The 52,312-nt window shown below is 39.8% G+C and overlaps 2 protein-coding genes across 4 annotated transcripts; one reads left to right on the top strand and one right to left on the bottom strand.

The window, feature by feature from the left end:
* Positions 1 to 18,655: 18,655 nt before the first annotated feature.
* On the bottom strand, positions 18,656 to 31,786 carry Olr1 (oxidized low density lipoprotein receptor 1). Its single transcript, XM_004626060.3, has 6 exons — positions 31,711 to 31,786; positions 28,598 to 28,699; positions 25,986 to 26,231; positions 21,232 to 21,371; positions 20,802 to 20,917; positions 18,656 to 19,725 (listed from the first exon to the last, which is right to left on the bottom strand). Exons 1-6 carry the CDS (start codon positions 31,784 to 31,786, stop codon positions 19,590 to 19,592), a joined length of 816 nt encoding a protein of 271 aa, XP_004626117.2. The 3' UTR covers positions 18,656 to 19,589.
* A 6,623-nt stretch (positions 31,787 to 38,409) lies between these two features.
* On the top strand, positions 38,410 to 48,121 carry Tmem52b (transmembrane protein 52B). Of its 3 annotated transcripts, none has more exons than XM_023709562.1 (6): positions 38,410 to 38,516; positions 38,853 to 39,000; positions 41,698 to 41,741; positions 44,319 to 44,357; positions 44,980 to 45,143; positions 46,658 to 48,121. In XM_023709562.1, the coding sequence occupies exons 1-6, from the start codon at positions 38,503 to 38,505 to the stop codon at positions 46,897 to 46,899; spliced, it is 651 nt and encodes a 216-aa protein (XP_023565330.1). In that variant the 5' UTR covers positions 38,410 to 38,502; the 3' UTR covers positions 46,900 to 48,121. The 3 variants fall into 3 exon arrangements, with proteins under 3 accessions (XP_023565330.1, XP_023565331.1, XP_023565332.1); XM_023709563.1 differs by having other exon boundaries at positions 38,438 to 38,600; XM_023709564.1 differs by lacking the exons at positions 38,410 to 38,516; positions 41,698 to 41,741 and adding an exon at positions 41,454 to 41,655 and having other exon boundaries at positions 38,919 to 39,000.
* Positions 48,122 to 52,312: the final 4,191 nt, after the last annotated feature.

Below are 52,312 nucleotides of genomic sequence, written 5' to 3'. Positions count from 1 at the left end.
CCCAAGAGCTGGGATTATAGGCACATGCCACCATGTCCAGTCTCAAGTTCTTTGAGTTTTGACTGGTGGAACCTATTGCCTATTGGTAAGGTGTTTTTTTTTTTTTTTTTTTTCTCATTTTCTTTTCTCATCCAAATCCTTCTCACACATCTGTTAGACATTTACTGTGTATTAGGTACAGAGAAAGTGATGTAATTTTTTGTCTAATTTGGACAAACAGTAAAGCTGTGGTTGTTGTGCTTGTAACACAGCTGACAGAATGTAAATAGTGTGAATACTACAGCTTTCCTTGTGAGGTATCAACTTCTGTTCATTTGTACAAGCATCTGTTACAGTCTTTCAAACTTTGTAGTGTGTCTATTTTCTGCTGTAGCAGATATTCTTGGCAGGTATTAATAGAAAAATAATAAATGTCATTATTTTAATTGCCAACAATTCATAGCATGGAGTAGTTTTCCTCTAAGACTATATTTTGTCTGTAGTGGGTAAGGAATTTCTTTTTTAGTACTATCAATAAATCATTAAAAGTTCACACCCATGAAAAGTGAAATCAAATGGTCAAATTTCAGCTTGCAAACAAGACAGGCTATCCTCTACTTATCGGAAAGAAGTCAAGTCATATTGTTTGTCTGATTCTACTAATTCATTACTGATTTTGTCTTTGGTAAAAGAAGGAAAATATAGCTGGACATACGGTACAGAGTTGTTCTTGAAATAAGGTGTCACTAGGTCAATGAAAATATGGTGAAGGGAAACAAATTCGTCACCATCAGAGGCTGACTCAGTTTGTACAGTGTAACTTAAAAATTGAGAACTAAATGAGATGCAAGCTATTAACAGATTGCTATTTCGGCACTGTGAAAATCATTCTTGTAACACGTTGCTTGTGTGTTTCCCCTACTCGATAGCAAGCTACGTTTCTGCATCTGTATTCCTAGTTTGCAGTCCAATGTCACCCGTAGGGCAGGTGTTGGGGAAATGTTCATTGCAGGAATACCACTGGGAGAAGATGAGGAAGGAGCAATCCTGATCGTACTGTAATTGATTCTTGTAAGCCACTTGATATAACTTCTTAGTCGTATTTTGTTGAGAGACATAAATTCACTAGTGTAGCTAAGTCATTGATTTGGCTGCACTTCAAACAATGAAGCTGCGAGAGTTTGTCCTTTTATTTGACTTAATAAATAGTTGTAACAAAATATAAAAATGATGTGCTCTGGGCAGTATTGTCCTTATTAACTGTATTCTGTATCATTCTGATTTACCTCTTTTCATGCATAGAAAAGCGATGGCCAGGTTACTCAGTTTTATCTAGAGATGAGTTCTCCCGGGGTGGAACTTCCCACCATGAATGCTGATTTTGCCCTTAATAAATAGATCCAGAAAACTGGGAAGGCTGCTCTTTCTTCATTTATGCATTTAAACTACTTCCACCTTAGCTATTAGACCCTGTTGGTAGTGCATGTTGTATTTATTTATTTATTTATTTATTTGCTGTACCAGAGATTGAACTCAGGACCTTGTGCTTGCCAGAGAAGCGCTTATTCTAGTGAGCTACACTGGCCCAAAAGAAGACATTAAAGGCAGTATAAATTTAAAAGAACAAGACGAAGAGCATTCAACTGCCATTGTTATATTACACATTGTTGTCCTCAATGTATCTGCTCAGATTATAAGTATTAGCATTTAGTTGGTCAAAGTAAAAATTTTGGACTTTAACTGCTACTTTCAAAAAACTGATAGAAATTATTATTACAGTCTTCTCAGCTAACGTGATTGTTTTATGTGTTCTAGTTCTATATATTTTCTTTCCTGCTCATTTGCCTGTTACTCTGTCTCAATATTTGCTTACATTATCTGTAGCTGTTTAACTTAAAACTTGAGTGTATATCAAATTTATTCATTTATTTATTTACTGCCTTGTATAGTTCTGGCTGAGTTAAGGCTTTCCATAAAAACTGGTTATTCAAGCCAGACATGATTGGCACATTCCTGTAATCCCAGCACTCAGGAGACTGAGGCAGAAGGAACGCTGGGAATATGAGGCCAGCCTGCGCTACACAAGGAGTTCAAGGCCAGCCTGAATGATGTAGTGAGACCCTGTCTAAAAAAAATCGGTTATACAAATTTGAATGTGTGACAACAAGCACTTGAAACATTATAGGATAAAAACTTCTAGACGCAAATTTACATAAAACTTGAAAATAAAAACTTTAGTGGGGTGTGGTGGCCCATGCCTATAATCCCAGACTCTAAAGGTTGAAATAGGAAAATGACCAGGAGCTTGAGGCCAGGTTAGGTCTCATAGTGAATTCAGTAACATAATGGTTATATATGATTTACATGTTTCTGTGTGTTAATTTTCAAGTATATGTTATCCTATAAATGTTCTATTTAAATTTGTTGAATGAATAATTAACCCAAATGCTTTTTGCTCGCATACTTAATAGTGAATTAATTTAAATTGAACAAAGATCCATTTAAATTTAAATTGGTTGATGAGAGAAGAGTAAAGATGTCTTCAAAGTTGATGGCATATTTTTTTCTAAATTTTAGCCAATCAGGATAATTGATTTTAAGGTACCAGGGAGATAGCTCAGCAGCATAATCTCCTGCCTAGAAAGTACAAGGTCCTGAGTTTGATCCCTAGTACCAAAGAGCAAAACAATACAAAACAAAACAAAATGATAATTGGTTTTAAAACCAAAGAGTAAGAGAACAAAAATAATTAATACATTGTATATCATGATCTTCAAAGTAATGACTGAGAGTACAAGACATAGATTACAAATGATTTTTTCTTACCAAGGAGAAACACTAGCACAAAACTTTCTTTTCATTAAACTAAGACAAAATAGAGTAAATAATAAAATAGTACATATTTTTAAAAATTCCTGAAATAATAGAAAAAGTCATTTGGGGGAATTGTTTGAAATTCTCCATACTTGACGAGGGAGATAACTCGGTGGTCTAAGCGCCTGCCTGGCAAGCCCAAGGACCTGGGTTTAATCCCTAGCACCACATGCAGAGCTGGCCCCACACAGAGCCAGCCTCCAAGACCAGGTGTGGTGGCACACGCCTCTAAGTCCATTGCTGGGGAGTCTGACACAGGAGGATCACTGAGAGTCTGAGCTGCCTAATGAGACCCTGTGTCAAATAAAAAAAAAAATAAACAAATAATTTTTAAAAATGAATTCTCCACATTTCCTATTTCTCTATTGTCTATGTTGATTATTACTTGAAGAGAGAGAGAGAGAGAGAGAGAGAGAGAGAGAGAGAGAGAGAGAGAGAGAAACCATGCAGTATGTAAGCTGTGTGTCTCATTTATTTCACTTAATATTGTGCTGTCAAGTTGTACTCACTTACCTATAAAAGTGTTATCTGTCTTCTGTATGACAGAGCACTACTTTCTTGTTTTGGTTTCTTCTTTGAACAAAAGAATCCTCCCAGCGTTATATGCTGTAACTACTCTGAAGATAGTGATAGACTGCCTATTCTTATTCCCATTATTTTGTTATGAAAATTTGTTTTATTTTTTTTTCATGAAATAGAAAAAATCAGTCTTGCAGATATAATGATACAATGTCGATTATTTTCTGTGTATAGTAACTAAAGAGTTTTTCCTGGATGAAAGAAATATATATGTAGAGAGAATATTATTAAATTGTAAGATAAAATAGACATAAAATATAAAACATAGGGCTCTAAATACTGTGTCAGACCCTCACGGTAGTTTCCAGCTGCACCTATAAACATTTTTCATTACTGATCTCATTGATGTGTCCCAAAAATGTATCCTTCAGTCTCTCAGTTCATTCCCTTACATTATTTGAGGATACTTTCAAGTGCTTTTCAGATAAATATTTAGCTTCCTCCATAGGTGTGCCTATAAAATAAAAATGGCAATGTAAGTATTCTAGTTACTAATCATTCTTGTTTTTGGAATATGAAGTTTTGATATCTGTTTAAGGCTTTATATTATCTAGCGCAATCACAAAATGTCTTCGAGTTGAAAGAACAGAGGTCTATAGTAAAAGTTTTAGTAGCCTAAAAGCCAAGAGAATAGAAAGTTAAATTTAGTGTAGTTATTCATCATTGTTATAAGTAAAATAGGAGAACATGAGGAGTCTTTATACTCTTAAATTCCAGCTGTTAGTTTTGAATAAATGCCTCTAAACACATGCAGTTTAATATAAAAGAAAAGGTTGATGCCAAATATTGCACCTTTAAGCATTTTTAGAGCTACATCCATCAGTGTTCTACTTTCAGTGTCGAGCTCCTGCTTGCTAAACAAGATCATAAGACAAAGCTGAAACATCAGTGATTTGGCTAAGTGCAGGGAATTGGTCATTTCTGTCTGTCAGACTACCAAAAAACGATGGTTCTGAAAACAGCAGACGCTTATGTTCCTCTGTCTCCTGCAGGTCTCTCAGGGTGTGACTTTGATCCCTGGCTAGGCAAGCTCAATGTTGCTCTTCAGCCTTGAGTGGCACAAGGGGATGGACTGAAGGGCCCTCTGCACCCCCTTATGAGTCAGGGATCAAAGTGTTAAGGGTGGCAATGAGGTAGGATGGAAGAGATAAAAGGGAGAGAGGAGACAAGTAAGATGTGATTTAAAACTGAAGTTTCAAAAAACCTGCAATTTCAGGACCCAGCCAAAGTCATTCAACAGAGTTCGCATCAGCATTCCTTTGGCTAAATTTCATATCCTTCCCCTCCAGACCAGACCAGCACACTCCAAATTCCTCAACGTATCACAAGCCCCTGCATTGGCTTAATTAAAGAAATAAACACCAGAAACCTGATTGTAAGATAAACGAACAGATTGAGAGAACCCAAAGAACGTCAAATTTACCTTTTAAAACACAGGGTCCACAGCTATAAAATGGACTAGCACCCTCCTCAAGGGGTGGGCCACCTTCTCCCAAAGTTTCCAGCCTGCCAAGAAGCATAAATTTTCCCCACTTCAGGAACCAAAGCACTTTTTCTTTCCCTTGAGGGCCTGCACTCTGTATCTTTGAATGTGTATCAAAATTTCTGCCTAACAAACTCTGAGCATCTTATTGACTTAGAAATGTTTTTGTCACAGGCGACTCAGCAGAGTGTGGCCCACTCGATGTTAGGGTAGGACAGATTCCTTTTCTCAGCTTTGGGAACCTCCTCAGACCCAGTTAAGGACAAGAAGCCCCAACAGTAAGTCTTCCCCTACATGATCACATAATTCCCATGACTTTGGTTGTGCATTTAATCATGATTTTGTAAAAACAATGGGCTAATTTGTTGAAGAATTTTTAACATAAACATAAATTTTAATCTTCTGTTTATTTCTCCTTCCCCCCTACCTTTTCTTCTAGGATAAAGCAAGCAACAATTACACAGATCATTTGCAAACTGCACAAACAACACCTTCAGGAAAAAAAAAAAAAACCTTGGCAATTCTATTTAGTGAGTGGAATAGTTCATGTATTCCAAGAAAAAATACTCCTTGCAAGTCTGAGGTCCCGAGTTCAATTCCCAGTCCTGCTCCAAAGGAAAAAAGAAAATATTCCTCATTAAATGTTAATGTAGTCTGGGCGAGGTTGTTCATGCCTATAATCCCAGCACTTGGAAGGCTGAGGCAGGAGGATCACTGTGAACTCAAGGCCTGCTTGAACTATAGAATGAGACCCAAAATGATGACCCAAAATGATGTCTCAAAATCAAACAAATAAATGTTAATGGAAATTAACCTAACCAAAGCAATAAAGTCAGATAAAATCAATTATGTAATTCACATTCTTTGGGAAATTTGATGAAAAATTACACCAAAGAGTGAAGAATCTTGCCTTTGTTATTCAATGATTGTCCCTAAGAATGTAAGATAGTTTATCAATAAATCCATGTTTGTCTGTATGTAGATTAATATACTTATACATGTAGATAGATAGATATTAAGGCATATGTACTTTAAAAAAGCAATTGTTATTTTTCATGCTGTTATTTCTCTGATTAGAAACTAACTATTTATCTGTATTTGACATAAAAGCACACAATAGGGCTGGTGAGATGGCTCAGTGGTCTAAAGCACCCACTTAGAACAAGCTAAACTAAACAAAGCACAGGGACTGCGGTTCAATCCCCCAGCACCACATGCCAGCCAGCCCCGCCCCCTGGTGGGCTGGGCTGGCCACACATACACACAAAATAAATAAATGAACAAATAAAATTTTTTTTAAAAACACACAATATCTTAAAAGTAATAACATGTGCTATATAGAAAAATATCTTCAAACATTATATGGCCAATTCTATTATCTGTCTCCACTGACACACTTCAGAAGATAGTGTGTCCTCATACATATGCATTCTTAGTCAATGTCTATTACAGTGTCCCAGTATTTTCCTGTGGAATGGAGGAAATAGAACAAAAAACAAACAACTACATTTCTTATGAAAGTCATCAAGCTAGACGGAGCACGGCGCTGCATGCCTATAACCCCAGCTGCTCTGCAGGCTGAGGCAGGATGACTGCAAGCTCCGGGGCAGCCTGGGTAACAGTGAGATCATGCCCCAAGACAAAAAGCAGACGAGGCCAGAGGGGCAGCTCGGTGGTAGAACTTCTCTGTGTTCAATGAAGAAGTCCACACATAGATGGTTAGATAAAAAGATAAGAGTAATGCTGAACTGAACTATGGGTGGTTCAAATTTCTAGTCCCATGTTATACAACATGTCACTAAACTGTCATCATAGGCAGAAAAAAAGAATGTTAAGAAAGGGATACAGCTTGCCTGTAATCCCAGCACTGGGGAGGCTGAGACAGGAGGATCGCTATGAGTCTGAACTGCATAGCTAGACCCTGTATCCAAAAATAAATAAATAATAAATTGGTGAATTATAATGTATTTCATTTCGGTGTACCATGTGATGTTTTAATATATCTATACAGTGCAGAGCAGGTTCTGTCCAAGTGTCTGTTTGCATCAGGTGGCCTCGCATTGTCCCTCTTTTTTCTTTCTCTGCGGCCTTTGCTCCTGGTACGTATTAGCCGTCCCTGCTTCAGTCTGCTGTGATACCTCCTTCCTTGCCCCCTTAAAATCAGCGCTGCATTTAACAGAGACACACAGCTGAATGTGATGCAGAAGGGCACACGCAATGGTTCTCTTACGCGTCCTAGCACTAGATCAACGGAGGTCGCTGATGTTCATTTGCATCTGGAAATTTCATATGTACTTTCATTTAGAAAGCAACAACTGAGCTTAAAAAATTTTTAGACACTATTCACTTAGCAAGTTCCATTCTGTATATCCGGCTCCACTCATTTTTTAAAGAAAGGCAGCCACTCGAGGTGATGAATTGAATTATAGCGGAAGTCGTTGGTACAGCTTCTAAATTCAGGGCACGCCATCTACCTAATAAATGCATCACGTGGCATTAATGTCACTCCTGTCATAGAGTGACTAAGAGACGGAAGAAATCTCAAAGTGGACTCTGTGCGACTGTCCCACCAGTAAAATGGTGAGTGGTCTGAATTCTCTACTGGGCTGTTTGCACGATGAATAAAAGAAGTCCAGGAAATTTGGTACATGAAGATAGTCTCTCGGTGGCGCCTGAGCTGAGCTAAACTGGCGTGAATGAATCAAAATGAATTAGCAGTCAGCAGGTATCAACGAGGTGGTGGCGCCACCTGCTGCTGGATTGCTGCAATTTCAGGACAAGTAAAAGGAAGTTTCTATTTATTCACTCGGGAATGAATCTACAGAATTTAACTAGACAGGGCTTTAGGCTTTTCTTCCTAAGAATTATTGTTTTTAGAAGTTAGTTTTTGTATTGAGTTGTGACTGAACTCCTTCAGTGATTACAATACTATTCAGCCATAGGGAAGAATGGAATTTTGTCATTTGTAAGAAGGCCAGTGGATCTGCAGTCCATGGTGCTCAGCGAAGAAGCCAGATTCAGAAAGAAGGTAGAAGGGAGACTATGGTTAGACAAGAGGATGGAAAGAAAAGAAAAAAAAAAGAAAAGAGAAAAGAAAGAAAGAATGAATAAAAGATCTAGCAAGATGACTCATCCAACTAGGTGCCTGCTTTGGCAATCTCAGGGATCACGGTTCGATCCTGGGTCCCGCCGGCCCCGCCTCCAGGACCCCCTGAACCAGTGACTGAGTCTGGGCATGGTGTCACACGTCAGTAATCCCAGCACTGGGGAGGCTGAAAACAGAAGGATCACTATGAGCCCGAGTTGCATAGTGAGACCCTATACCAAATACATAAATATATATATGAATGAGAATATGAATAGGAGGGAGGGAAAGGGGTGTAAGGTAATGGGGTGAATGTGAACAAACTGCATCATGCACAGTGAAGCCCTCAAAATGTGAAACTATGAGGATTATAGGGGATGTAAAGGATCAAAGTTCCTTATGTCCATGTATGAATGAATCTGCCAGAATAAAACACATTAATCTGTATAAGAAATAAAAAGGTGAAAAATAATTTCTTTGTAAAATTATTTCAGTTCTAATTTCTGCTACCAAATTACAAGTCCCCAGAAGGAAAGGAAATCACCTCATTTGGTATGAATTCCTAGTACCTAGGGTCATTTTCATACTGTATTAAGTGAATAACATTTTAGATACACTGTAACTAGTTTTAGTTTAATTGCTTATTTTCTTCCCACATACAAGAAAGACCATGACAGTAGTCTCTGTGTATAGTTGTTACCATATAAGCTGTTATCCCCAAAGAAAAGCTATTTTTAAGAATAAATTCTTACTAGAACAAAGGAGATTAGCGAACCTTGGAGGAAGTAAAATGTCTGACACTATTAGTTTAAAGTCTAAGTTATACAGCGTATCATCAGAGCTTTGCTGTGTATATATTAGGATTCTACAGCTTTTCCAAAATATAACCCATATGCTTACGAGGATGGATAAGGGGGTTAGAAAAAGTTGCTCATTTCGCTCTTAATATTTGGGGTTGGTTGTAAAGAAGTAGGTAAGTGCTGTGTAAGCTCTCTTAGAATAAAGCTTACTGAAGGTGGATGATTTACATTTATGAATATCCTGAGGTAGATTTCTGATGTCAGTATTATGAGATGCTTTATTGAACTTAAATTATTCATACTACTATTGATTTGTTTATTCCTAAAGAGCCCGAATCATACATTATCTGTCATGGACTATGACAACTAGGGAAGGATAGGGCATGTGACATTGGCTGTAATGTGACACCAATCATTAAATGGAAACATGTAACCAAGGGCTAACTTAACCCTTGTCAAACCAAGCATCATGGTGTGTGCCTGTAATCCAGTACTTGGGAGGCTGAGGCAGGAGGATTGTTGCAAGTTCGAGATCAGCCTGGGCTGCAAAGTAAGATCAAGGATAACCTGAGCTGTATAGCAAGAGCCTGTCTCAAAAAAAAAAAAAAAAAAAAAAAAAAAAAACCCTTGTCAAACAGCTCCACATTGGCATCTAAGCACAATGGGTTTTGCCAATGCCTAGTCGTCTCAATTGTTTTTTAAAGGGTTGCTCTGGTAGAGGTAAGGGTCTGTTGCCTGGTCCACAGGCTTTCTTGGCCCTCAGGTCAGTGCCTTGATCCTCATGGGGTGAGGGAGACAGAGAGACCTGGGCCACAGAGAAGTTAGGAGTGAGTGGAGCTGCAAAGGAAGCACCTGGAGAAATGAAGGTGTAACAATTATACTTTTTTTTTTTTTTTTTGTGGAACCAGAGATTGAACTCAGACCCTTGAGCTTGCCAGACAAGTGCTTATTCTACTCAGCTATCTCCCTGACCTCAACAATCATACATTTTAATTTGCTTGTTTTACTTGATATATTTTTTAAAAAATTAACAACAGATTCAAGAAAGTGTTTGTATTCTGCTCATGCTGTCAATTAGAATGGTGGAAGTTTGCTGGCTGAAGTATCATAAGGCAATCTAATCCTTGAAATCATATTCACAGATACAGCATCTATTGTTTATTTATTTTCTTTTTATGTATTTGGCTGTTGTAGGGTCTCACTACGAAGCTTGGACTCGTGGTGATCCTCCTCCTGCTCTCCGCCTCCCCAGCGCTGGGGCTGCAGGTGTGCGCCACTACACCTGGACTCTGGCCCGCTCAGCCTGCCCTGCAGGTGGGGCTGGTGTGGCCTGCGGTGCCAGGGACTGAAGTATGGCCCCTGCACATGCCTAAGCTTGCCTCAGCAGGTGCATTAGCCTGCTGAGCTATCTCACTGGCCCTATACCATCTATTCTTATACTCCCCTGAATACATTTTAAACCTCTGATAAATCTCAGCAAAATAAGGAATAAATGTGGTATAGTATTTGTTAATGGTTTGAGAACTGTGAAGTTAGAGCATGTGCCATAGTGCACCAGTATAACACACACAAAAAAAATAACCCTAAGAAGGTTCATATATGCAAATAAGCCTAGTAAATCCATGAATTATTTGTTTAATATACTGTAAAAGCTTATGAATCTATGAAGATAAACCATACTTGCAGGGATACAAAGACAAAAAAAAATTGAACAAAGTATAAATTAGTAAGACATCCTGAATTCTTACCAGCTTCTAAACATGACACAAAGTTCTGCATAATCATTATCCCATTAAATCCTCAAATCTCGACAAGGCAGTTACTACTCATCTTTGCTTTGCAAAAACAAAAGCATCAAAAGGGTAAGCAACTTGCCTTAGATAACGAAGTGAGTGGCTCACTGGTATCTGACTCAGACAAATGCCAGCATCTTAGTGCTAATCGATCATGTCCTCGTTATGGAAATGGGCGTCTATAAACAATAACTTACATCAACAGACTTTTACTGAACAATGCGAGAGAATAAATATTTTAAATATTGGAAGCCACTTCCAATCTTTGCTCTCCGCAAATATAATTTTAAGGACCCTTTAAAAACGGGAATACCAGTCTTAGCATTATACATAGACAAGCTACAGGGCAAAAGCTGTACTCAAAGATCTGATTTATATAATATCAAGAAAGACAGCACTTAAGTATTTGGGATCAAAAGCAGGAAGCGGACTAAAGAGAAGAGGTAGCCCCAGGGGGAATGAAATTAGCCTTTAGAAGCAGTGCGCCAGCCTGTGCAAAGACTGCAGAGGGAAGCAGGAAAGGCGAGCAGCACGGGTGACACACAGTGCTGTCAGCACAGGCGGGGAGCACAGCTCTGTCATCAACTCTGGAACACAAGCTACACCAGAAACACAGCCAAGAAATTCCTCGCACTGAGTGAAGAGCCTAAATACCTAACTACAAATACTCACACGGACTTTTGCTTAGAGCCAGAATGGAATAATAGGGACGGAATTTATCTTCTAGCCCAAAATAAACTACTGACAAGTGGTGCAAAGCACCAGTGTCCAAAACAGTGGCTAGCAAGCAATATAAAGGATGATGGTGCTTGAAAAATGGAAAACAAACAAAGGGAGCTCCATGCTCACCCGGTTTTAGAATTTGGAAGCGCGGGCCACACACAGGGAAAGGGCAAAGTCACTGCAGTGAGGAAATGCAATGGAGAGTCTGGGAAAACCAAGGTGGTGAGAGGTCACAGGAGAGCCTCAGCGAAGAGCTCCTGGGAGGAAGCCCTCGAAGATCTGCTGCAGTGACCAGCAGAGAGAAGATCGGGGCACCAGAGGGAATCCGCCACCGGGCCGTGGGCAGGACTATCCAAGAGGGTGAAGCAATATCCTGAGCAGAGAAAAATGCCTTTTCTCCACAGAGAAGGGAAGAAAAAGAAGAGGGCGGGAAAGGGAAGAGAGGAAAGAAGGAGGCAAACCAAGCAGGAAAGACAGGCACAGAGTCCGTGGGATAACTTCTAACAATTTACAGCATCGGTATGGGAGCCCCTTATTAGTTTGTAGGTGATGGGGCCGGCCAGATAGCTCAGTGGACTACAGTGTCCGCTTAAGCAGAGCGCAGTGCCCACTTAGAGTGCAGTGCTGGGCTTCGACCCCCTGCATGCCGTGCCGGCCCCACCCCCAAGGCTCGCTGAGACGGCATTGAGACTGGGCATGCGCACCTGTAATCCCAGCGCTTCAGAGGCTGAAAACAGGAGGATCACTACGAGTCCGATCTGTGTAGTGAGACCCTGTAGCCCTGTATTAAATACAAATATATATATATATATATTTCATAGGTGAGAGGGAGAAGTATTTGAATGAATGTGTAAGTGTCCTTAACCTAATGAAAATATAGAAAAATAAATAAAATTAGGTTTAAAAACAATGTACCTTTAGAAACAAAATAAACTATAAATAGGCATATTACAATAATGGATGCATAAAACAAACCATCTAGAAGAGATAGTGTGTGTAGAGAATCAAGGATAAAAAGACAAAAATATTCTTGAAATAATATCCATTAAAGGATCATAGACCACCTTTAAAGCACAGAAAGGAAAAAATCTGTCACTTCGTCTCTCCATACCCAAAGAAGACTTTTCACAAAAGATGAAATACTACTTTCAGACATACATAAACAGAAAGAAGTTACCTGCAAACAGACCTGCACTACAGGAAATGTTGAAGAAATTCATTTAGGAAAACTGGAAATGTCACATGATTAAAAAGTGGATCTAGAAACCAGGAAATAGCTATACAGATAAACAGATAAAGTTTTCATTATTTAAATATCTCTAAAAATGGATCATTTTTTGGCCCGGGGAGATGGCTTAGTGGAATAAGCGCTTCCCTGGCAAGCGCAAGGGCCTGAGTTCAATCCCCGGTTCCGAAAAAAAAAAAAAAAAAAAAAAAAGGATCATTTCTTAAACTGACAAAAGGAAATCCAGGAAAAATCTGTAGTTTACATCCTACCTAGGGTGCAGCATCGACAGATACCTTCCTATATAAGAAAGTCCAATGTAACGTAAGAGTTATTTTGAAGAATGAAAGGAACTTTTCAAGATTTCAGGACATAAGCTTACTATAAGAATCTACTGAATCTCAATATACTGATAATAAATATCTGGGACCAGCCAAATAGGCCAGCAGATTAAACCACCTACAAGTAGGCACAGGGGCCACAGTTCGCTCTCCCAGCCTGACATGCTGGATTTGCCCCCAGGGCACCCTGAGACAGCAATTGAGACTGGGCGTGGTGGTGCATGCCTGTAATCCCAATTCTTGGGAGGCTGAAAGCAGGCGGATCACTAGGAGTCCCATCTAGTAGTGAGACCCTGAGTACCCTGTAGACCCTTCCCCAGTCTTACTCTTCTCTCGTTGCTGGGACAAATACCTGACACCCAAATTGAAGGAAGGAAAGGTTTATTTAGCTCACAATTACTGTATGTTTGTTTCAGTCCATACTCAGCTGGCTCCAAGGCAAAGTGGCACAGGGTAGAGAACAAACAACCTTTCCTGGCTGTGGCACAGTGTAAGAGAGCAAGGGAGGGCTAACAGCAGCTCAGGCAGCTAGCTTCTCTTCCCTCCTTACATTGTAATGCAAATTACCTGCCCCAGGGCAGGCGCAGCATCCTCCCACAATCATCAATCACCAGCTCCTGAAGCTGCCCCAAGACTGCATGAGGTTTTGGGGTGACACCTAGACACAAACCATTAACGCCCCCCCAAAATAATAAATATCTGCAAATCAAAATTATAAATGAGCTCTTCTTAGCTATTGCTGAGTCATAGGGATGTCCAGAGATAATTAGTTCAAGACCTACTGCCAGCAAGCCCTGCCGCGGGAAGCTGAAGCACTAAGAGCCGGCAGGCTGACTGTGCTAGCTGACAGACTCACGTGTCAGTCTGAGTGTCAGGAGCCAAGGAGAAATACACACCCCAGGCAGGGTGGGGGAGCCCTCTCTCTAGCTAGTCAGTGCTGTACTCAGAAAACAGGGCTGGTATCCACAATGCATCCAGCAAGGCGTGTTCTGCACCCAACTGTGAGGTACAACTGAACAGTGCCCACTGACTGCACACCTTAGGGTCGGGGTACCATCTCTCTGTGCATGGCCCCTGGGCCACAAGAAGTAGGCTATGCTGTCTTCTGAGAAGAAAGAGATTTAAAATGAAAAGCAACAAAAACAAATTTATAAAAAATAGGAAAAAGGGGAAAGAACACAAAATGGAGGAGCAGTTCCAACAGGGCAAGCTTCTCCTCCACATTGCTTACATGTAATCTCAGCACTCTGGGAGGCTGAGGCAGGAAGAGCAGGTGTTCCAGCTCATTCTAGGCAATTTAGGAACTTAGTGATTTAGCAAGACCCTGTCTCAAAAGAAAAAAGAAAAAATGTATCATCAGATGGACAGGAGGGGAGGAACAGTGGGTAGAAAAAGGAATTAAGCTGCTTCAAGTACTTATACCAAACCCACAGAAGGAATATAAACATTGACTTTCCCTAAAATATTCTCTCTTCCTCCTTGTAACCAACCCTACTTTTCTGTCTTTATATTTTCTCTCTTCCAAAATAAATGGTATAGCGTATGTAAAAATATATAAATAATAAAAAGGGCTGTATTCTGGTTTGTGTCTAGTTGTCCCCCCCAAAGCCTCATGCAGTCATGGGGTGGACTTTGTGATTAATTCATGATCCAGTGCTGGGATTATGGGTATATGTGCTGCTGGGATTATGGGTGTGAATGCTGCTGGGATTATGGGTATGAGTGCTGCTGGGATTATAGGTGTGAGTGCTACACCTGGCCCAGGGCAGAGAGCTGAAACGCAACATAAGAGAGACACACTTGCTCTCTGTAGCCATCGCTGCCTCCGTTCCTGCCCTTTAGCTCTTACTGTTTTGCTGTCTTCCGCTGCCATGAACTGCTGCCCTCTGCCATGTGCCACTCTGTCATGGACCATCTGAGCATGGACTGAAACCTCCATAACTGGGAGCTAAATAAACCTTTTCTTCCTTCATTTTGGGTGTCGGGTATTTGTCCCAGCAATGAGAGAAGAGTAACTGAGACAGGCTGAGTTCAAGGCCCCAAACAAATAAGCAGACTGGCTGAGGAGACAGCTGTGTGCATAAAGACAAGGAACTAGAGGTAGAGGTGGAGAAAATTGTCACCCCAGAAAGGCAAATAAACCCCCTTCAGTCTCAAGTCCTAATAAAAAATGATTTATTGTTCTAAAAAATATTACAAATGACAGTGACATTAATAATAACTTCAAAACCATGAACTATAATGATAATCCAATAAAATTTGTAAATTGCCTGTAATAATACAAAACATTGCTTGAAACAATGAAAAATTGCCTAAGTAAAAAGAAAAAAAAGGTATTTTGGGTGTCAAAGAAATGAATATTTTTAAGATTTTATTTCTCCTGAAATGTGTTTATAGAATCAAGGCAATTATAATCAATTTTCCAGAAAAGTTATTAGAAAAATTGATAGGCCAATTAAAAATTAATGTGGAAATACAAGGACATAAATCAAACCAAACAACTTTGTAAAAGAAAAATAAAGTTGAAGGACTTCTCTTCACATGATTTCAAGATTTATTATAAAACTGTGGGTAGTGTTCAAAATGATGTGCTGGTTACAGGGTGAGAAAAGTGTTCGAGCTTGGTGTGGTGCCATGCACGACTGTAATCCCAGCACTGGGGAGGCTGAGGCAGGAGGATCACTGTGAGTTTGAGACCAGCCTCAGCTACAAAGTGAGCTCAAGGCCAGCCTGACCTGTATAGTGAGACCCTGTCTCAAAAAGACAAAAAAATAATAATAATAATCTGTGAAACAGAAAGTAGTCTTAAAATGCAGCGTGCCTACCCAGACAACTGCTCGGTGGCCAAGGTGGTAATGCCAGGCAGTCAGGAAAGAGCCTTCTTTCAAAACCGAAGTTACTGAAATAACTGGTTATCCACATGCAAAACAAACAAAAAGAACTTCCGGTACATAACTCACACATGAATTCTAACTAAGTCATTGGCTTCAGTATAATTTGAAACTGTAAAATGTGGAAAGAATAGCAAAACATTTTGTGACCTTGAGTTAGGCAAGGAATTCTGCAAGAAGTCCTTTTTTGAAAATTTATTTAGCTTATTACCCATTCATCTCTTTAGTGCTCCTTCATTTGCAATTTAAATCTGGAGACAACACCTTCTACTCAGATATCTACAATAAGTTCTTCACAACAGAAATTGTACTTCATCGAAACCAAAGATCTTTTCTTTTTGTGGCCAGCTCAGCCCACTGGGGTGGGGTGGGGGGCTGGCATGGCATGTGATGCCAGGGATAGAACCGTGGTCCCTGCATACTTGCTGAAGCTTGCCTAAGCAGGCACTTTCTACTGATGAGCTTTGTAGCCGGCCCAGATTTTTGCTTTTCTAAGTAAATTGTTCAAAGTATAAAATGACAAATGGTAGACTTTTAAAAATTTCTCATCATATATCAGATAAAAGGGCTTTAGCCCAAACATACAGAGCTTTCCGAACTAAAAAGTAAGAAAACAAAATGGTTTAAACCAGTATAGTTTCCAAACACAGGTACAATTACAATAGAACCTTGGTTCACAAATACTTTTCTCTGTGAACAGTTTGGTTCACACACTGAAGCATTTGATGAGAGTTTTTGTTCATTTGTAAACTCTGCACTGGGTGATAAACATGACCATGGCGGTCTTTGCCCGCATAAATACAAACATGGTCGTCTTTTCCAGAGTTCATGAGCAGAGATATAACTGTACTTGATCCAATGAGACACACAGATGGTAAGCAATAAAGGCCAAGATGCTCAAGATCATTTACCACTTAGGAAATGCAAGTTAAAATGACAATGACATATGACTACCAATCTGTTAGAATGGACAACCTTATAAGATTGTTCATATAATCCACTTTAGAACGCATTTACATGGTTGTTGGATGTATAAATGGCTACCTCCACTATGGAAGTCAATAGGAATATTCCTCCAAAAACTAAAAATAAAGAATAAAACTCAAAATTCCACTTAACCCAGCTATTCCTTCTGGTTATCTTCCTGAAAGACTTAAAAATAGATTACAGTGGTACACAGACACCCATGTTTATAGGAGTTTAACTCACAATAGCTAATATTGGAAGCAGCCTTATGTCCATCCATATGTGGATAAACAAAATGTAGCATTTATAAACGATGAAGCGTTACTGTTTCATAAAGAAAGATAACTTTCAGTCATTTGTAGAAAAATGGATGCACTTTGAGACCATAATGTTAAATGAAACAAATCAGACACACAACTTTAAATATCACATGATTTCTCTTATATGGATAATCCAAAATATAAATAAATTAAATAAGAAAATAAAATATAGATAATAAGAAATGGGAGATAGAACTTTTGCAGAAAGAAAGCAGACCAGAGGATGGAGGGAAAGTCAAAGAGGTGGAGTTCTTTCAAAAAAAAGATTGTCCATACCAAGTTCTGACAGAGATATGGTAGCATTAGATCATTTGTACACTACTGGCAGAGATGGAAAAGGATGCAACTTTGGACAGCAGATGAGCAGTTCCCTAAATAGCTAAGCATACACTTATTGCAGGCCCCAGATGTGACCCTCGTTGGGTATTTACCCAAGACGAAAGAAGATCTGTTCTCACAACTTTCATATGAACATTTTTTCTTGATAATAAAATTTTATTTTTTCCAAATGTACACCTGCTTGAGTCTATTTATCATGCAACTTCACCAGCAGCAGGGGCATCTCCACCCTTGGTATTTCTGGTATAAATAATTTGAGCTCTGTGCTTTGAGACCAGCTCGATGAGCCCTTTACTAAGGAGCTCCTGAAGGGCTGCTCTGGCCAGTGAGCCACTGATCTTCCTCACATACCACAGCAGGCGTTGTTAAGTTTATAGTTGGGAACTTCCTTACCGAGTTTATTGTAAGTAGCTTTATCAACAGAACCAGGCTGTTAAGCTTGTCCCAAACTTTGCCTTAAGACCACTTCTTTTTAGACTTGCCCCAGATTTGTTCACTGGGTCTTTGTCTTTCTTGGCCAACTTTCCGGCATCTTTCTTCTTGTCGTTTCTGGGCGGCATCTCAGAGCCCAGCGAGCAGTGGCTACCACTGCAGGCCCATCAAGATGTCAGACAGAAAACCACATGAACATTCATAGCACCTTTATTTGTAATTATTCAAAAGCTAAAACAATCCAAATTTCACAAACAGAAACATAACACATTGTAGTGTGCCCCCAAAGGGACAATCAATATTAAACAAAACATGAACAACTGGTACAAGCAACAAGATGGAGATATATGAAACCAAACATAGCTACACAAGGTGAAAGAAGTCAGACTGAAAGGGCACACTGTATGATTCCATTCCTATGAAACCCTCCAGGATGTAAAGTACAAGGTGATTGGTGGTTGTCTGGGGAGCAAACGTGGGGCAGGGCATCACCATCTGTGGTGGGAGAGATGCCCATCTAAGCATTATGTTTGCATGTTAATGTGTGGTAAGTGATTCTAATTACATATTTTAAATACATTCAGTTTATTGCATATCACTAATATAGCAACTTGCAACAAAAGACACCTTCTCTTGTCTTTGTAGGTGTAACACAAAACATGTATATACATATATCACATATATGATTTGCTGCCATGTTAGGTGCAGCAAAGAAAAAAAGAAAATTTTATTTTAAATTAGATTGGCCATGAAGGGGATGAAAAGAGAATAAGATTTCTGAAAATAGAAGAGGAATTTCTAATTCCATCTGTCTGTGCTCGGCAATACTGGTATGCCCCGCTTAGTGGCTCAGCGGCTCAGCTTGTTCTTAAATTGAGTGTCTATATTTGGCCTTGTATATTTCTGAATTATAGCATAACATGATAGACTTGAGAGGAGTGTCTACAGATAGTTTTTACTTTAAGAGAAAAATTCTATTTTTGCCTCTGTGACACATTTTGTCACTCTCACAAATACTGTATTAGGCTGCTAGTTAGCAACGAAAAGATAAAAATAATAATAATAATAACAGCTTCAGAGATGGGTAATGAATTGTAGGCTCAGTTCACAGAAGAGTCCATGAAGTTTCTCTTCACTTCCTGGGCCACCACAATCATTGCAAAATATATGTGCAGGGGGAAGGGGCGTCAGTGTTAGAGTTTAGAGACAGGCCACTATTAAAAAGCCAACAGCTGGTGTCTTTTACGTGGAGAATGTGTGGTTCTTCTTTACAGAGTAGCCTTTTCCTTATTCTTTTCCTTCAAGTTCCTGCTCTGGGGCACACTTCCCCTTCACTGGCTTCCTTGTGTAGTTGGGCACATTGCTCTGTCCTCTCTGGAACTGTAGAAGTCGGTACTGAGGCAGAGAAGAATGAGCGTGGTAGCTTCCCAAGCTTGGTGAGGAGTCAATTTTTTTAAAATAGAAAAGGGAAGAAAGACCCGAAGGTTGGCAGGGAGGCTTGGGACAGGCTTCTTCAAAAACATGCGGGTAGATAAACAGAATCACAACTTCTGACTTATGGTGTCCCACAGCCGGAGTCACTGGCTGAGCCTGAAATGGGCCCCATTTGGGGATCTGCAGAGGAGTTCTGAAGCCAGTGTGTAACTGTCGGTTCTCAAAGCTGCAATGGTTTACTCCCACAAGACAAAAAATAGCTTAAATTCCGGGAAATATTCAAAGATCTTCCTCTTTCCTTCCAACTTCTTCAAATTCATTTTGTTTACAACAGATATGCTGCCTTCTGACATACATGGCCTACAACTAAAGCGCAGTTGTCAGCAAAAAATTCCCCAAATTGTATGTATGCGCAAGTACCCGAGGGATACATGTGAGCGTAATTCCGTTGAAGTTTAAACCTACAGGCGGAAAGGGAAGATGTTAATTTCCCCATCACATGAGCAGTCCACCTACTGTCAGGAATTTATATTTGTCTTAAACCTTACATCAGAAATAAAGATGGGAAGAAAAACTACAGAGAAGGTATAAAGAGTCTGTTTGTAAATCCCTTTGGGAGAAAGTTGAGCAAGACCTGTGTAAATTTACAAGCCTCATTCTGCCAAGATTAGAACACCATGGTTTTTGTATTATATATTGCTGTCTTCTCTGTAGTTGCTCCGATTACAGATATTGGCATACAGAGTTAATCTAAGTGAAAATTTTAAATACTAACTGGTACTTTTAAAAAAATAGATGGAAATTAGTATACAATCATCTCAGCTGTCCTGTATATGTACTTGACAATAAAAATGCATAATAGAACAACCATTTTCTATTCTTCTTTTGCAATTCTGTACCACATGTATTGTTGCAGGTTGCTCTGCTTCTGTCTTGAGTTTTGTTATTTTTTTTTTTTTACTCTTTAAAATAAAATAAAAGAACACCAGTGGAATGTGGCACTGAATTCAAAGCATGTTCAGAGGGCCCAGGAGATAGCGTAGTGGAATGAGTGCTTGCCTGGCCTGGCAAGTGTAAAGTTCTGAGTTTGATCCCTGGTACCAGGAAAAAAAAAAAAAGTTTGGCAAGAAACAGAAAACTCAGAATGGGCATCGAAAAGAAACTTACAAGTGGGATTATGGTCTACTGGACTCTTTTAGAATATTTTGCTGAGTTTACACACCTATAATATTCAATAACAGAACTTAGAAAAAATAGGGTATACAGAAGAATGTCCATTTTGTATCTGTGTATTCAAAGTGGTTGGGATAGATATATAGTTGCATTCTCTTAATGAATAGAATGATTTGTTCTAATGGTGTTTGTAGATAGGATCTCAAGTCTGCATCTTGTACAGCATTTAACCACTAAGAAGAACATATTCAGTATGTTATTTGTTGAAACTGTACTTCCGATTTGATTTGAAACTGTCTCATTACTGTTTATCAATAAAACTTTGGAAAAAAAAAGATAATAACATAAAAAAAAAGAAACTTACAAGTGGGGCCTCAAAGGGGACCCATCCTCCCAGATCCATGAATATGCGGGCTTCGTCAGAGACAGTCCCATCCAGAATGCAACATTAGACTGATAAGTGGTTTGCTTGATGAAAACCTGTGGAGAGTAATGTCTGAGTTGATGGAATTACAGTATGGTGCAGGAATCTGCAATTTAGGTGGCATTAAAGTTACAAGTGTAACAAGACCCAGAAGGGTCTTTGGCAGCCTCCCCTCCCCCAGCCCCTGGATTGATTGAAATGTTTACTGAAGTCTAAACTATGATGTAGCCTGTCAATCCAATGTCATGCATGTGAGCAGGCCAGGTTACAAAACTATTTTTCACTCTTAAGTGCTTCTCCACCCAAGACTTACTTCAGATTTATTTTACCATCAACCAACACTCTACCACCCCCAGTCATGCATAAATACCAGGTCATTCATGCTATTAATTTTCAGCAACTGGGCTCCCAAAGATGAGCAGTTCTTTCTGCTTGATTCCCAATTAGATGGTTCAAAGGAAATTAAGTAGCAGCTTTCTCCATGCCAGATCCAGTCCTGGGGACAAGGACCTAGGAAGCATAGTAAATCTGATCAGTGAGTTACATCAGAGCAGAAGTCCTTCTACAATTCTTCAGTCATCTTGCCATTTGGTCATTCTTTAAGCATATAATTTCTTCTTAAAAGAAACTATCATGCTCCACAACTGCCTAAGTAGTCTCAGAATCCTTATTTCTCCTTTTGTTGAAAAAAATATCTGATTTTAGTAATCCAAATTTACTTTTCATTTAGTGTTTTTACTTCCTCTGTCAAAAAAGTAGAAGTTGGGGTATAATTTTATAATCTAATTTATTTTTCAAGTTATATTTGGAAGAATGGAAGATACAGATAGATACATAAATAGATAGATAGGTAGATAGATATACATATATCTATATATGTATAGGTAGGTAGATAGATAGATAGATAGATAGATAGATAGATAGATAGATAGATAGACAGACAGACAGATAGGTAGACAGACAGACAGATAGACAGATATATCCCCTTGGGTCTTGTTTTATAATTCAGGCTGGCTTTGAAAATCCTAGAGACCTTCCTGCCCTAGCATCCCAAGAGCTGGGATTACAAGTGTATGCCACTATTTATATCTAAAACTGGCTGTTTAGTAGCTATTTTATCATTAAACGTGACTTGGTCCTCAGTAATATGCCTTCTGTTTTTAGACAAGTGCTGACCAGCACAATAGACACATACGATTTCTGCACTTGCAATGTGGTTTATTTTCACTAAGAAGTGCTCCAAAGTATAAGGTACTTATCTGGCTTTGAAATGTAAGGTGAAAAAAAAAAATAAATTTTCACATTAATGAATTTTATAACGATTAGTATTTAACTGATATTTCCAATATTTTGGGTTCACTAAAATAAATTACTAAAATTTGCTTTATGTACTTCTTTTTGAGTATGACAAACTTTAATGTTAAATAGTTGGAAAATACTGTATTTATCTTGGATAAATTTGCTCTACAGAAGCTACTGTTTGGTATCATAGTGGTTGATACACTGTGTCAACTTGGCTGGATCTCCTCCACCAGTTCCACGCCTTTGGGCCCACCCTAGGGTGTGGAGGGCCCGCCCGAGAGTGACTCAGCACAAAAGGGTATATAAAGGAGTTGAGGAAGGCTTCAGGGTGCCACTTCCTTCGAGGAATTCCAGTCTTCGCAGTCAGCTTGACCATCATCTCCTGGCTTCCGGCACAGATTCTTCAGCCTCCAGCTTGGATCCTTCAGCTTTCCTTTGCAGACGCATCAGCCTTCCATCCCTTCCATCGCAGACCCATCAGCCAACTGATAACAGACTTGCAGGGAAGAGCGCAGTGAGCTCCAGACCTTGCGTCGGAATCCTTCAGGCTTGGGGTGCAGGGGTCCTCTGCTCGCTACCTCACCCAACTCTACAGCTGATATCACAATCCAATTTTGTAATTCCTTACACATTTGTACATCTTGTGTTATATCTGTTCCTTGTATTATAGCTGTTTCTCTCATAAAGCCCTGACTGATACAGGTATGAAATTAGCATATCAGTTAGAATAAGATTTCAGGAAAAATCCTCCAAGGGAGTCCAAGAGAGCCAACCTAACACTTAGGCCAAGGCAATGCACGCCAGCTCCTACATGGGTATCGATGGTTCCAGCGGCCCCAACACCATCCCCATCAGTACTGCCCCACCCCCTCTTCATCTTCTCCACATATCAGTGACACTTAGAATCTCCTTCAGGAGAGTCACTGTGCCCAAAAGGTGAAAAAATTAAAATCTTGTGGAAGGGTCATAGTTTATCTGATTTTTCATCATGATACCAAATCATCACATAATTTTTTAAGAGTAGACCTTACTAGAAAGGAAAAAAATAAGAAGGCACTGAAACAAATGATGGCCATCAATGGGAAAGCTCACACAAAGGCCAAGTTGAAAGGAGTAAGTGCAGCCTTCTTCTTAATTTCTTCTGCCTCATATGTAACACAAAGGAATTAATTTTAATATGAAATAGGGGCCGGGGAGATGGCTCAGTAGAATAAGCGCTTCCCTGGCAAGTTCAAGGGCCTGAGTTCAATCCCCAGCCCCCCCCCCATAAATAAATAAATAAATAAATAAATAAATAAATAGCCTAGGCAAATTTTCCCAGCTATCACAAAGCAAAAAAGACATCGCAAATCATGGTATGCATACACACTACATATAGTATGCATAATATATTACATATGTACAAATTTTATGATATGTGTATTGTATTATATATTAATATATATTATATATAATTTAAGAAACATTATTTATCACATGCTACAAACTGTTGGAAGTGCTTTACATACATGAATGCATTTAACATTCCTCACAACTCAATGTCTTCATTTGATAGAAGGAAAATGGTAATATGAACCTACACAATCTAACTTTTGGAGGCTAGGTGCTTAACCACTATAACACTGCATTTTCAATTTTTCATTTTAAGCCATTTGAGAAAATATTTCTGTGTTCCTTGAAGCATTGTGATATAGAATCTTAGGGTCAATCTGGAATCTACCATTTTTAGTGACTCATTTCGTGCACTTATGACTTAAGAACCAATACAAGGGGGCCGGAGAGATGGCTCGGTAGATTAAGTGCTTCCCTGCTAAGTGCAAGGGTCTGAGTTCAATCCCCAGTTCTGCCAAAAAAACCAAAAACCAAAAACCAAAACAAAAAAAGATGAGAAGAACCAATTGTGACACTAATTTTAAAGTATCTTTCTGTAATACCTCTACATCGTACTAGTTTGATGACCTCAAGCAAAGGTTTGTTTTTTGTTTTTTTGTTTTTGTTTTTGTTTTTTTTTTTTTTTTCAGTACCAGGGAATGAACTCAGGACCCTGCATTTGCCAGGCAGGTGCTTATTTTACTGAGCTATCTCCCTGGCCCCATCGAGCAAAGCTTATAGTAACACCTCAGTTTCTCCCTCCTTTTATGTGTACTAAGGTTGTTAGTAAAAACTGTAAAACTTGCTTCAAACTTATGAAAACTGGAGTAATTTTCCACGTAGTGTTTCAGTACCGCTATTCTTTTTAGGATTTTGTCAAAGGTGCTGGAGAGAAGCAGAACCTTACTGGGTAGCTCTGCTCACTGGCCTTTGCACAATCAAGGAATGCATCCCATTACTTGGCATCTCTAGCAGTGGTGGACGGATCCTCTCCTCTGCTCGATGAGTGTCAGATGCCTGACGTTTTGGGAGAGGGATCCAGTTAGTCTTCATATAGATTTAACTCCTCAGTTTAATCAAAGTTCAACTGAAAAAGTTCAGCTGTTACAGCCTCGTTGGGAATAAATCCTTCATTGGTGTGAGGCTCTGACATAAACATGCCTGCCATTGATACATACACCTCCTCCCCTTAAGCCTTCCTGGAGGTGCTAATTTCATTTATTTCACTGACAGCTTCCTCCCTACAAAAATTAAATAGGTATTTGACGTTTGTTAAAGATCAGTTTGTCTAAAAATTGCTACTGATATTGGATTTAAGTGGCTCTGTAAATAGTGAAAGGACTGGTAAACAACAAAGTCAAAGTTGGGTGTGGTGGCATCTATAAAGCCAGCACTGAGGCTGAGGCAGGAGGATCACTGTGAGTCCGAGACCACCCTGCACTAAAAAGTGAGCTGATGGTCAGCATGAATTTCATAGAGAGATCCTGTCTCAAAAAGACAAAAAGAAAAAAAAAATTCATACAACAAAACTAATTTTCGTTTACCTCAACCTCAGTTTTCATGCATAAAATAAAGAGATGGGTATGTATGACCTCTTATGTAATCTTTATGCTAAGGAGTTGCATATTTGAAACTAAGTGGGCTGTACAAGGTGGAGAAATCTGTTTATTGGTGGCACTAAGTCACCAACTTAGAAAATAGGGACTCATTCATGTCCTTTATAGGAAAAAATGGATCCCTAAAAGGTACTCCACCTCACATCTTGGAACTCTGCTTATAACTGAAAGCAAATACCTGATTTAGTTACACTACAGAGACAGTAATTTAATCATATCAGACTTTACTGGAACTTCATAGATGCTATTTCTGTCTGCTTCTTAGATTCTAAATCCCTTTAGATAGCTGAGATTAATGCAATTCCTAGAATAGCCCACTTCCTATTTGCTTGTCTAACTGGAGCGTTGTCTACCTAATCCTTCCACAGAGCCTCCCCCTTTGACTCTAGATTGACGCAGTATACTTCATAAGATGGGGTCAAGAATGAAGCTGATGCTGAAGTACAGGTAGAGTTACAGGAAGAGATCCTTCACGAAGAGCAATCTGACTGAGACACTTCAGCATGGGAAGATATAAATATCTATGGCATGAAGTGAGGATGGGAAGATCCTTCCACATAAATCTGAAAACCAGAGTTTCAAAGAGAAAGATGTTTTTCTTTTCAAGAAGGAAACATTAAATCTACCAAACACTGTACTTAAATAATAAGAAGCCAGTGTTACCATAGAGTAAGGAAGAGCCAAATTTGAGAACTTCTGGCCACAGAAAATTATAAGTGAATAATGACACTTATGTCAGTATAACAATTTTAGGCATACACATAGATGCAAAAAATACTTAAGACAGGACAGTTGATCTGCTAGTACCCCTTCTCCAATTCCCCTCTCCCAGTACCTGAATAGTTTTCCTTTCTCGCTAGAGCTTCTTGGAGATCCAGGTTCTGCTGGTGAAGTACCTTTTTCTCTTTATATTCCTCTTCCAGTTTCTGGCAAAGTGTATCTATCTTCTCTCCGAGTTCCCTCTGTGAATTCTGAGCTTCTTTTTGTGCCCCCTGGCAGGCTAAGAGCTGTCCTTCCAGCATATTTTCCTTGTAAGTAAAATTTGCTTGCTGTTTTCTTAGGAGGTCAGATATCTGTAATACTAAATCATAGTTGAATTGAAATTCAGTTGCTCCATTATAAATCCCTCTACTGTATTTTGAGGAAGTTAGAACACAGAATCAAATAATCTTTTGTAACAAAAGATAATTTTTTATAGATTAAAAATAGAAATATTTTAGGAACTTGAACAGTAAGTAAGAAGTGAATAGCACTTCAAAAGCTGATGGAATGATCTCAATTTACTAAGAAATTCTTAATTTGGAAATTATTTAATAGCCCTGCAGCACATTTTAATGTCAAGAATTATGCAGAAACTTGTGATAAGAGGATTGATCTAAGGGCTGGCCAAACAGCTCAGCGGATTGAAGTGCCTGCAAGCAGGCGCAGGGGCCAGGGGTTCAATCCCCAGGCCTGCTGTGCTGTCCCTGCCCCCAGGGTGTGCTGAGATGGAGACTGAGACTGGGCGTGGTGTCACATGTTTATAATCCCAGCTCTTGGGAGGCTATAAACAAGCGAATCACTACAAGTCCAACCTAGTAGGGAGACCCTGAACACCCTGTGGACCCTTCCCTAAAATACGAAAAAAAAAAAAGATTGATCTATATTTTGCTTTTTGAGGGTTACACACAAAATAAAAGTAATAATAAGGTAAGTAATATCAATGAAATAAATAAAATACAGATAACCTAAAACAGTCCCTGATTTAAAGGTTCAGTACATATTAGTAAAAATTTACCTCAGTGATTTGTTCTCTTTGTCTTAATTCCTCCACTATATCTCCATTCTTGCTACCTTTCCACACTTCCTAACTTTATTTAAAAACTCTAACATTTGCCTTGTCTTGAGCGGCCACCAAAAAGATTATTTTAGATGATTGCATCATAACAGTCTCAATTATTTTTTTTTTATGTATTTGGTACAGGGTCCCACTGTGCAGCTCAGACTCATAGTCATCCTCCTGTTTTCAGCCTTCCCAACACTGGGATTACAGGCATGCGTCACAACGTCTACAAACTTTTTCTTTTAAATTTTTTATTTTTAACTGTAATATACCTTAGGAAGACTGGAGATAAAATTAAATTTGTGAAATCCACCAGCAGTAAGTGCCGTGGGCCAGAGGCCCTGATTCTGGAATCCTGATGGTACAGCCGAAGCAGATGCCCCAGCTTGAAGGGCAAGGTAGGGAGTTTTACACAGAGATCAGAGCTCTGAGGAAACCTCTTCCGGTTCTGGCCACCGTACTGAGACCCTTTTCCCAGTCATGAGGAAAGGCCGACAGTGTTGATAGATTAAAAGTAAAAAATATGTTATGAACTGAGCGATTCAGAGAAAATAGCACTTTAAAAGCTTTCTGAAAGGGGATCTGCAATCTGGCCAGCTAACACAACTCAGACCTACAGCCTAAATGTACAGGCACATCAGAGGGATGACAGCCACCTTTTCTCTCTGTCCTGCTTACTCTGGTCCTCACTTTTCCTCTCAATGTTCCTTCTTTCCTGAATGACCATGTGACAAACTTAAAGTACAATTTGTTCTGAAGGTTTTACTCACTAAGGTTATGTTTCTGGTTGCTAACATTAAAATGATATTTAATCATCTTTATGATGATGTAAGAAGAGCTAAATGATTTTTGTTGTTGTTTTACTTTCGTGTTGCTCAAATGATTGTCGGGATTTTTTTTCTTTTTTCTTTTAGTACTAAGGCTTTAACCCAGGGTTTTGCCCCTGAGTTCCATGCACAGGCTTTTAATTTTTTTTCTCTTTAATTTTGAAGCAGGCTCTTATTAAGTCACTAAATTGCCCAGATTGGGCTTTAATTTGCAGTCCTCCTGCCTTATTGTATGTCTATAATCTCCTGCTGGGATTATAGATGTACAACACCAAACCCAGCCACTTTAAATTATGTTATTCCCCATCATCTAATATTTAAACATTCTCTCTCTCTCTCTCTCTCTCTCTCTCTCTCTCTCTCTCTCTCTCTCTCTGTATTTAGTACCATGTCCCAAGGCTCAGGTGTCAAGCAAATAAGCTTAAGCCAATAGGTTGATATTTCCTCAATGAGTTCTCTACATAACTTTATGTGTTTCAGTGTTCATTCTGCTGTAATTTCCTCTTGAAACTGGAGTCAGTGACCAATTAATACAATATTTATTATATCAAACAAAATAATAAATGTAAAACTTCTACCTGGTACAATCTTCATCCCATGCCTCTATCCATTTGAAGGACAGACACAATGATCCCATTCTTCCTCCCACTTATTGTGAAAACATTTAGCCTAAAATGGATCTGAATTAAGATTCTGAATTAAGATTTTGACAACTGTTTCACAGTTGTCAAACAAAACATAGGTACTATGTTTATAAACATGCACTCCCAGTGTTTATTTTTCTACTTCAGCACTTACTTTGGCTGTTCAGCGTTAGGACCATCACCAATAATCCCAGGCCGAAGATGCCCAGAGCTATGACAACAGGGCACCAGCACGGAGAAGAAATACAATGAAGACCTGGAGGGTAAAGGATAGAATCAGAAAGGCCGAAAAGTTGGACTGGGCCATCAAACCAGTCCTCGGATCCTGTCTGCCCTTGTTGTGTCTACATTCCATTTCCTCTCATCCTCCCAATGGCTCTGCATAATTCATTGTACACAATTATGGAGGGATAAATGGACAGTAGAAGAATTAAAGTGATTTACTCATAGATCAGAGAACTTGTAAATTTAAGAGCTGATGGCTGGGGAGCTAGCTCAGCAGTTTAAGTGCTGGTCTGGTAAGCACAAGGTCCTGGGTTTGATCACAGTACCGCATGCCCTGCCAGCCTTGGAACTGGGCATGCTGGCACATGCCTGTATGCTCAGCACTAGGGAGGCTGAGACAGGAGGATCACCACGAGTCCAAACTGATTAGTGAAACCCTGTATCAAATAGATAAATAAATAAAGCTGAGATATGATATCTGTCTCTAAATATCTGATTCTCTCTAAATACACTGGGCCAGGCATGCAAAGCATGCCTGTGATCCCAGCCCTTAGGAGACTGACGCAGAAGGATCATGAGTTAGAGGCCAGCCTGGGTTACAAAGTGAGCTCAAGGCAGCCTGAACTGCATAGCAAGATCCTGTCTCAAAAAGATAATAAACAAACAAACAAACAAACAGTTAATACATTGTCTGCCCTTTACAATGACCCTTTAGAAAACTCTCAATCTAAATTGATTGGATCAATCACACAGGATCAGGATCCTGATGGATGTAACACAGACCACATGTGCCCATGAAGGCACATACATACACATGCATATTTTATGAATTAACATGGTCTAAAGCTCAGGTGTGAAGCAAACAAGCTTAAGCCAATTGCTGATATTTCCTCAAAGCGTTCTCTATATACTTTTATGTGTTTCAGTTTTCAATCTGCTGTAATTCCCTCTCAATACTGGAGTCAATAACCAAAATAAAATAGGAATGAAAACTTAGTATTTATTTAGCTTATGTTAACAGTATACTTGCAGATGTCATAGGCCACAGAAAAATTTACCATTTTAATAAGAACAAGTCAGGGTAGCTTAAAAGTGTATGTGTATCCAATTATGCTTCCCAAATATGGCTTCCTTGGCAAGAAAAGATCCCATATCATTTATCCTGAGATATAGTACTGGCAATGTCCTCTGTATATAAAGAAGGACACTGGGAGTTTCAGTGACTTATTTAATACCATAGCATGTTAGAAGACCACATAAGATCTTAGGACTAATATGTAGGTCTTTAGTCAACCATCTACAAGCTGTATGGCTTGAACATTACACCACAACATTTCTTCGGTGAATATTTAATGATCCCAGTCAAACAATGCTCAGATATACTCATGGAGTCCTCATGCCTCAAAAGCATTATGCTAAAAGAAAACAGAAATTTCGACAGAGGAACACAATTCATTTCCTCATTTGATAGTTATCATCTCCTCCCACGTAGTGTGCAAGCTAGCAGAGAAGTTGCAAGAAATTTCATCTCTTGCAAAGAATTGCCTCATCTTAGCAAGTATTAGTGAATACATCTTTCTTTCTTTTTTTTTTTTTTTTTTTTTTTTGGCAGGACCAAGGATTGAACTCAGGCCCTTGCGCTTGCCAGGGAAGCACTTATTCCACTAAGCCATCTCCCCAGCCCTGAATACATCTTTCTTATCCTTTGCAGTACATAACAAATCTAAGCATAATTATGAAAATATGTTAATTTTATACTTCTAGCAAAAGTTATACTTAATAACTATATAAATGGGGAATGAATGTATCAAGCAATCAATTAGTGAGTGAAATGTGGCCATTGTTAACTTGTAACCTTATCAACAAATGCCAGCAGAGTTTTCATATTAATTTTTTTCATTAGCTCAAATGTTAAATTATTCTATACTTGTCCTTATTTCATCATTTGAAAGAGATTTTTATTTTGCTTATGAAAACTTGACTTGAAATTTCTTTATCCAAATTTCTGACAGCACTTTTCTGTCTTCTTATTTTTGTGTTTTGTTCCCTTTCTCAGAATAAATATAAAACAAAAGCCAATTTATCTAGGTTTCCTGTGGAAGTGGACTTACAAATCAATGTATACCTAATAAGTTTAATTTACTGCAAGTGTAAAAAAAACTTTTCTTTTTTTGCTGGGGATTTTTTTTTGGGGGGGGGGGGCTGGGGATTGAACTTAGGACCTTGTGCTTGCCAGGCAAGCGCTTATTCTACTGAGCTATCTCCCCGGCCCCTCTTTTTTTGTACTGGGGATAGAACTCAGGACTTGCAATTGCCAAGCAAGTGGCTAAGCCACTAAGCAATCTCTCTAGACAAGAAATCACAATTTTCCAAAGCAATAATACATAACCAAATATAATTAAACTATACTGAATATTACTTAACTCAATTTGGATAACCAAGAAAATATTACAGAGTTTTGCAATATTTGAAGAACTCTTGTAAAAGTTATCACTCCATATACTAGCGAATTCATTTCTTGAATCCTTGCCATGTGTTAGATGCCAGATTCCAGAAGTTTGTAGTATAATCCTAGTTCTGCCACTTACTAACTCTGTTGAACTGGATTTTTGTTAATTCTCTGAATCTCAAGTTAATCTTCTGGAAAAGGGAGTAATAAAACATCAATTTCAAAGTGGCACTCGTGAAGATTCATTGAAATCATGCATTGTGATTGAGAAAGGAACTACTTAAAGTAAAAAGGACAAGTTAGCTATCATCACCATCACAATTATAACCCCATTGCTTTTATTTAAGTAAGTGGCATTAATTCTCCTATATTTTTTTTTGTTTTGTTTTGTTTTGTTTTTGTATCTGGACTTGAACTCACAACCTCACCCTTGCCAGGCAGGCACTGTGCAGCTGAGCTATCTCCCCAGCTCTCGCCTATATTTTCTGATTTGGGGGGTATTTTAGTTTTCTAATCTAATCATCCAGGAAATCCACATTTTTTGAGCTACCACTGAAAGTTCATCCTTGCCCACAGTTACCCACCCCTGGTACCTTTAGTTTTCTTTCCAGTTAAGTTCTGGTCTGTCTGGTTCTTCAGAGGCTTCGTTCTGAGAGCATCAGAAGCCATTTCTAAATTCCTGCTGAGAATGAGACAGAAGCAGGCAAGATCTTCAGCAAGCTGCAAATATGTGAGCTTCTGCTAGAGTGTTTAAATAGCTGCTGTTATCTACTAAGAGAATGACTCAATCATCGCCAGGAGGAAGGGGATGCCTTGCTTCATACTGGGAAGTTGGCTGAGGCAAACTCTTGGCCTTTGTCTATTTCAGGTGGAAAAAGTAGTGATTCTGATGCTGTTTCATGATATTTCACAAAGTTGGTTTTTTTTTTTTTTTTTTTTTTTGGAAAGGGAAAACTATATTTTCTATGAGAAAGAAAATGCACTGTTCCACGCATCAGATATGAAAGTGAAATTCAATAGAGTAAGTTATATTCGAGTTGCACAAGAGCGATCATTAGGGTCAGATCGCCTGATTTCAACATTCACCTTTGTTAGTTTCTTCGGGGCACATTTTCTTCTCATGGTGTCTTTGATGAGTCACAGATTTTTCCTCTTAATAGTCACTGTTTTAAGTGACAAAAGACTTAGGAATTTGAGGTGAGTTCCAGATGATTTTTTTAAGTGTTGGGCAATGTTAGCACTCAAAGCGATGTACTGTTTTGTACAATGACAGTGCAACACAGCAGCAGAGAGCCTTTGGAATTAGACACCTAGTTCAAATCTTTCCCTTGGTCTTTTGTCCTGGTCTTTTGTCCTTTAACACATAATCTATGTCTTTGTTTATATAAATTTGGGATACTATGAGTATATAAGCCAAGCATTGTCCTTGGAATATAATGAGAACTCCATAAACAATAGTCACAACTATTAGTAGTAATATTCACCCCTTTTAAACAACCTAGAAGAGACCTCCTTCTAGGCTGACCCATCATTGCCTCAGGTGGCAAAGACTCTTCCATCGGATCCTTATATGTATATCTATGCACGTGTACAGATAGAATCTTCACCTATTTTTTCACCTCCCAATCTTATGGCCAGAAAATAAATAATCGCTAAAGTTACACGTACTTTAAAAAAAAAATCTATAAAGAGATATTTTCTGAAGTATTTATGTGCAAAATTATGCAATACCTGAAACCTGCCTTGAGCTACTACAGGAAAAATTAAAAGGAGATGCTAAATAATGGAAGATTATAAAATTAACAAATACATAAAGTTTTTAGGTAATCAGCTGGGAAAAATCACCAAAGTTCAGAGTCTGATTAGAATTACATTTCCTCCTTCCTGTTTTCTTTCTTTCTTTCTTTTCTTTTTCTTTCTTTCTTTTTTTTTTTTTTTTTTTTTTTTTGTATTTTAGGGAAGGGTCTACAGGGTGTTCAGGATCTTACTAATAGATCGGACTCATAGTGATCCACCTGTTTACAGCCTCCCAAGTGCTGGGATTACAGGCATGCACCACCACGTTCAGTCTCAACTGCTGTCTCAGCGGCAGGCCCAGGGATTGAACCACCAGCCCCTACACCTGCTTGCAGATGTTTTAATCTGCTGAGTTATTTGGCCAGCCCTATGTTCTCTGGACTCTTTTTCTGTGCAAAATATCCAGTCCCAAATTGAAAATGCTTTATCTCTCATTTAACGTTTTACTCTGTAGCACAGTCCACCAGAACTCACCATGCAGCAAATAGGTGTTTGCCAAGTCAGCTTTTGAGAAGACTACCTGTGTCCCCATGCAAACTCCCCATGATGAATGTAATCTTATGCACTGAAAACGTGCACTAAAAGTGCATTAATTAACGGGAAAAAAAAAAAGGTCACGTGATCTTTATCACCCAAAGCCCTTTCTAGGTCCCGTGGCTGTGAGTACCAGGAAATCAGGCCCTGCATGCGTCAGACACATCTCTGCAATCATCAAGTTTGTCACTCAAGTAGAATCTCAGGAAATGCCTCATGATAATGAATTAATGAATAGCAGAATAGCATCACAATGAAAATGGCAATTTTTCATTCTCACAATAAGTTAATTATTTTAGATCCCCTAAAGCGGTTGCAATTTTAACCATTTCTGGTATACGGATCAAAGTGACACCAAATACATTTACGATATCAGGTAGCCATTACTATAATCTACTTTCTGAACATTTTTATCTTCTCCGACCGAAATTCAATATTAAACAGCTACGTCAGTGGTGGTGAATTTTATTTGTTGGCTGGCATAGGCTATGGGGTGCCCGAGGTAGGGTGTTCAGCTATGAGCTTAACACGTGCATTATTCTAATGAAAGAGACTTCAATCCATAATGTGGGCGGGCTTATGCAAAGAATGAAAGCTTGACAAACAAAAAAACTAACCTCCCTAGTAAGGAAAAATTTATCCAGTAGATGGCCTTAGACTGAAACAACACACAGTTTACTCTTCGGAGAATTCACCCTATCACTGGAATCGTAACACTCACTCTCCTGGACTGTCATTATCTGGCATGCCCAGGAGATGTCCACTTGTCAGATCCTATAGCCATACATTCCTTTCTACATATTTGTACACATTTTATTCTGCTTTTCTAGAGAAGTTTGATTATAACTCCCCATTTTTTTACACCTCTCCTGTAAGCCAACATGCTGTTTTCTACCTCTCCTATATCTCTCTATTTAGACCTCAAAAAGCAAGCATGTACTGATCTCACAGCTCCAAAGAAATGCGTCTTGACAGCAGGAGCTTGTGCATGGATCCTTCCCCAGGTGAGCCTTTCCATAAGAATGCAGCCCAACCAGCATGATTCCAGCCTTCTGAGACCCTAAGCAAAGGACACAGTTCATCTGTGTTCATCTTTCTTTCTTTCTTTCTTTCTTTCTTTCTTTCTTTCTTTCTTTCTTTCTTTCTTTCTTTCTTTTTGGTGGTGGCACCAGGGACTGAACTCAGGACCTTGTACTTGCCAGGCAAGCACTTACTCCACTGAGCTATCTCCCCGGGCCCTGTGTGTATGTTTCTGATGGAGACACTATGAGATAAACTGTTTATATTGCTGCTCGCCTATTTTGTGCTTCTGAGTTACATGACTGTATTAGTTAATTTTCTCATTACTAAGACAAAATACCCAACATCCAAATTTCAAGAAGGAAAGAGCTCTTTTAGTTCATAAAGTTTGCAGTCCCTTGTTGGCTATCACTGATGTAGGACAGCATGGCGGGGGAGAAACAGGTTAGAGCAAGACAGGCAGCACACAGCCTCTCTTTCCCGTTTATCCCATTCAGGCTACAAGCCTGTTGGCTGGTACCACCAACTCCCAGGGTGGAGCTCTTGTCTCTGGTAAAATCCACTCAGCCTCACCCAGAAGTACACTAAACTAATCAGTGGTCTAATTTAGTACCACACACCCATAACCTGTATTCACGCATCCCATATGCAGCAACCTCCCAAAAGCCACACTTAGGAGCATAGGAGGCTTTAGGGGAACGTCTAGGCACAATCCTAACCATGACATGCAAAGCTAATGCATCTCGGATCTGCTGAATGCCTCTGTCTGGCTTCATTCTTTAAACCTAACCCTCTAACAAAATTTCCATGCCTCTGAGGTCGCAACTCACAGTAGTTTAAAAATGGAATGGACCTTTTCTGTCATCTCATCGAGCCTTGAAGCAATGACTTTGGCCCTAAGCACTGTTCAAATCTTTGTCACTTCATGTTGATGCCTCAGAGTAATAGTAGTCTTAGCTTCTATTTCACTGAGGCAGAGAGAGAGGAAGGGAATTCATGGTGCGCCAACTGGCTTAGTAAAGAACATAAAGCAAATAATCAAAGGAACCAAAAGCAAGTAATCAGTAAGTAAGTAACAAAGGAACCATTTGTTTCAGAGCTTGTCCAACAATTTCCCAAGGTGTAGGTGAAAAGGTCTTATTCATGCACCTTCTGTTGATTCCAATCTAAGTCCTTAACACTGTGGGCACAAGTTAATGAATCACAGTTTAATGGAACCACACAGGGTTCTGTTGGGTTACAGTGAGGTCAATCTCCTCTGTCCCCACCCATGTATATCCTTTGCAGTCTTCACGTCTGAATTCTCTCTAATCAAGCCTTGAAGAGACCCTCTGGTTAACATCCTCACAAGGCATAAGTACCTTCATTAGGACAAAAAAGAAGGCTTATTTTCCCAGGTAAAAGTCCGGTGAGAAAACACAAATGGTAATAGTAATTCTAAGAAAGAAAAACAAGGTAGTCATTAACGGAAACCTATTTTGTTCAAACCTATTAGGAAGCTGGAGGGCAAAGAGGGTGATGGCGGTCACACAAGAGGAAAGCGCAACAAGGGGGAAAGTCCTGGTAATGTAGACCTGCTGGTGCCGGTGGAGGCTGGCTTGGCTGGGAAACAGATGGCAGTTAGCAAAGGAAAATATGCAAGAACCAGAGAGCTGTATTAGAAAAGCTAAGATGGTCTAGAGAGGGAGGGCCTGCTGTAACAATGTACACACTGGTTATCCAGCATTTTAAAAGGGGATCATTAGCAAAATATAATTAAAAAGGAAATCATCTTAGATAACATAAAATTTGTTATTGGGACTATTATTTGAATTGTACATATAGTAACTTATTTATTCTTCTGAAGTCTGTGAAGTGAACATTGCCATAAAACTTCTCTAAGATCACACAGCTAATAAGTGAAAAAGGAAGTTATTAGTCCCAGGTATTCTAGCTAGGTGGTTAGCCATGATTTTTTTTTAAATGTATTTGGTACAGGGTCTCTCTATACAGCTTGGCTGTTTTCAGCCTTCCCAGCACTGGGATTACAGGCATGCACTACCAAGCCTGGTCTCTAGCCAGGATGTTTTACTGTTTCTCTAACAAGTAAAAGAGAGGAGAAATGTTGATGATGCTTCCCAGGGATGTGTTATAGAATAGAAATAATCTACTCAAAATTCCTTCTTGATAAGCACAACAGCACATGCCTATAATCCCCCGTGCCTATTCAGGAGAATAAGGCAAGAAGATTGAAGGTTTGAAGTCAAGTTGGTTAATATATTAAGATCCTCTATCAAAATAAAAATATAAAAAAGGTTCTGCTAGCAGTTTAGCTCAATTGTAGAGTACTTGGCTAGCAAGGGTGAGCCCATATTCAATTTTAGTTCCCAACACACATGTGAACCCATACACACATGTACACACACACACACACACACACACACACACACACACAGAGCCAGGTAATCATCTAAAATAGTAGCATCTCCTGACACAGCAGGTCATAAGTTACAGCCCAGTCAAGGTACTTTAAAAAGACCCTGTGTCAAATACCAATAGAAATGAGGCTGGGAATGTAGCTCAGTGATAGGGCACCCTGAAAATGAACCCCAGTACTGAAAAGCAGAGGGGCTAAAGACATAGTTCGGCATTCCCTCACTTCAGCCCATAGTAAGGAAAGGGAGAAACACTTCTTGTCTTTCATTTTATTTTCTCTATGAAATCACATCTAATACAGGCCAAGTAGGCACTTAATTCCTGTTTTACGAGTGGGAAATGACAAGGGAAACTACATAATTATTTAGTGAGGAGTCATAACTAAAGTCTTGGTCTTCTTGTCATATATAATACCTTTCACCTTGCCAAGTTTTTATTTAATTTGGAAAACATTCTTCATCTTAACTGCATTAACTTTACTTTGAAAGACATCACTATTCACTTAGTTTTGAAAGAAATAAATTATAATGATCAATATCTTAGCAGGATATTCTGTTCTTCTTTGGTTTCTTTACGTGAAGAGAAAATGTTTCTGTTTTCCCTTTTCATAGCACAGAGTCATGCTGTGTGAGAGCCTTCTGGAACGTGACTAGTCCCAACCACCAGTTTCTTCAATAACTACCTTTCAGAGTTAAAAAAACACCAAATTGGTTTTACTCCATTCTGATGAGACTGATATAATTGTAGACTAAATATCTAATATTCTTGCCAAATACCTTGAATTAAGTAAGATTACCCACTTGAGTATAACTGCTCCATTCATTCCAATAGATATATTCAAGTATTCCAGATTCCTTCCACATGTGCTTATTATTTTTTTCTCTGTGACCTTAGATTTTATTTTCTAGAGTGACAAGATTTTCTTTTTCCTTTCTTTATCTTTTCTTTATCTTAAGATTGGGGTCGCATTTTGTCTCCTAGGATGGTCTCAAAACCCTAAGCTAAAGTGATCCTCCTGCCTCAATCTCCCTTATACCTGGGCCTACAGTTGCATGTCACTGCACCTAGCTGCTGAAGAACTGGTTGTATTCTCAATCACAACACTCTTTTACCAGCAAAGATGAACAAGATGGAGGAAGCCTGAGGAGGAGGAGGAGGAGGAGGAGGAGAGATAGGGAAGGGGAGAGAAGAAAGGATAGAAACAAGGGCAAATAATAAAAACATACACAAAAAAATTCATACATCTTGGAAGCCAGTTTTGAAACATATGTTTGCACGTCTGGCTTTTCTGTTTCAATGGAAATTGAAGTCAGACTAAAGGAGACCATGTTTGAAATCACCTGGAAGTTCTCGTTTTCAAATCTCCTCATCCTAAAGATGGGACGGCTTTCCAGTTCATTTGGCAGCTGCTCAATTCTACTTCAGTGGTTAAGAATAAATGACCCAGAACCAGGAGAGTTGATTATCAACATAGTAAAGGTAGAGCTGCAAAGACCAAGGAGGGGGAGCGTTAATCACATGAATAGGGGGTGAAAGGAGATTGGCAGGGTGACTTTCAACCTCCAACAATCACCCTGGAACCCAGTGATAAAGGACCAAGCAGCATTACCTGCTTTCTGATGAAGACAAGAACATATCTGTTCATCCCCAATCTGCCTTTGGCCTTCCTCAAAGCCAGGCTTCTCATCAATGATTAGGAAACCATCTAACTTAAAGGGCAAATGTGTCTTCCTTGAATGTTTTCGTATTGGGAACAGGCAAGGGGGAAAAAAATGAAAACATAGAAAGTGCTAATAGCAGGATAGAAAAGGGCAAAAGGAAACAAATGCAGACTCAATAAAATCAGAAATATAGAGCAGGAAGCCAGGAGGAAAGAGAAGAGAAGTACTGTCAAAAACAAAAGTCAGAGGGAGAGGAAGCGACAGAAGGAAAATCTGATTTATTGATGAGAAAAGTTTCTCTCCTTAAGAATTGTAGATCAAGAAGTCACACGTGCCGCACAGGATGGAGAAGAGGCCGCGGATACCCAGTGTGTAATGCGGGAGCAGGTGTCCAGCCCGATGGGAGTGATTCCTGCCCAGATCCTGACGGCCTCTGTTCTGGCCTGTTTCATTCAGGTGAGTGCAGCCGTGCAAAGGCAGGATGGAGAAGGCATTTTTTTTTTTCAGGTCCATCAGCTCTCAGAGGAATCTTGTAGAAAATGGATGAGGTAGAAAGAAAAATACAGAATCTAGGAAGTAGTGAGGAAAGGAGTTGGTGCCTTAGTCTCTTAATTTTGTGGGATTGCTGGGTAACACATGTGACTAATGTTAACGCTCACAAAAAGAGAGACAGACATCGCAGTCAGCCGGGTGTGGCGATGATCATCTGCAAAGCCAGCACTCTGGAGGATGAGGAAGGAAGTCTGAGCTCAGCGTGTGCAATTCAGTGAGAGCTTGTCACATAGTAAAAAAAAATTAATAGAAAGGGTTTGGTGCCTGGCAAGCAGAAGGACCGGGCTTTGATCCCTGGTATGGCATGCCACACTGGCCCCGGAGCTATGCTGGCCAGAAACCGGGCGTGGTGGGGCACTGCGAGAATTGCACAGCGAGACCCTGTACCAAACAAATAAATAAGACTTTTTAAAGAAGGGTTTGGGCTGTAGATCAGTGTGGAGGCCCAGGGTTTAGGCACGCACACACACACACATACACACTCATAGAGAATTGTAGGAGAGCTACAGCATTTAAAATATTTACTTATTTATTTATTTATTCATTTATTTATTTATTTGGTACAGGGTCTCACTACATAGCTTGGACTTGTAGTGATCTTCCTATCTCAGCCTCCCCGGAGCTGGGATTACAGGAATGCGCTACCAACCCAGTTTCGGTGGCCCGCACAGTGGGCATGTGGTACCCGGGATTGAACCTGGGTCCTTGCACTTGCCAGGCAGGTGCTTAGACCACTGAGCTATCTCCTCGGCCAGCTAGAGCATTTTAGAAGTGAGAATTATTTTTCTCTCATTGAGTATATTACCACTATTCCTCAAAATCCCAAATAAGTTCTACTTGGGATAATTTACACACAATTCCACTAACTGGAATTTCCTACATCAGCTCTAGTATGATTCTACCAGCATAGGAGCCTGCATTCCAGAGGTAACAGAGGGACGACCCCTGGAAAGTGTAGGCAAGGAGGAGCACAAGTTTGGTCTCAATCAGAGCAAATTAGAACCTATCTCAATTTTTAAAAATGGACTGATAAATCTCTAAGTGCAATTTCCAGGTGGGTGAAAGTGGGGGACTCTTTAAAAATATTTTGGATCCTTTATTTCTCCCACTGTGAATCAGTAGCCTGTGAGTAATCTCATAGTTGGAAAAAAAAAAAAAATCCCTTTGTTGAGAAAGGGATCATCAGACTGAAGGATTCTAGACCATCATCAGAATGATCCAGGATATAAGCATAAAATCTAACAAAATCGCGCAGCAAATATACAAGCTGGATTATATCACACTCCTGTCCAGAGCTGGCTGTTTTGCTTCATAATTGTCAGTAATCAGAATCTTAAAGTCCTCTTTTTGCCTTGTATTTTTTTCTATCTTGTTTCTCTTCCTTTTCCTTCTCCTCCCTTTACTTCTCTTTTCCTCTATCTGCAAGCATTCTGAGGGGTCGCAAATATCTGCTGAGCATCTTAGATTTCTTTTAACTTTAGTGAAGAAAGTGAAGCAAAGGATCAGGGGTGTGCCCAGGAAACAAACAGCTGGGCCTTTCTTTTGGGAAGTTCTCAAGTAAAAACAAAAGCAATAACCTGCAGTGTCTCCGATGCCACCTGCTGAGGGTGGCTCCTAGTCCTTTTGCAAACTCTTTCTACCTGATACACTTTGAACACACAGGTCCTCCACTCCTCTCCTTCTCAGCATAAAATAGATACAACTGTCTGTCCTATCAACATCAGAATGTTGTTGCATTTCTGAAAACTTAGGTCATTTAAATTTTTGGAAGACTGAAACAGCTCCTGAAAATAAAGTTTGCGTCTAAAGGGGTCTTTCAAGGAGGAAGTCATCTGAGATATAAGATAGATGGAGTGGAAGAGTTTTTTTATTTTGTTTTGTTGCTCTTGTTTATGAGGAATGGAAAGGAATGATGGCACCATCAAGGGACTGTGGGATCAAACTTGTCATCAGTTTGTATTAATTCATTCGGCACATAGTCACAGTGGTACAGTCAGACTTGAATTCTGGCTACATCAATGGGTGCATGTCACTGGTCACATTACTCATCCCTCTGCCTTTTTCTTTTTACCCTTCAAACTGAGATTAAAGATACCCACCTACAGGATTATTATAAAGAAATATGTTATGCAATGCTACAAATTAATAGTCTGATTAGCACGCCTAAGTTATTCAGTAAGCCCCCGCTTCTTGTCTTGTATGCTAATATTTGATGTATTGAGGGCAAAAAAAGAGCAATGAGGAAAAATTCAGTCCAGAACTACACAGAAATGAGCACCAACAAAACACTTTGAAGGACACGTATGGAAATTTCCAGGATAAACAAATTGCTATAAAGTGCTGCCTTTCACTCACAGGCAGGAAGATTCATTCACTGTTAAAAACAAACAGATCCCTACAGGTGAGATAAATATCTCTTCCAAGTTCTCTGGCTCCAAATCAGCAAGCAGGGAGTGATAAGCGTCTCAAGTCACAGTCCTGAGTAGAGCCTGACCTTATGAACGTGCCTCCTCACACCACAGCCACGAGCTCTGCTTGCGAGGCCGCTGGCCACAGTAGGTAAGACGATTTCCCTGTCTGAGACTATTTCCCTTCCTGCAGCTTCCTGGAGCGCGATGTGAGGAGAGCTGTGTGAATCCCGAACAGTGAGTACCTAGAAGTTTGAGCTGGGAGGAAAAACAGACAGAATGTCAATATTCAAACACAGGTCAAAAGGTCATTAGAGCACCATAACTTCCCTTTTTTGCTAATTAAGTGGACAGCTGCCTACTGTCACAGACATATACGTGTCATTCTATGTACTCAAAATAATATTGCTGACAGCATTTTTTCCAAAGCTCATCTTCCAAACAAAGCAGCACAATTCGTCTCGATTTATGTAGTCAGAGACTTGCAAAAGGCTTTCCTGGCCCTGCTTCTCTGTGACTCAGCAGGCCAGACAGGATTCATTATCTAGTCACTGGCTTATCTGCTTAGGTGATTTCCAAAGGAGAATGCCTACTTGAAATTCAAAAAGCAATGTCCAGTTCTTAGGGAAGTTAATATTTGTTGCAGAATTCATTGATCTATCATTTTGACTGAGTTATTCTATAAACTGAGGCTGTCACAAATGAGTTTCATGCAGTCATGCAGAACATAAAGAAAAATACTTACACATGAGGCTCTGAGTTTAAGCCCCAGTATTGAAGGGGAAACAAGGAAGGAAGGAATAGGGAGGAGGGAAGAAGGAATGAGGGGAGGAAAGGAGGAAGGAAGGAAGAAAGGAAGGAAGGAAGGAAGGAAGGAAAAGGAAGGAAAGAGGGAAGAAAGGAAGGGAGAAAGGAAGGAACGAAAGAAAAATGAAAAGAAAAGAGGAAAAAAGATTTGTTCAGGCTGAAAGAAACCACGTATTAAGTCACGGAAGCAGTGCTAACCTTGATTACTTATCACACCGTTATGGTTGTGTCTAGCTGTGCTCCCCCAAGCCTCATGCAGTCATGGTGTGGCTTCTGGAGTCTGTGACTGATTATTGTGGGTGTATATGCTTCACCTGCCCTGGGGCAGGTAATTTCCACTACAGTGTAAGGAGAGAGAAGCTAGCTAACTGCCTGAGCAGGTGCCCCTCCTTTTGCTCTCCAGGCCAAGAAAGGCTGCTCTCTGCCATCTGCCGCTCTGCCTTGGAGCCAGCCTAGTATGAGCTGAAACCTCCACCCAACTGTGAGCTTTCCTTCCCTACTTTTGAGGGTCGGGTATTTGTCCCAGCAATAAGAGAAGAGCACCTGCAACACACATGCACCTTGGACTCGGGCTCCTTGACATTGTGCGAGGCTTTAGGTTTTAGACAGCCTATCACTACAGGGAAGTCCTTTCCTATAGAACCAGAATCTAGTGTAAAACTAAAGGGTTTTGAACACACGATGAATGAAAAAAAAAAAAATCCATAGGTATAAAAGGTTCAATGAAAAAAACAAATACTTCTTTCTATAAATATGTGGCAAAAAAAAAAAGAGCATAGGAATAGATTTCAATAGATGAATACAGGCATAGTGAGACACTGTCTGATAAAGACAAAAAAAAAAAGATGGAAGTATTATAAGGTGTCAGTAAAGAACTGAAGTTACTAATCTATAAAATATGCAAATACTTTGCTTTACCCTCCCTCTATTCCTATGCTGCTTCCTCCATGAAATCCTCAGCTTTCAACCCCCTACAGGGAAAGTTACAGTTGCCAGAGCGTAAGTGAGAGTATTTAGTTAGCTTTCATCATAGGGAACTTTTTCCCCTTCCCTGGTTGGTCTCAGTGCCCATGGGCATTAGGGATGTGGCAGTTTTCATGTAAGGGTGTCGCAAGAGCTTGTGAAACATAAACTTGATGACTTTCCTGCTTTTAACTGAAATGTCCTGTTTGCATTCTTTTGATCTCAAATATATACAAACGTTTTCATATCAATTTCCCAATTCACTCTTTTCTTTTTTTTTTTTTTTTTCATTTATGTATTTGGTACAGGGTCTCACTACACAGCTTGGACTCACAGTGATCCTCCTGTTTTCAGCCTCCCCAATGCTGGGATTGCAGGCCTGTGCCACCACGCCTGCACTTAGTGGCCAGCTGAGCATGCCTGACGACGGGTCCAGCTCAGCATGTGGCCAATTCACTCTGTAGAAATATGTTCCAGAGCCAGCCAAATAGCTCAGTGAATTAAAGAGCCTGAAAGCAGGCACAGGGCCCTAAAGTTTGATCCCCGTGCCTGCTGTGCCTGCCCCGCCCCTGAGGCATGCTGAGGAGGCATTTGAGAGTAGGTGTGGTGACTCCCCCCTGTAATCCCAGCTCTTGGGAGGCTGTAAACAGGTGGATTATTATGAATCCAATCTAGTAGTGAGACCCTGAACACCCTGTAGACCCTTCCCTAAAAATATGGATAGATAGATAGATAGATAGATGTTCCAAATTATTTTTGGCAAATTCCTTCATAATTATTTGCAACAGTCATAGTTCTCTTTTCTATTAACACTTTATATGATCACTATGATTTTCTCTTTTATAGTGATTTTACAAAATAATTTGCACCATATCATATCATGCATGGCATAAAATACTATTTTCATCATTTCGTAATAGAATTAGCTCATGACCTAGAACTTGAAAAATTATAGTCTTAGTGGCCGTTATCATAATGGCATCATTTTATATTGTAACTCACATTTGGGATTTTTACTGAAATAAACTTTATTTTTCTCCATAGCTGCCTGACCACAGACTGGGTACATCTGTGGTATATATGGTAAGTGTCACTTGCAATACCCAACAAGGTATTTTATTTTACAAGCTCATTAATTATATACTATATACAGTACATATATAATATAATATATACTATGATCATATACACTGTATATACTATGATCATATATACTATATATGATTATATATATATATATATATATATATATATAGAGAGAGAGAGAGAGAGAGAGAGAGAGAGAGAGAGAGAGAGAACAGGGAAAATATTTGAGACAATCTCCCTACTTAGTACCTCCTGGAGTATAGTTACTTTCATAGTCATTAATCTCTAAGACGTTAGTTGTATCCTATTTGAATGCAGTCTCCTCTATTGAGACCAAAAGATTTTTATGTCCTCATGGGTTCTGCTCAAGAAATATCTTTGCAAATTGTACCTCAGTACTAAGTGGAAAGCAGCTCCTGCAAATGATCTTAATTATCTCATATATTCTAGTCAATTGCTTAGTCCTACTAACAAATAAGGAAGTATATATGTATAAGTGAGTTAGAATCTTTTTTTTAATGTAAAATGTCAGCAAGAGTGGAAAGGCAGACATTAAAGATAGATGATGCCAGTGCTGAAGCAAGCCAGGTCTGAGTTTCCTACTCTTGGGCTCCTACAGGTTGCTGGTGGTAGTTGGTGCCCTGATCCTGCTCTGTGGCCTAACTTCACTGTGCTTCCGCTGCTGTCTCATTCGCCAGCAAAATGGGGAAAACGAAGGCCAGCCACCCTATGAAGTGACTGTCATTGCTTTTGACCACGACACCCTCCAGAACACCATTACTTGTGAGTACACTAACCTGACACGGGGAAGAGACCTGGGTTGAAATGAACGATTAGGAGACCATACAGGGATTGTAACACTGATCGAATAACCTTACAGCTTCTAGGACTCAGAACTATTTTAATTTCCAGAAAACTAATGGATTATTGATCTGGATTTTTTTTAATGTATTTGGTACAGGATTTATAGGGTCTACAGGGTCTTACTACATAGATTGGACTCATAGTGATTCTCCTGTTTTCAGCCTCCCAAGTGCTAGGATTACCGGCGTGTACCACCTTGCCCAGTCTCAATGGCCATCTCAGCATGCCCTGGGGGTGGGGCCGGCACAGCACACCAGGGATTGAACCCCAGCCGCTGTGCTCTGCCTAAGCAGGCACTTTAGTCCACTGAGCTATCTGGATAGCCCTTTGATCTGGGATCTTACTGGTGCTCAAATCTTCTCAAACATTTGTCTGGCTGGTGACAGTATAAAGAAAGAAGTGGAAAGTTAGAGACAATGTTGGAAACATTTTATAGGGAGAAGTACACAGTTTAGAGTATTTTGTTTTATTTCTGTCTTGTATTAATAACCCATGGGACCAGGGAGATAGCTCAGTAAAATAAGTGCTTGCCTAGCAAGTGCAAGGTCCTGAGTCCAATCCCTGGTACTGCAAAAATCAATCAATCAATCAATGAATCAATCAATCAATCAGTCCCTCTGTGCACTACATAGAGATTACTTCCCTGCATGCAGCTGGCTTGCGTACACAGCACATCTTCATTCCTTTCTTCACCTCCCTCCCCTCTCTGTTCTCCCCACCCTCCATCTCCTCCTCACATTTGAGAAAGATCTAGCTCCCTACTTATTATCCCGATAAACCCTTATCATAAACTAAATTTATTTATAAGCTTCTAAATAGCTTTATAATCTATTTTCAAATGCTAAACATAGCTCTCAAAATGTCTCAAATTTTGTGAACACCAAAATTTTCTGTAGTCTGTATTGTTTTGTATTTTTAAAGAAATGAGTGTTGTGTACTTTTAGTTCTGTATCCTCCCAGTGTTGGTACATTCAGTTTTCTACATCAGCATCCCTTCGATCCTTATTCATTACTAAAATTAGATCATAAATACAAGGTGGAAGAGGAAATAGCAAAACACTGCAATATTTACTTTGAAAACAGTACAATATAGCATGCTGTTGTTTACCTTTCCTACCTCCCTTTTCTCACCTCATTTTAGAGAAAGCATAAAGCTTGGAGTCTGTGATATGCGTAGGTGGGTGTAAAGGGATCTAGAGGAAGGGTATGGAGTGAGATACGGGAACACAGTGCTGATTATTCGAATACACCAGAGAAGACAAATGATTCTAGCAGAACCTGAAGCATAGATAATTAAGCTTCATGGGATTTTTGTATATTTTGTGGCAGGGTATGTCAAGGAGTTTGGACTCCATGTAAGGGCCTAGAGCAATGTTAAGCATCTGAGGTCTGAAAACATGTTTGAGTCAGCTCTGCCTCTTCCTCCCTCACAGCCCTGCAGTCAGTGTTTGGCTCTGCAGCTCGGAGAATTCTGGCCATGGCTCCCTCCCACAGCTCCCTGGGCCAGCAGCCCTCCTCGTTAGACACTCTTCCAGGCTACGAGGAAGCCCTTCACATGAGTCGCTTCACAGTGGCGAGGTGTGGACAGAAAGCGCCTGAGTTACCCCCAGTGCCTGAAGAAAAGCAGCTGCCTCCAGGGGAGAAAGAATCTAGAGCAGAGCACCCATCGCCATGATGGGGACCTTGGCTTGCATGTGGGGCCCGAGGTTTCCTGAGCATCAGCATGGAGTCTATAGTCCAAGTCTTCAATCCTGACCACTAATCCTTTCTGAGATGGAGTGCTCTCCTCAGGGACTCTTAACTCTTTATCCCATGGCCAAAATTCACTATGTTGATTACCAACAAGCCGGGGAGCATCGGGTGTCTTCAATTCCTTCAATCATTCAGTGTATATAAAACTCCTTTCCCTTGTGATACTGATAGTTGGTTTGCTTTCTGTCAGCTAATAATACATTGTGGCCAGCTTCAGGAATAAGGAATTGCAAGCGCGGCCACAGTTACTAGCACACGGAACCCAGGAAATTTCCTTCTGAAAGAATAACCAATTGTACAATGGACAAAATGATCATCTTGAACATCATGCAATACGCAGGTAGCAAAATAGAACACAAGGGTGAGGTTGCTGGTGTAGGGTAAGAGAATACAGTACAGTCTGTGTCAGATATCAAATTCTTTCATTACAGTTCAAACATATAAAATACAGTATGGAGTACAATAATACTACTACTACTTCTTTGGTTCTCCTCTATAAATACACTAGCACATGCATACAAGAATATACACATCCTTTTAAACACTAAAACAACATCACTTTGCTTTCCTCCTTCCTGTTTCTGCCACTTAAAGCCACAGCCATGTCCAGAGCAACTCACAGCAGTGTGGCTGCCACCTTGTGGAGCCAAGGTAGAAGCGTGGCTCCTTGTGGAGCGGTCTCCCCTTTGGACCTATCCGCACATCTCTCCAGTTCTTGGGTGTTAAGTGGGCAACCAAGCCAGGCTAAGATCCTACCCCTGGCACCATTCTGCTGAGCAGAACTGAGCTGGCCTCGTGACACAGTACCCCCTAAGGTACAGTTACTGGAAAATTGAGGCGAGGAAAAACCACAGGTCCTAGCCACGTTACTGACATCTTTAGAGCATAGTTTTCTCAACCGTAAAATAAGAACTAAAGATGCCTCCAGGATTTGTTGCGAGGAGCATTAACTTGTAAATCATTATGCACATGTACTGGCTATTATTCTTACTGTTGTCATGTAACAGTCACCTACCTGCTATAATTTCATTGAGAATTATGTAGTGGCTTGTGCTTTCTTCAGTCTGCTGTTACTGTAAAGTCGTACCTGACACAGCTTTATTTTATTAATAAACACTTGTTGATTGAGGTAAAGAACTTAAAGATACATGACTCTTGTTAGTATGTACATTCTGCATAGGTGTAGAGAATATTTTTTAAAAAGCAGTTGACTTTTAAGCAGTCAGCTCCAGTTTTCAGAAGAGGCAAAACGGAAGTAGGGGTTGGCTAATTAAACACATTCTTTATTTATTCAGCTTCATAGTGGACTTCACTGAGAAAAGTTAGTGTAAAAAAAAATTCAGGTTCATAAAATTTAAATAAGACAGCAAAATTATAGTTTATAGCTATAGTAATCACAAATAAGGTAAAGGCTAAATTGTTGCCCAGGCAAAAGCTACTGTCAGGCTTCAGCTGCAAACCCGACGTAGGAAACATTGTAATCATCAGAGTGAGCCCAAGGATGAAATTTGCATTTGAAGCTGGAAGAAAAAGCAAGCTCTGACTGTGATGAATGCTGCGGTACAGACAGTGACGGCATCCTATGCAGCCACCACCAAATCCCAGAAGTCGCAGGGCATGGCTTCCCTCAACTTTCCTGCTGTGTCATGGAAGATGAAGGCCCCTGAGAAGAAGCCATTGGTGAAGAGAGAGGAGCAGGACGAGACACAGGCCAAGATCAAGAGGGCATCGCAGAAGAAGCATGTGAACCCTGTGCAGGCGCTCAGTGAGTTCAAAGCCACGGAGAGCATTGAGTCTGGGCTCACCGCTGCCCACCCCAAGCACCTCAAGGTCAGTTACCTTTCTGCACCCAATCCATTTGTTAAGTTGGGAACCTGACACTAAGGCTAGATCCAACAGACAAAGAAATAGACCTGAAGTCAGCCTGGGGGTAAATTCTGTAAGGACATTGCATATTTCTAAGTTTGTCACAAAATGCCTTAGAATTTAGAAGCATATTCCTAGCTATATTTTTTGTAAATATAAACGTTCCACAACCAAAGAGAATCCCACACTCACTTGTCAGTAGCACTCTGGACCCTGCTGGGCAGCATGCTCACTAGGTAGCTCAGCAGTGAGGGCAGAGCTAGGTAGTATGAAGTACAGAATGACCCAAGGTGACCCAGGCATCTTAGGAGACAGTCTTTGGGAAAGGAATGTTCTAGACCTGTAGGCCTTCAAAGGGATAAACTATGTGCAACAGTAACATAATGTATCTTGAAGAAAACTGATTACTCTTTATGAAATGAAATCATCCATAATGCATGGCTGCAATTATTAATGTACTCTGCTGCAGGACATCAATAAAGTTGCTCTTCTTGGGTTAGGCTGTCATGATGCCATGAATACATTTTTTAAATAACCCGGATGAGATAATGTTCCCCATGAGCATAGTCTGCCTGTGTCTGACTTTCTCCCTAGTTACCTGGAAGCTGTTGAGGAGCATGGATTATTAATGGCATCTAGGTGGCTGTATTTGGGCCACAAGAGGAACAGATTTAACACACACAAAAAGATGCATATAATTATATAAAGGCTTTCCAAGGTAGACGTATAGGATTAGAAGCTGAAGAGTTCCAGTGGCCACCACAGAATCAGGGGTGGAAGAGTGCAAAATGGCCATTTGTAGTCTGCAGGACTGAGGGTCAGGTCAAAAGTTGAAGGTCTGTAGCTCAGTGCATCCTTTTGCATAAGTTGCCCTGGAGGTCTGAAGAAACAGGTGATAAATGTCCAAAGGCAAGCAAGGGCAAAGACAAGAGCTCCCCCAAAGAAGAAAACAGTAAAAAAAAAATTGTTATTTCTCTTTTATTCTATCCAGATACCAACCCATTTTGTTGGTACCACCTACAACTGGGTGGGTCTTTCGTCTCAGTCTGCAGCCTGTAATCACCCATATATACAGCCAACCTGCCCTAAACTGCTAGGCACTACTTATTCACAAGTAAGATCATAGTGGCCTTATTTATTACCATCAATGAGGCATTTGGTCCTGACACATTCCATAAAATATTCAAGGCATCCTTCAAGACACTGCAGACTTGGGACCAGTGAGATAACTCAGCAGTCTAAAGTACCTACTTAGGCAAGCTTAGGCAACCACAGGCACCATGGTTTGATCCCCAGTACCACATGCTGCGCCAGCCCTACCCTCAGGGCAGGCTGAGCCAGACACTACAGACTTTAAGAAGCTAAGATGCTGATGGGTATTTAAAAATCTTGGATAAATTCTGTCTGTAGGGTCTTACACTACTCTTCACACTCTCCCCAACTCCATCCACATTTGAGGTGTGGAATTACTTCCATCCATCTTATGCTATTCTATCATATTTTTTCCAACCCCAAGTGTACCTTTTGATAATCTGTTTCACATGTGGAGTCTCAGGAGTACTTCTTACCTACATGGAGTCACTTACTCCCTCAACTCTCATTTTTATTATATGGAATTAGCATGCTTTTGATTTCACTTCTTTATCTACTTGATCAAAGACATTTGTTAAATCACCTGAATCATTTTCACTATTGCTTGCAAGTCTTTAACTTTTTAGAACTTTCTTCTGATCTATTTTTCAAACTTCCTTTTTTCTAAACTTCCAACAGTGTTTCACTGAAGCTGATTTCTCCTTAATCCATACACTGCTGAGCAGTGCTAGAGAAAATCTGTCAGTGATACTCCTTAAGGTTAATCTAGAGTGAGGGTCTCCAACACTCAGCATTCCTTGTAGATTTCCTCCAGGATTTTCAACATTCTTCCTAGTAGATATTCAAATTTCAATAGCTGTCTTCAATACCTTCTGATAGGTTTTAGCCCTAGTATGAATTGCTGAATCATTGTGGTGGTCTTCTAACATGGCTGAAGCCCTTAAAACAATGGTTTATCTTCCCAGAGACCACCTCCCCACATCTTCACCAACTCAGCCCAGGGTGCAATTTCCTTTCACCTTTCTAGCCACCTCAGGGAAGGCCCCAATCAGCCCCTCAGGTATATCTATACCCCTCAAGCTCCACCCCGTGGCAAAAGGCCATAAAAACCTCAGCCTCCCTTTGTTCCAGTTCAGAGAATCTCTTTTTTACCCAGGTTCTCTCTGCATCCTCAAAGATAAATAAAGCCCCTTTCCTTTTTACCTTCTTTCTGTTTTTCTGCTGTGACACCATCTGAAAGAAATACTATCACCTTCTAGTCTACACTTAATGTATTAATCCTAGGCTGGGAACTTGTTCGAGCTCAGAGAAAGAATCAAGGGGTGCAGGCAACTTCCTGCCCTAAAGGTAAAAAGCCTGCTATAGATACACATCCATCCTTTCCTCGACACTTTCAGGATCATTGAAATAGATGTACTTTCTCCTCCCCAGCAATTTACTTCTAATAGAACTATGCATTTCATGAATTCAACAGAGCTTTTTATTAGCAATTATTATTTTATTTTATTTATTTATTTATTTTGTATTTTTAGGGAAGGATCTACAGGGTGTTCAGGGTCTCACTACTAGATCTGATTCATAGTGATCCACCTGTTTACAGCCTCTCAAGAGCTGGAATCATAGGGGTGTGCCACCACGCCCAGTCTCAGTCACCATCTCAGCACCCCCAGGGGCGGGGCTGGCACATCAGGCCTGGGAATCAAACCCCTGGCCCCTAAACCTGCTTGCAGGTACTTTAATCTGCTGAGCTATTTGGCCAGCCCTAGCAAGTATTATTTTATAAATAATGTACTAAGAGTAGTAAAGAGACAGCTGGGTAAACAGAATATGCAAGGCAGGTCTATTATACTCTTGTTCCTTACAAAGATTATACTGTAAATAAGTAAAATAATGTTAATAAAAAATAAAAATAAGATGGTAAAGCTTGTAAGTACAAAGAACTAAACATAGGATGAAATAAGAACAGGTATTCAAGGAGAACAAAGATTTGTACTGTTAGTGTTTAGACAGGATATCATGTCTGCATCTTGTACTAAGAGTAACCACTACAAAGACAGTAACATGCAATGTATTAATTTTTGAAACTGTCCTACTAATTGGTTTTGAAATTTTCTCATTGCTATTTGTTTCTCAATAAAATTAACTTTTTAAAAAAGGAAATAAGAACAGGTTAAAAAAAAAAGGTGGAGATTGGTTGGGAAAAGTAGTGAAGGAAATCATTTTCAGAGATGAGAAAATACTAGGTAAGCTAGAATAACAAAGAATGGGGCTGGAGAGATGGCTCAGTGGGCTGGAGAGATGGCTCAGTGGTCTAAAGCACCTACTTAGAACAAGCTTAGCAAAAGCATCAGGGACCGCGGTTCAATCCCCCAGCACCA

This window comes from Octodon degus, unplaced genomic scaffold (genome assembly GCF_000260255.1).
Source record: "Octodon degus isolate 3935 unplaced genomic scaffold, OctDeg1.0 scaffold00012, whole genome shotgun sequence".
In the NCBI taxonomy this organism is placed as follows: Eukaryota; Metazoa; Chordata; class Mammalia; order Rodentia; family Octodontidae; genus Octodon; species Octodon degus.
The sequence above is the reverse complement of the archived record's forward strand: the minus strand, read 5'-3'. Positions and strand labels throughout refer to the sequence as shown.

What these genes read in the sequence shown, in the direction of transcription:
- Tmem52b (XM_023709562.1), top strand. An exon ending in TTCTGGCCTGTTTCATTCAG is followed by an intron (nt 39,001 to 41,697) that starts GTGAGTGCAGCC and finishes CCCTTCCTGCAG; the next exon opens with CTTCCTGGAGCGCGATGTGA. An exon ending in AGCTGTGTGAATCCCGAACA is followed by an intron (nt 41,742 to 44,318) that starts GTGAGTACCTAG and finishes TTTTCTCCATAG; the next exon opens with CTGCCTGACCACAGACTGGG.
- Olr1 (XM_004626060.3), bottom strand. Translation starts at nt 31,786, where the DNA reads ATGGCTTCTGATGCTCTCAGAACGAAGCCTCTGAAGAACCAGACAGAC. An exon ending in TTAATAGCATGAATGACCTG is followed by an intron (nt 20,918 to 21,231) that starts GTATTTATGCAT and finishes TACTCTCCACAG; the next exon opens with GTTTTCATCAAGCAAACCAC. An exon ending in TCCCCTTTGAGGCCCCACTT is followed by an intron (nt 19,726 to 20,801) that starts GTAAGTTTCTTT and finishes TTCCGCCTGTAG; the next exon opens with GTTTAAACTTCAACGGAATT.